Here is a 69177-nt window from a genome sequence, read left to right as displayed (position 1 = left end):
GCCCTGCCCGCTTGGTTCCTTGATTGGGATTTATTGGCAGTGAATCTGAGTGGCAGCTCCTGGGGAGCCTGTCTCCTGGGCCCTTGTTTTCCTTCCTAGACTTTAAATGGCATATAAACCGGATTTACCCCTGGGTCTCTGTCAGTGGGTGACGCGTGGGGAAGCTGAGCTCCAAGCAGCCCCCTGGCTGGATTTGGCTCGACCTGGGATAGTGAGAGTGTGGTGTGGTGTGGAAGGGAGGCGTTTTTGTCCAGCGTTCTCACTGCCAGTTGCTGCTTGCGTAGTTCTGGGCGGGAACCTCTGAGGAACCGCAGCCTCCTGGTGACCATCCCCTCCTCCTCTCTCCAGTTTTGGCCCTGTGCTTTGTGCAGCAGAAAATGTGTGTGTGTGGGGGGGGATAGGCTGAGCTCCACCACCACCCCAGCCCCAGTCATCACAGCCTCCTGCTACCTTTGGTGCTCCTCCTGCCCCCCCCCCTTTTGTCTTCCAGGTCTGGCCCACTCTACCTGCGGTCGTGCATGAGACGGATGGCGTTCCCTCGCAGGGAATCCTTTGCCCAGGACGTCACCAGCTTCCTTGGGGAGAAGGGCCAGGGGCTTTGATGCTACGGCAGCTTCTCCAAAGTTCACTATGGGGAGGAGACGACTCTTTCTGAGTTCCGGGTGGGTGGGTGAGGGGAGTGGGCCGGGTGACCTTTCTCAGTGGCAGAGAGGGGGTCCTTGCTCTCCCCCACGGATGGTGTCTGCCAGAAGGCGGCTTGGGTGACTCAGCAGTGGGGCTTCGTGCTCAGTGGGAAGTGGGGAGAGGAGGCGGAGGAGGCTCCCCTTTGTAATGGAGGGGACGGGGGGCGGATCCCCAACCCACACAGCAGTTCAAAGACCCACTGAAGTGGGGAGCTCAGCCAGAAGGGCTTCCTCTACAGCAGGGCTCTCCAGGGCTTGGCAGCCTCAAGGCTCGTGGGCTTCCATTCCCAGAACGTCCCCAGCCACTTGCCCTCTTCCCTAGTGGACCAGTGCTTCCCAACCTTTTTTGGCCCATGCCCCACCTGAGCACCTCTAACATCCTCATGCCCCCCCACCACACACACATAAGTCTTTACTATTCAAAAAGTGAATGTGGGGGAAGCCTAAAAAGGCCATTAACTTTGTTTAAACAAGGTTCCAGTTGCCCCTATTAAAAATCAAGCTGCCCCCCTGTGGGGTGTGGGCCCCATGTTGGGAACCTGGGTAGTAGACAAAGCAAGACTTTGGCCTGTGCCATAAGGAAAGACTGTTGCTGAAGGTGGGAGTCCTGTAGAAAGAAGATCTTTGCCTTAAGCTCAACAGGGGTTAAAACCCAAATTATGTTTAAGTTTAAGTTTAATCAGATTTGTATGCCGCCCCTCTCCGCGGACTCGGGGCGGCTCACAGCAATAGCAATACAATGTAAGACAAATCCAATATTTAAATTAATTTAAAAAACACCACAAATTAAAACCAATCATATACACTAGCGTACCATGCATAAATTTTATAAGCCTAGGGGGAAGGAACATGTCAATTCCCCCATGCCTGACGACAGAGGTGGGTTTTAAGGAGCTTACGAAAGGCTAGGAGGGTGGGGGCAACTCTGATCTCTGGGGGGAGTTGGTTCCAGAGGGCCGGGGCCACCACAGAGAAGGCTCTTCCCCTGGGTCCCGCCAACCGACATTGTTTAGTTGACGGGACCCGGAGAAGGCCAACTCTGTGGGACCTAACTGGTCGCTGGGATTCGTGCGGCAGAAGGCGGTCCCGGAGATATTCTGGTCCAGTGCCATGAAGGGCTTTATAGGTCATAACCAACACTTTGAATTGTGACCGGAAACTGATCGGCAGCCAATGCAGACTGCGGAGTGTTGGTGTAACATGGGCATACCTAGGTAAGCCCATGATAGCTCTTGCAGCTGCATTTTGCACGATCTGAAGTTTCCGAACACTTTTCAAAGGTAGCCCCATGTAGAGAGCATTACAGTAGTCGAGCCTTGAGGTGATGAGGGCATGAGTGACTGTGAGCAGTGACTCCCGGTCCAAATAGGGCCGCAACTGGTGCACCAGGCGAACCTGGGCAAACGCCCCCCTCGCCACAGCTGAAAGATGTTTCTCTAATGTGAGCTGTGGATCGAGGAGGACGCCCAAGTTGCGGACCCTCTCTGAGGGGGTTAGTGACTCCCCCCCCCAGGGTTATGGACGGACAGATGGGATTGTCCTTGGGAGGCAAGACCCACAGCCACTCCGTCTTATCCGGGTTGAGTTTGAGTCTGTTGACACCCATCCAGGCCCCAACAGCCTCCAGGCACCGGCACATCACTTCCACTGCTTCGCTGACTGGGCATGGGGTGGAGATGTAAAGCTGGGTATCATCTGCATACTGATGATACCTCACCCCATGCCCTTGGATGATCTCACCCAGCGGTTTCATGTAGATATTAAATAGTAGGGGGGAGAGGACCGACCCCTGAGGCACCCCACAAGGGAGTAACCTAGAGGTCGACCTCTGACCCCCCACTAACACCGACTGCGACCGACCAGAGAGGTAGGAAGAGAACCACTGAAGGACAGTGCCTCCCACTCCCAACCTCTCCAGCTGGTGCAGAAGGATACCATGGTCGATGGTATCGAAAGCCGCTGAGAGGTCAAGAAGCACCAGGACAGGATAAACCCCTGTCCTGGGCCCGCCAGAGATCATCCATCAGCGTGACCAAAGCAGTTTCCGTGCTGTAGCCGGGCCTGAATCCTGACTGCTGAGGACCTAGATAATCGGCTTCTTCCAAGGACCGTTGGAGCTGGAGCGCCACCACCTTCTCAACAACCTTCCCCATAAAGGGACGGTTGGAGACTGGTCGATAGTTGTTGAGAATGGCTGGGTCCAGGGAAGGCTTCTTGAGGAGGGGGCGCACAAGTGCCTCCTTGTAGGGATCCGGGAAGGACCCCCTCCCCAAAGAAGCGTTGACAATCTCCTGGACCCAGCTCCGTGTCACCTCCCTGCTGGCCGAAACCAGCCAGGAGGGACACGGATCCAGTAAACAGGTGGCGGAACTCACAGCTCCAATGGCCTTGTCCACTTCATCAGGTGTCACCAGATCAAACTCTTCCCAGACAGGTGGACAAGTACGGGCCCCAGTCACCTCGACTGACTCGTTGTCAGTCGACTCTGTTTTACAATTGGAGTCGAGGTCCGCTCGGATGCGAGCGATTTTATCAGCGAAAAACGGGTTAAAATCCTCGGCACTACTCTGCAAGGGCTCCCCAACTCCCCCCTGGTTAAGAAGGGAGCGGGTCACCCTAAACAGAGCGGCCGGGCGGGATTCCGCTGATGCAATCAAGGCGGAATGATACGCGCATCTTGCCGCCTTGAGCGCCACTTTGTAAGTCTTAACATGTGCTCTTACAAGTGTTCGATCGGATTCGGACTTACTCTTCCTCCATCGCTTCTCCAGACGTCTCTTCTGGCGTTTCAACTCCCGGAGCTCCTCGTTGAACCATGGGGCTCTACGGGGTCTAGTGCCGCGGAGAGGTCGCAACGGCGCAATTGTTCCAGGCCTCAGCCAGAGACTCTGCCGAACTGTGTACGAGTGTATCTGGAATAACCCCAAGCGCCTTCTGAAAGCCCTCTGGGTCCATCAGGCGTCTGGGGCGGAACAGCTTTATCGGTTCCGTCTCCCTGTGGGGAAGGATTGGAGCCAGGAAGTCAAGCCGCAGTAGAAAATGCAAATTATGCCGGTTTTGGGACCTGACTGGCCCCTCTTCACCCAGGCAGAGGTGGCAAATGATTCTTTTCCACGTCAGGCTTCAAGATGGCAGGTTCTGGGGGTGGTGGGAGACCTCAGTTACCCCGATACTTGCTGGAAAACAAAGGGGAAAGTTCCAGCAGTGAGAACGCAATGTAAACACTGCAGTGTCTCTTTGCACCAGGCCCACCTGACTTCCTCCCCCTCCCACGGAAACAGATACAATGGATGTCTCTAAATGGCTGGCCTTGAGGGAGGGGCCTCCCTGATTAACGGGCAGCATTATTGAAGTCATCCAGGCCAGTGGCCATCACATCATATGGGCACGATGTATGAAGAGAGGCTTTCTTTGATAATTAAATTCGGTTCTTTCAGCCCCATGGAGTCGATCCGCCTTCTTTCTCTCCCCGTTCACTTCCTGTGTGCAATCACACGGTGTGTCCTGCTTTTACAATCTGGGCTCCTTTTCTCTAAGCGGTGACTTGCAAACAGCAGGTGGCAGCAACCACCGAATCCTGGGGAAGCTGATCATTGTGCCTGGGTAAATACTCGGGTGGAGGGTGGCCACAGTCCCAGGGCTGCCAGGTAAACTGGGAAGTGTGGGAGAACAAACCCAGGAGTCAAGCCCGCCTGATGGCCAAGAAGGAAGAAAGGGCCACGGCTGCTTCCTGTGTAGGAAGCGCTCGACCCACAACCGTAATGTGGAGCACAGTTTCCATTGCTAAGCAAGAGGGTTGTTACGTGAGCCTCATCCAGTGGACGTCATGAAAGGTTGTTAATCAAACCACTGCAGTTCCCAAGTGAAGGTTACTTGCCCTCTTGACTTTGCTTGTCGGAAGCCAGTTGCGAAAGTCACGAATGACGGTTTTGTGTGGGAGGCCACAGCCATTGTGACTATACGCTGGTTGCCAGGGATCTGAAGGATTATGGGCGTGGGGATATTGTAATGGTCCTATCAGGGGATATGCCACAAAGGAGGGGGAGTCAGGCTATTCTCCAAAGCACCCGAGGGCAGGACAAGAAGCAACGGGTGGAAACTAAACTAGGGGAGAAGCAACCTAGAACTACATATAAAGCACTACAGTACATGGCATCGGGCCAGAATACCTCCGGAACCGTTTCCTGCCACGTGAGCGACCAGCCAAGTCCCGCAGAGTCGGCCTTCTCCAGGTCCCATCAGCTAGACCAGTGTTTCCCAACCTTTTTTGAGCCGCGGCACATTATTCATATTTTCAAAATCCCGGGGAACACTGAAAGGGGGGGGGGCGGGGCGGGGGGGAGGGCTAAAGAAAAGTTTGGACCAAAAAACTCTCTCTTCCTTTCGCTCTATTTCTCCCTCTTTCTCTTTTCCTTCCTTCCCTTCTTTCTCTCTCTCCATCCCTCTTTCTTTCTTTCTCTCTTTTTTGCTCTCTTTCTCTCTCCCTCCTTCCCTTCCTCTATGTCTTTCTCTCTCCTTTGCTCTCTCTCTCTCTCTGTCTCTCTTGCTATCTCTTTCTTGCTTTTCTCTCTCTCTTGCTCTCTCTCTCTTTCACTGTCTTGCTATATGTCTCTTTCTTTCTCTTTGCCTCTCTTGCTATCTCTCTTTCTCTTTCTCTCTTTCTCTCTCTCTGTCTCTTGCTATGTCTCTCTTTCTTTCTCTTTCTCTCTCTGTGCCTCTCTTGCTAAGTCTCTCTTTCTCTTGCTATGTCTCTCTTTCTTTTTCTCTCTCTCTGCCTCTCTTGCTATGTCTCTCTTGCTCTGTCTCTCTCTCTCTGCCTCTCTTGCTATGTCTCTCTTTCTCTCTCTCTTTCTCTGCCTCTCTTTCTTGCTCTGTCTCTTTCTCTGCCTCTCTTTCTTGCTCTGTCTCTTTCTCTGCCTCTCTTGCTATGTCTCTCTTTCTCTCTTTCTCTGCCTCTCTTTCTTGCTCTGTCTCTTTCTCTGCCTCTCTTGCTATGTCTCTCTTTCTCTCTCTCTCTGCCTCTCTTATATGTCTCTCTTTCTTTCTCTCTCTCTCTCTCTCAGCTGACTGCAAGCGGGAGCCCTGACGGCGGCAGCTGGACGTGCTGCTGGACACCGTATATGCCAGGCCCGCAGCGCCAGCATGTACGACGTCTAGCAGCACGTCCAACCGCCACCGTCAGGGCTCCCGCTTGCAGTCAGCTGAGAGAGAGAGAGAGAGCGCTCCCTCTCGCCGCCGCCATCTCCCCACGACTGCCTGCGGCCACTGCGGCCGCCCCCGCCCCCCGCTCCCATCGCCAGTGCCCTCCCGCCGGGCCACAAAGGAAACTTGCCGTCGACGCAGGAGAAGCTCCAGCTGGGCGGGGCGCTGCCGGTACTTCCGTCTTGGGGCTCCCGCTCGCAGCTGTCAACCGGCTCCTGCTCGATGCCGCGGTTTTCGGCGCTCTCCTGCTGGGTCCCAAAGAAGGAAGGCGGGGAAAAGGCGCGAAGAATAAAGCTCTCCTTCCTGCCTTCCTTCTTTGGCGCCCAGCAGGAGAGCGCCGAAAACCGCGGCATCGAGCAGGAGGCGGAGGACAGCTGCGAGCGGGAGCCCCAGGACGGAAGTACCGGCAGCGCCCCGCCCAGCTGGAGCTTAGCGGCACACCTGGCCATGTCTCGCGGCACACCGGTGTGCCGCGGCACACCGGTTGGGAAACGCTGAGCTAGACAATGTCGCTTGGTGGGGCCTAGGGGAAGGGCCTTCTCTCTGGGGGCCCTCTGGAATCAGTTCCCTCCCCCCCGGAGATCCATATTGCCCCCCCTCCTGGCCTTCCGCAAGAGTCTGAAGACTGACCTATGTCGCCAGGCTTGGGGCCCTTAGATTCTTGCCCCCTGGCCAATGAAAGTGTTGAGAGAATGTGGAGCGAATGGAAGGATTGTTTTTTATGCTTTTTGGGGTTTTAGATTTTTAATTAATTAATTGGATCCAAGATATTGTATATTGTTTATTATATGTTGTGAGCCACCCGAGTCCTCGGAGAGGGGCAGCATAGAAATCCAATAAATGAATAAACTAAGGACAAATTTCCTCATAATTAGAACAATTAGTCAGTGGCACAGCTTGGCTCCAATAATTGTAAATGCTGCAACATTGTTGTGTTTTATAGAAGAGATTGGTGCAGGTTTTCCTGCCTGGGCAGGGGGTCCCTTCCAACTCTGTTATTCTGCAAGTGTGATGACTGAACATAAGTCACTTTTTCTGTTGCAGTTGTAACTTCAAAAACTCTTGCTAAACAAGTAGTTGTAAACCAAGGACTACCTGTATTTGTGTTTTGTCAGTTTCTGCAACATCCTCAGAACCCTCCAGGCTCTTAGCCATCAGCAAATCTGGATGATGGATTGTGTGTTTCAAGACAGTCTTCACTTTTAATAACCATTTTATTTGTTAATTAAATGAATAGAGCTGATGTGACTCCACCCCGAAGGCTGCCTAATGCCTTCCGGTCATGTAACCATTGCCCTGGGCGGCAGCCATCTTGGTTTTCCTCCTTCCAACTCCTGAAGGATTTTGGACCTTTAGGGGAAGGTGGATCTTGGCAAAACCTTTGCATCTTGAATGTGAAGTTTGGAAATTTGGCTTGTTTCCAGACCATCATTTATGTCTACCCACCATGGCAAAGCAAGAAAGGGAAGGCAAACATCCCCTCCTCCTACAGCCAGAGGAGGGAGGCTGCTTCTCTCCCTGCCTCTCTCTCGCATCTCTGGGACTTGCCATTTAAACTGGAGGCAACACGCAGAGATTAGAATGGGGAGTCCAAACTCCCAGGCAGCTTTTTTTTTTTTTTTAGAAATATTTTATTGAATATATACATTAAAACAGGGAACAGAAAGGCAAAAGGGATATTTATAAGATACATTCTAACATTTATAATGTACTTGTATAGTACACATAGGTGGGGAGGGAGAAAAGAAGGGCTGGGGAAGAAGGGAAGGAGATATAAGGGGAAGAGGGATAGGAGAGTGGAGCAAAAGAGGAGTGGTAAGAAGAGAAGGCCAGCGTTAGAGCTGGGGCTTTCATGCTTTGCGGCCTGTGGTTTAAGCGTAGGTGGTGTAGATTTCCCTAAGGTTTTCTCCATGTGCTTTTGATGTACTGTAATTGTTAGTGCCAGTACATATCAGTCATTTAAGGGTTTGTTTTCTTTGTAATTTAAAGTTCGTGTCAATCAATGTTTACAGTTTGTCGTTTCAATTTGATATGATTTGTAACGTGGATTGCTAGTTTTTCAAATTGTTTTTGTTGGATATTTTTCTTGATGGATAATTTTTAAGTAATTTTTTTCTTTTAACCAGAGGTACCATTTGTCCCATGCTTTGTAGAAATCTGTCTCATCCTTGTTTTGCAATTCCATTGTGAGCTTGGACATTTCTGCACATTCCATTATTTTAATCACAAGTGATAGAATGGTCGGGGTTTTTTCTTGTTTCCAGAATTGTGCATATAAAATCCTTGCGGCTGTAATAATATGAATTACATGTATAATATATCTGTTTTCTTTACTAAAGTTTTGTCTTATGATTCCTAATAAAAATAGTTAGGGTTTTACATGGATGCTCTGGGAAGTAATTTGTTCTAGCATAGTTCTGATTTTATACCAATATTTTTGGGTGGTTTCACATGTCCACCAGATGTGGTCGTATGTACCTGGTTTTTCCCTGCACTTCCAACATAGTGTTGATAGATTTGGATACATTTTTGCGAGCCTGGCAGGTGGCAAGTGCCATCTGTAGAACATTTTGTAATGATTTTCCTTATATGAAGTTGCCATTGTTAGTTTATAGTTAACAGTCCAAATTTTTTCCCATTCGTTTAAATAAATTTAAATAAATTCGGGTATATAATTGCTTCTGTTGGGGATATCCATTTTGGGATACAGAGGTAATGGTTTTTTTTAATGAAGTGCCAGGTGTTAATTAAGTTTTTTCGTATGTAGTGTGATCTGAAATATGTTGGTATTTTACCTGTGTCTGCTGTCAGAAACTTGTGCCACCCAGATTGAAGGTCATAGCCTTCAAGTGTTAATATTCTAAAATTTTAAGTGTTATCCATTCTTTCAGTAAATTTGCAATTGAAGCATGGTAATATAGTTCCATGTTTGGTAACCCGAATCCACCTCTTGACCTATGGTCTTGCAGATCTTTAAGTTTTATTCTGGCCTTTTTTTTTGTCCATATAAATTTGTGAATTTTTTTGTGTAAGTTTTTGAAAAAATCCTGTTTAATTTAATGGGTGCAGTTTGAAAGAGGTATAAAAATCTAGGAAGTATATTACGTTTAATTACAGCAATTTTCCCCATTATAGAAAGTGGGAGTTTCGACCATCTGCAAAAATCTTTGTCCATTTCATTGATTAGTTTATCGTAGTTGTCTTTCTTAATAGTGCTGCAATTAGCGGTAATCCATAGTCCTAGGTATTTAACTTTTTTGGCGGTTTTAACTTTAGTAAGTTCCTCTATTTTCAATATCTGCTGTTTTGTCATATTTTTTGTTATCATTTTTGTTTTTTCCCTATTAATTTTTAATCCGGCAATCTCTCCAAATTTATTTATTTTATTAATTAGAATAGGTGCAGATTTTAAGGGGTCTTGTACAATGAACACCATGTCATCAGCAAATGCTTGAAGTTTATAGTGTTCGCTTTTAATTTTTAATCCTTGGATTTCCTTGTTGTGTCTTATTTTATTTAGTAGAACTTCTAGAGCGAAAATGAAAATCAGGGGGGCTAAGGGACAGCCCTGTCTCACTCCTTTTTTAATGTTTATTGTTTCTGTCATATCATTGTTTATCAGTATTTTAGCTGTTTGTATTGAGTACTGTACAGTGGTACCTCGAGATACGAGTTTAATTCGTTCCGGACCTGGGCTCTTAAGTCGAGCAGCTCTTATCTCGAACGACTTTTCCCCATAGGAATTAATGTAAATAATTTTAATTGGTTCCAGCCCTCAAAAAACTCACAAAGTTAGTCTAAATTATGCAGAAAGACATGTTTTTAATGAAGAAATGTACATGTACATATACATGAATAATGAAGTTTCTTTCACTTAACTTGTAAACTTTCTTAAACTTTTAAATTTACATATGTTCAACTTCTCTGCCACCCAATCCTGTAGGACAGAGGTCCCCAACCCTTTTTGCACCAGGGACCGGCTTTAAGCGATCAAGAGAGGAATGGGTGAATGAATGGACGGAGGGTGGGAAGGAAGGAAGGAAAGAGGGAAGGGACAGGAACAGAGGAAGGAAGCAAGGAAACTTATGAAAGGGGAGAGTAAGAGAGGAATGAGTGGAGGGAGGGAGGGAAGAAGGTGGGAAGGAGGAAGAAAAGAAGAAATAGAGGAAGGGAAGGTAAAAGAGAAAGAAAAAGAGCAAGAAAGAAAGCAAGAAATAAAGAAAGCAAGAAAGGGGGAAGGGACAGGAACAGAGGAAGGAAGCAAGGAAACTTATGAAAGGGGAGAGTAAGAGAGGAATGAGTGAAGGGAGGGAGGGAGGGAAGAAGGTGGGAAGGAGAAAGAAAAGAAGAAATAGAGGAAGGGAAGGTAAAAGAGAGAAAGAAAAAGAGCAAGAAAGAAAGCTGCAAGCACCCCCCCGAGCCCCCCAGGCCGGCTGCAACCTTTTAAAACACGTGCGCCGCTTCGCAGCTGTCTCCTGAAGCCGAACGCGGAAGTTAGCGTTTGGCTTCAGGAGACAGCTCCTTGGCGCTTGTATCTCGAATTTGGGCTTGTAAGTAGAACAAAAATATCTCTCCCCTCCCAGCTCTTATCTCGAGTTGCTCTTAAGTAGAGCAGCTCTTATGTCGGGGTTCCACTGTATATAGTTTTAATGAGTTCTGTAAATTTATTACCAAGTTGCATTGACACCATTTGTGTTGTGAAAAATTGCCAGTATAAACTATCGAAGGCTTTCTGCAAATCTACGAATAAGAATGCTACTGGTTTATCTATATTTTTATCGTAATATTCTAAAGAGTCCAAAATAATCCTTGTGTTTGTTGCTATGTTTCTTGCTGGAAGGAAGCCATTTTGGTCTGTATGTATTCTAACAGTTAGTATTCGTTTAAATCTTTCAGCTATGATAGATGCAAAGATTTTATAGTCTGAGTTAAGCAGGGATATTGGGCGATAATTTTGGATGTAAGCTCTGTTTTGTGTATCTTTAGGTATTAAGGTTATGTAAGCCTCATTCCAAGAGGATGGGAGTTTTGAACCTTCAAAGATTTCATTAAAAAGAGGTAACATTATAGGCTCCAGGATTTCTTGAAATTGTTTGTAGAATTCGGCAGGTATACCGTCTGTACCCGGGGTTTTATTATTATTTTGTTTCGTAATTGCATTAATTAGTTCTATTGATGTTATTTTGTCATTTAGCATATCCTGATCTTCCTTATTTATTTTTTCTGTATTTTCTAAGGTCTCGAATAGTTTATTTATTAGTTGTTCATTTACGTCATCTTTTTTATACAATTCCTCAAAGAAGGATTTAATTATTTGTTTTTTATCGCTAAGTGTTGTTTTTAGAACACCTGTATGATCATATATTGCCTCTATAATTTTATCTGCTTTTTGATGAGCGAGTTTTGAGGCTAACCATCGCCCGGGTTTGTTTGCAAATTCAAAGTGTTTTTGTTTGGCAATCCTTAATTTATGTGAGAGTTCTTCTTGAGTTTGTAGGTTTATGTAGTGTTTTGTAATATTCAGTTCTCCTAAAGTTTCGTTATTGTCTGGTTTTGTTTGTAGGGTTTTTTCAAGGTTCTGAAGTTTTATTTTTAGTGTGGATAGGCTGTTTTGTTTCTCTTTTTTCTTTTTATTTTGGTATGCAACATAGGTTCCTCGCACATAGGCTTTCATTGTGTCCCATAGGTTTTGTGTGGAAGTGTTACCATCATTGTTAATTTGGAGAAATTTACATAGTTCTTGTTTTAACATTTTTTGAAAGTTTTCTTCTTTAAATATTGTTTGGTTCATAGTCCATCGTCTTGAATGGTTATTAGTTGAATCTCTCCATCTTAACAATATGGGGTTATGATCTGCCCAGGAGTTTGGAAGTATTTGTATGTCTGTTACTTCATTGATAAATTCTAAATCAGCCCAGGCCGTATCAATGCGGGACCATGACTTGTGAGGAAAAGAGAAAAAAGTATATTGTCTATTGTTTGGATTAAAGTGACGCCATATGTCTTTTAGCGCTAATTCAGTTGTAACTCGGCAGCTTTAAGACCTGTGGACTTTAACTCTTCATGAACACCTCCGCTGGCTGGGGAATTCTGGGAATTGAAGTCCACGGGTCTTAAAAGTTGCCATGGTTAGACAGTCTTAGCTAAAATGACCCCTGCAAGTCCCTTCGGTGTAAACTAAAAATAGCAAAAAAATACAGTAGTTATAAAAAGACCAACCCAGGGACATACGGAAAACCCTAAGAATAAGTTCACTGGATTATTGTAATAAAATAAATTATCTTTGAAAAGTGTTCGGAAACTTCAGATCGTGCAGAATGCAGCTGCGAGACCAATCATGGGCTTCCCCAAATATGCCCATGTCTCACCAACACTCCGCAGTCTGCATTGGTTGCCGATCAGTTTCCAGTCACAATTCAAAGTGTTGGTTATGACCTATAAAGCCCTTCATGGCACCGGACCAGATTATCTCAGGGACCGCCTTCTGCCGCACGAATCCCAGCGACCAGTTAGGTCCCACAGAGTGGGTCTTCTCCGGGTCCCGTCAACTAAAGAATGTTGTTTGGCAGGCCCCAGGGGAAGAGCCTTCTCTGTGGTGGCCCCAGCCCTCTGGAATCAACTCCCCCTAGAGATTAGAATTGCCCCCACCCTCCTCGCCTTTCATAAGCTTCTTAAAACCCACCTCTGCCATCAGGCATGGGGGAATTGGGATTCTTTCCCCCTTAGGCCTTTACAATTTATGCATGGTATGTTTTGTATGTATGTTTGGTTTTATAATAAGGGTTTTACTATTGGATTGTCACATGTTTTATCACTGTTGTTAGCCGCCCCGAGTCTACGGAGAAGGGTGGCAAACAAATCCGATAGATAGATAGATAGATAGATAGATAGATAGATAGATAGATAGATAGATAGATAGATAGATAGATAGAGCAAATTTGGGAGCAAAACTCAAAGCTCAGTTCAGCCTCTTTCCTAGGAAGAGTGGACTTTATGAAACTGCCTCCCTTTCCACATTTCTCCCATCTTATTCATCACTGTTGTTAGTGTCCAGATAGAGATGGTGAATTAGAGGAATCCTGTATCCAGGCAAGAACCAAGTAACATCTAAAACGCTTCCCTTGGGACAGACTCAATGGGAACTTTCAAAAGTTACATACCAGCCTTTATAATGGGAAAAATCAGAAAACACCCTCCTTGTTAATCAGGCTAAGTATGTGGTGTGAACACAGCCAAATTCCAATCACCTGTCTGTGATCTCACCTCTACCTATGGGAACAATTATCCTTTTTTCCCAGGCAGAAACCCTGGAGGAACTGCAGTTGTTTCCCAAATGACACTCAGAAATGTTGGTGGCGGAGGGAAGCTTCAGTTTCACTTGTTCTTTTGAAAAAAATAATGGATAATTTTGGACAGGGATTCTTCCCCTTTTCTGTACCTTAAGCCCTCCCCTGTTAGAAACCAGGAGCTCTTGTTTTCTGAAGACATGCGCTGTATATACCTGTACAGGCATCCTGTTTCAAAGGCCCTTAAAGATCAGGGTGATGCTGCTTTTCTGTCGCCCTCTGCTTCCTTGTCCCTGTGTCCTCTGCTTTATTTTCTGCATTGTCCTTGGGGTGGGGTGGTATTTCTTTTACTGGTTACAGCCACTGCAAATTGCCCAGAGACGTTGAGGGTTGGGTGGCACACAAATGTAATAAATTGTTACTGTAATATCGATCGTTTACAGTCCAAATCTCCCAGAGTTGAGTGGCCAATAAATTTAATTATATTTGCCTGTCCTTTGTATGGATTCCACACATGGATTAAAAAAAATTAGCTGACCAACCCTAATGAACAGTAACAAAAATAGAGGTGGGACATGTTCCTTCAACTGGATAATTTGCAGGCAGAACATTCAGATTCCGCCTCCAGGCTGCTTGATGGCCTGAGAAGCATTTCCAGCTGTTGCTTGGCCCCCTCCCTCACGTGACTGCAGTATCTGTGGCCACCTGACCCTGGTTTGTGACCAAGCATGGTTTCGGATTATATAAAAATGGTAATAAAATCAGATCTGGCTACTTGAGTGTTTCAGCTTACAATCATCATCCCTTGCCACTTAAAATTGTGGTTGTGACTGCTGTTGTATGCAGAGGACTACCCTACAGTATATACAGCTCGCCACCTCCCTGCTAAGTTCCTGCAAGGATATAGGGACATGGAATCCATGGAATAGACTAATATCTATTTCCAGTTGGCATAACTTTGTGTCTAAAAACAGGCCTACATCCCTTGTGCTTCCCAACTCCCTTTCCTTCCAAAAAAGAGAACAATTTTTTTTTAAAAAAATCTTTATTAAATATATACATTAAAATGAAAAGAAGAAATTGAAAACTGTAGAATTACACTTTAACTTCCTAGAAAGGATATAGAAATACAGTATAACGTCAATGCAGTTACTGTAAAAGAAAGGGTTAGAAGGTTGTTTTTGTTTATATGTGATGTTTGTATAGGTTTGTTTTGAAGTTTGTGGTTCAGTGTTTTAAATGTATTTTTAATGTTTATATTTAATAAAAATTATTTAAAAAATAAAATGAAACACCCCCCCAGATATACATATAAACATATAAAACTATAGATATTATTAGATCGCAAAACTACAAAAGTCAAAGGACAGTTGACATTTATGTCCTCTAAATAAAAGATATGTACATAGAGAGCCAAGAATAAATCCAAATAATTTATAACTAGAAGCTTAAATTCAACTACAAATAGTGATAATGTACATAAGTGAAATAATATACATATGCAATGTCTTAGTTCAGTGATGGTGAACCTTTTTCCCCTTGGATGCTGAAAACACGTGCGTGCGTGCGTGTGTGCTATTGCACACACGAGTGCCCATGCCCATAATTCCCTGTCCCCACAAGGCCCTCTGGAAGCCTGATTCTGGTGAGCCCAGTAGACTTCCCTGGAAACGCCCCATCCTGCTGCTCCTGGAGGCCGTCTGGAAGTAAAAAATGCCCTTCCAGATCCTCACCAGCACATGTCCGTGATAGTGATAATAATAATAATAATAATAATAATAATAATCTATTAGATTTGTATGCTGCCCCTCTTTGTAGACTTGGAGCGGCTCACAACAGTGATAAACAATGTAATAAATCTAATACTTAAAAGACATCTAAAAATCCATATCACTAAAATAACAATACAGCTCAGTCATATCATATATAAAATATATTAGCCTGGGGATACCTCAATTGCCCCATGCCTGGTGACCTAGGTGGGTTTTCAGAAACTTAGAAAGGTAAGGAGGGTGGGGGTAGTTCTAATCTCCGGGGGGGGGAAGCTGATTCCAGAGGGCCGGGGCCGCCACAGAGGAGGCTCTTTCCCTAGCTAAACTAGGGCAACTGCTCGTGTGCCATCTGTAGCACTTGTGCCATAGGTTCGCCATCACTGTCTTAGCCGATGTTTTTTGAATGTATTTCTGTACCTATTTTATATGTTTATATGAGGGAACAAATTTTCAACAACACAAGAAGCCGACAGTGATGAGTTAACGTGTTTTAGAATGGAATCAGCTGGAAGGGGCCTCGGAGATCCTCTAGCCCGGCCCCCTGCTCAGGCAGAAGAGCCGATCCGTTGACTCTTGGCGAGGCAGTGGTGGAAGAGTCAAAGTCCACAGGTCTTAAAGCTGCCCAGTGTGGACTAGGGAGGCCAGGATGACAGAGTGGACTTCAATTCCCATGGCCTCCAAGGTCCGCCCTCCTTACAATGGCCCAGGCTACCCATCCGTGGATCACTTCCCTCACGAGGGACTTCCATTCAGATCGGGAAGCCACCACGGCGGGCAGAAGGCAGAGGAAGAGACCACCGCCCGGCCAGCCACCTCTCCTCGGCCTCCTCTCCGCGCAGCTCAGCCCCGCCGGCGACTACAAGGCCCATCCTCCCGACGCCATATGCTCAGAAACCGGTTCCCAAATCCCCAACGTCATGCGGCCCAGGGCGGCCACGCCGGCGGACTACTTCCGGGGTCACCCATGGCCCGCTTCAGCCCACTCAAGCGCCGAGGCTTATTTCTATAGGTGTGCCGTCGTGCCAATCAAGGCGTCCGCTTTTCCATTCGCCGTGAATTCTTTTGATGTGAGCCCTCCTATCGCCGTTGCGTGACTAGCCGGAAAGGGGACTTCGAATTGGCCTTTGGCCTGAAATCATACGGGCTCCGCCTTCGGACGTCAGCCGATTTTTCTGATTGGTCCCTGGTGCGGTCGCCGGGTGGCTCTGCCTTCCCGCTTCCTCATTAAGGGAGAGGGCGGGAAGCCGTCCCCGTTCTGGGGCTGCCATTGGCCGCGCGCGTCCGCCTCTATTTTTCGGATTGGTCGCCGGGCCACCTGTTGCTAGGCAGAGTGCGGCCTAGCGCGCCGGGCGGAGCGTCACCCCCGATGAGTCGGCGCTGAACGCTGAGGGGAAAACCCAGCGCGGAGAAAGAAGGCAGAGCCGGAGCCGAAGCGACCCTTGCCGACGCCGCGCCAGCCCACATCGCCACCATGGCCTCGGGACCCGAGTGAGTGCCCTGCCCCGCGACCCCCGCCTCCGCCGCCCGGCCTTCCTCAGGGGAGCCGCGTCTCGGCCGGCGGGAGGGCGGGCGGGCGACGTTGGCCCCGCTGGCCCTGCTTTTCCCCGGAGGCAGCACCGACCTCCTCGGCTGGCCGGCCGGGGGGGCGGGGGAGGCGCCGCGCTGCCTTTGTCTGCCGCCCGCGGGGCTCGGCGGGGCCTGGCTGGGGGGGGGGGGGGGCGCCGGGGAGGCGCTGGGGGGAGGGGGCTCCCGCAAAGGGGCCTTGGGGCCGCTGGGGCTCGGTCGGGGGGGGGGGGGAGGCGCAGGTCAGGCCTCGCTGCCTGGAGGCCTCGCCCGCCTGGCGCGCCCAGCTTCAGCCGCCTTCTGGAGGGCGAACCCCGAAACCGGCCTTATTGTGGAGCCGCCTTAAGAGTAGGCCGCGTGCACGTGGGAGGCCCTGGTTTTCCCTCCGTGGCTCCTTCGGGGCTGGCCGCGCCTTCTGCCCCCGGGCCTCCCTCGGAGGGAAGGGGGCCCGGGGGTCTCTGGCTTCCTTTCCCCAGGCAGCCGGCGCTTCCTCGTCTTCCCTGGGGGACGCGTGGCTCCTCCCGGCCGAGGGGCTTCTGGAAAGAGGGAAGCGGGAGGCTTTTCCAGAGGAGGAAATGGAGGAAGCCCCGCCGCCTTTGGGAAACGCTGCCTTTTCCCTTCCCCCCCCCCCCCCGGCCAGAGAAGGGACTTCAACTCCCAGAATCCCACGAGCTGCACAATCACGGCGGGGGGGAGGGAGGGAGTGTTGGGGAGGATGGAGACTCAGGGCAGCCGGAGAGGAGTGAGGGAGAAAGGGAGGAGGGCTGAGCCTTGGCTGTAGAGCTGGCTAGGAAGAGGAGGTGCTGTGCTGGGAACGGGGGCCTCTCTTGCCTCAGGTCAGGGGGGCCTTTGGGGAGCCCTGGGGCCTCGCTTTGGGCGGCTTATTTAGGCTGGGCTTCCTGGGAGAGCAGCAGGACGCCTCCCCGTTCAGCCCTGAGCTCCCTGCACCCCCTTCTATTGAGGTGGGTTTCCTTGGCTTGGATTAGCAGCGGGTGGGACTTGGAAATGTGGCTGATTAGAGGAAGGTGGTCAGTGGTGGCAAGCTGCCTGGATTCTTGTCCATCTTGGCTTGTGGAAGTTGCTAGAAAAGGGTTAGCCAAGCATACAATGGGAATTGTAAATGCCTCCTTTGGACAGGTTCTCTTCTATTTAAGGTAAGTGGCATAAGGCGTTTGTTAGGGAAGTTGTCTTTGCTTGTCACCCAAGTGACCCTAAATCCCTTTTAGTTTTATTTCAGTTTTTAGACAAATATTCTTAGTTGCTTAGGTAAATTACTGCAGGTTTTTTTAAGGTAGCAGGTATCTCTCACCACTGTTGCTTTATAATTTCTTGACAGAATGATTCCTTCTCTCTCAAGATCTCTGAATGTTTTTCAAAAACTACTTTTTAAAAAGTAGCTCCAGTCCTCTGGGTCTGCATGAGATTAACCCTGCTGTTGTGTTTGCATTTATACACTTGTATGTACTGTTTTGGGTGTAACGAAATGTAACAATCAGCATGTAGCAAAAAATAAACAAAAAAAATCCCACACTCATAGTAAGAACTCCTCAAATGAGGAAAAATCAATCACAAGTTTCAGATCCGAATGACAAATAATCTACAGGGTCTCAAATTTCATTTTGGGTCATATAGACCTGAGGATAGAAGCAGGGTTAAGACAATTTCCCCCCCCCCAATTTAGCCAAGGGGTTTATGCTTTGAAAGTGATATGATTTTGTTCTGTTGGATGGCTCAGAAGGTTTGGATACCAATTGGCCATCATTCCCTGGAAAGGTCAGGTGCTTCCTGGCCTTCCTGAAAACAAATCTCAGTAGATAGGACTAAGGGATGTCTACCTAGCCCTGTGGCCACTAGCTTGTGAAAAACTGTAGAATTCTGTTCTGTGACAGGCTGTTCACTTCTCTTTTGAAACTGCTGGGGAAGGTGACTCAATGTGGGCGGAGTTTCATCCGTCAGCAGCTGCCACCCATTTCTGTAGATCTCCTCAGTTGCACCCCATGGAAGGTGGTAAGGGTCTGAGCCATGGAGCAGAGCAGTGTTTCTCAAGCCCTGCAGTTTTAAAATGTGGGGGTTCGATTCCCAGAATCTGGCAGCAAGCGTGCGTGGGGGGTTCTTAAAGTTGTCAAAGTTGAAAAATGCAGAGACAGCAGTGACATGGGCACCAGCTGAGTAATTGAAACGGAATCCTGACATGGCTTGGGCTCAGTAGAGCCAAGGAGTCTGAGGTTGCGGCCTGACTGCTCTGGAGTGGGTGGAGAGGCCAGGTTTGTCACTTAGGGGACTCTTCATAGACCTGGACTCTGACACCAAAAGCTTTTGGCCGTCTGTGGTGGGCCAGCTCCATCTTGAGAAGTGGGCTAGAATGGCGCATGACGTCTCAGGGATGGCACTGGATTCTTCACGGAGCTTCTGTTGAAGATTATTGAAGAAACTAATATGGATTCACTTGCAGTAGGAAATTTTATAACAGAAGTTGGGCGTAGAGAGTCCGTTTCATTATGGAATAGAGCGCAGAATATTGAGGGTGATTTTCAGAGCTCTCAGTGGTTTGGAATTGGGATGCGTGAAGGCCGCTGCCTCCTTCACACGTCAGTGTAAATAGGGAGACGTCACTTGCTTTGAAAGTCTCTCTTGGGATCTTCAAGAGCAGCCCCTTGTAAAGTGAATTGCAGTGGTCAGCCCTGAAGTGATGAGTGGGTGAATACGACGTTTGCAGAGCCACAGTTGGCACACAAGATGTATTTGTGCAAAAACCCTCCTGGCCATGACCTCCACTTGCACTATGCCAGGGGCAGCTCTCCTGTAAGGTGCCATCAAACTCCATGGGGTGCAGCGTGACCTCATTCGTTAAATCAGGACTTGCTGTAGGATTTTGAATGATTCTAGGCTGTGCCCATTTTCCCCATCGGGACCCATGGCATCTTCAATTCAGGCAGAGTTTAGAACAGGTGTCACCTCTACATGAGTGATACCTCGTTGGATGCATGCGGATATCTCTGTAGCTTCATGAAGATACTGATGGGTGGGGATTGTGCCATTCCATATTGAGGTTCCCACAGACCCCTTGTAAAACGAGGCCTCCCACCTCCATCCCCAGCCCAACAGAGCCAGTCCAGAAGGAAAGGCTGGTGGGTGGAATCAAGAGCCCCCCCAATGTCTGTGGGGGTTCTGGTTGTGCCAAAGGCGCTTTTCCAAAAGTCAGCTGGGCTTTCTTGGGGGTCTTTTCCCTTGAAAATGTTTCACCTTTAGAACCGAAGAAGCTTCTTAGATGAGAAACATTTTCAGGGGGGAAAAACAAGGGCCAGTTGCCTTTTGAAAAAGCATCTTTGGGGACAAGCTACATATTGCAAGACCAAGGCTGTCATGTCTATTCTCATCCCACCACTGGTAACCTGTCCGATGCCCATGTCTGAATCCCAACTGGTTTAGATCAGATCTCTCAGGATTCCCTGGCCAATCGCCTTGCAAACGAAAGGGAAGACTTGGGTGCAAGCAATAATTCCCTAAAAGACGTAGGCTGGGTGATGGCTGCTGGAGGAGGGAGTTACCCTGCCAGGGACTACGCAAAGCAGCTTCCTGCGGCCTCCCTGCAGCTTTTGTTGGCCAGATATCAGGTCCATAGGTGGCTGCACTAATGGCTTGGACTACCCTGTCCAGTTCCTCTTTAGAATCCCCTGATCTCAGATAACAGGCAAGATGGCCGCCTCACCCTCTCAGCAGCGGCTGCCCAGCTGTCCTGCAGCCGTGAGCAGGTGCAAGGGATTTGATCCCCCAGGTGTTGCTCTGTAGCAGGACTTTGGTCTTGAGTCTTCAAAGCAGTCAGGTAGCCATGAGGGAATTGAGCTGGTTCATTGTTCTTACTGCCGTGATGCAAATCCAGCTTTGAGATTGTATCTGGGGTGTTTCAATTCATTCTTTGTTTCAGGCCGGGGGTCTCTAACCCTGGCAACTTTGCGATTGGTGGACTTCAATTCTCAGGATTCAATTGGCTAACTGATCATAAGTCTTAAAGGTTGAAGATTGCTATTTTATAGCAATTGCACTTAGATTTATATACTGCTTTACAAATACAACCCTCTGTAAGATGTTTACAGATATGTATATGTGGCCCCCAACAATGCTCATTTTGCCAGTGGGAGGCCGGAGTCAGCCCTGAGCCTGTGGGCAGAATTTGCCTGCCGTATTGCTCTCTAACCCCCAGGGCTGGTGGTGTCATCATCATCTCCCTAGGCCTCTCGGCTGCTTCACCCCCCAGAGCCCCATGGGTTGGTGGAGGGGGCCAGGCCACTTAATTAGATCAAGAGCAGGTGCTGCAATGGGGGAGGGCCCAGGCAGGTGTTTTCCTCATCTGGCAAGTGGATTGTTTGTCTGCCTTGACTGCCAGTCGGGAGCCAACCTTAAGCATGTCCAGCTGTGGATTTGGGGGGGGGCAGCTTTTCACAAGACAACTATATGCTGTATCATAGTAGTAGTAGAGGCTTGGAACAAACTTCCAGCAGACGTGGTTGCTCAATCCACAGTAACTGAATGTAAACATGCCTGGGATAAACATCCATCCATCCTAAGATAAAATACAGGAAATAGTATCAGGGCAGACTAGATGGACCAGGAGGTCTTCTTCTGCTGTCAATCTTCGGAGAGGGGCGGCATACAAATTGAATAAACTAAACTAAGCTACCGGTAACTATGTTTCTATCATCTCTGTGGGGTTGAAAATCTGCTTCTGATTTCCATAGAAATCTTGCCCGTTTCCTTCTCTGTGGCTGCCTAAAGCCAGGTCCCTATTTATTTATTTATTCATTGGATTTGTATGCGGCCCCTCTCCCTAGACTCCGTAGAGGGGCGGCATACTCCTAGGGGCCAGTTTGCTGGACCAAATGCTTTGCTGATCCTCACTGTAAATGCCTCTTTGCTGCCAGGTGTGTCAGATGGCCACTGGACAGGATCTGTCATCTGGCAGATTGGCATCGCGTGCAAAGTCAGAGCCTGCTCCACAAGTTCCATTAGTGTTTGTTAAAAATGGAATAACTTGAAATTGGGGAGGGCAGGTGCGGATGGGAGAGGGCAGCCCAACGTCCATCTGAAAGAGCACCCAGGATCCCAGAGGGGGAAGGTAGACATCCGCAGGTCTTCCCCATTATCAGGGTGGGTGGGTGGGTGGGAGGCTCCTCCTTGGACAAAAGGGGGCTCTGGGCCCCCCAGGCGAGGCTTCTGCCCTCAGCATCAATGCCCAGGAGGGGTTTCTGCCCCTGTGGTGTAATGGGGAGCAGGCAGCGCAAAGGCTCCGTCTCGGCCTCACCTGCTCTAGAGGACAAGCCCAACTCCCGGAAGCAGCTTCCTGAGCAGCTCCAGGCCGGCCGGCCCCTCTGGCCTGGCCATTTAGTGCTGTGTCATCAGGGCTGGGGCAGTGGGGGGAATGGGAGTGGTCCCCGGGTGAGTCAGGAGAGGGGCTGCATCGATGATCCTCAGGCTCTGCCCTCCCTGCACCGGCTTTGATTTCTGCTCTGCTGCCTCAATTTGGCTGAGGCTTTGATGCCGTCACCACCTCTTCCACGTGACCCTAAGCAGCCCAGTTTGGCTCAGCTGGCGGAATTGGGGGAATTCTGCCCTCAGCATTTTCACCTTCTTCTTTGACCCATTGTGCCCGGGAGACCTACAAGAACCAGACCACACAGAAGTTGCAAACCACAAACCCTGGTCAGTTTGGAGATGCTCACACCCAGGCGCTTTTTGCTTGTCATCCTGGTGGACTAAGATAGTTTTAATTGTTGTTTGTTTTCCTTGTTGCTGGTGCTATTAGACGTTGGTTCAAACCCTGCAGCAGAAACACGTGAAGGGCTCTGGGCTGCTCTGTCGCCTTTAAATGTATAAAGAATGTGGTGCGTTTTCATAATACAGTGGCACCTCGGTACTCGGCCACAATTCGTTCCAGAAGTGTGGTCGAGAACCGATTTGGTAGAGTACCGAATTTATTTATCCCATAGGAAATAATGGAAATGGATTTAATTGGTTCCCAGCCCCTGTTAACTCGCTGGGAACCAATTAAATCTATTTTCTTTATTTCCAATGGGATAAATAAATTCGCTACTCCAAGCTGCAGGAAAGGTGGGGGCTGCTGCAATCCCGGCAGCTTTGGGGGGCTCTTTTCCTCATTGCTTCCTTTTATTGCCTGTAAGCAGCTTCCAAAACTTTCTCCTTCCCTGTGGCTGCAACAGTGGCGGCTTCCCTTCCAGTAGCAACAGCGCCGGGAACATGGCTCCGGCGGCTTCCCTTCATCACGTGACGTTCCCGGCACTCTTGCTACTGGAAGGGAAGCCGCCGCTGTTGCAGCCACAGGGAAGGAGAAAGTTTTGGAAGCTGCTTACAGGCAATAAGAGGAAACAATGAGGAAAGGAGCCCCCAGAAGCTGCCAAGATTGCAGCAGCCCCCACCCTTCCTGCAGCTTGGAGCTCTTAGAGAGCTCCTCAGCCCCCTGAAGCTGCCGGGATTACATTTCGGATAATGAACAAAATTTTCTCTGGCTGTTCGGTATCTGAATTTTTGTTCAGATACCGAAGCAAATTTTTGCCGAAAATTTTGTTCGTTATTCGAAATGTACGAGAAAGGAAGCGTTCGAGTACCGAGGTACCACTGTATTCTCTTTGTAGCAATGGGAGAGTTTCCAGAGACCCCTTTAGGGAACCCCCTGCCCCCCCCCCCCAATCTCATTGGAGCAGCCAGGGGGTGAGGAGGGACTTCCCTCTCTTCCTGCTGGGCTCCAGCGTGGCTGCGTCTGCCCCCTTTCATCTCATGGGGAACTTCACGGAGGCTGCTTGGAATTCAGCACCACAGAAGCTGCAGGTGGAACAAGTGGGGAGGGAGGAGACTCTGCCGCCCAAGCCCCGGTGGTTCTGCCAGCGCTGCTTTCTCAAGAGGCAGCCGGGCACTCTGGGGTCTCTTCCAAGACCTTTCCCTCCTCATCCAAGAGACCAGGAGCCAGAGGGGGGCTGCTAAGGTGACCGGTGATGTGCGCTCGCCCCCGTGGCTCTGGGTGACAGCGGAGTCCAGCACAATTCTGCTCCTGCACCTGGGCCGTGGTGCCCCTGTGTGTCCACGTGCGATTTCACTACCTGCCCAGGTGCGGTAGCAGAATTGCAGTAGCACTCAGAGCCCCGGGGCTCCAGCTTAGCAGCCCCCATCTGCAAGAAGTGAGACCTTTACCAAGGGGGGTGGGGGGTGGACACCCAAGAAAGTCTACCTGCCCTTTGGAAAAAGCACCTTTGGCAAATGCAGGTGGAGTGATGCTTGACGGGGCATGTACCTGAGGTGCCCTGGGAGGGAGGCCCATGCTTCCCAGGTTGCCAGCTGTGAATGGCTGCTGGGAGCTTTCGTGTCTGCCTTCGTCCCCTTTGGTGAGAGAGCAAAGGTTGCAGCCTTTCTGCAGACTCACGCTCGGGAGTTGACTTGCACCCCAGAGGAGCTGGTTGTACTTTCGCTTCCAGAGCAAAGGCTCCTTATTACTCACCTCCTTTAAGAAGTTTGAAAAGTGCCCACGTGGAGGAAGGAAAGGGTCCTTCCTTGGCCCTGTGCTCCCCGGGCGCCCTCCCTGTGCGAAAGGCCCAGCTGGGGTAGGCAGGAAGGGCTCCTCCACAGAGCTGTGGCGTGAGTGGACCTGAGGGGCCTTTGGGGGATCCTAGACGCTCTTTCTTCTAAGGCTAGAAGGTCTTTCTCAAGGCTTCCCTGAACAGCAGGAGGCGTGGAGAAAAAGGTCAGTCCTGGTTTGGAAGTGGCCAGAAATCACCATATTGAGAATCAAATAAAAAATGCCGTGTAAACATTGTATTTTCTTGGAGCAAAATTGCTAGTCGTTTTCGCAGTGCATATATCTGAGGTCTCCCAAGTGTTGCAGGAGGCCATTTGTCCACCCTTCCCATCCATAGCAGCTTAGCAGGAGCCTTTTAAAATACGTTTGGCCTTTGCGTTGCGCTCTGTGGCGCATGACATGCTGGTCTGTCACAGAGGGTTGCGCAAGACTGGAAGCGAGGGCCGGCCGGTGGTTGTGGGGAAAAGAGAAGAGCCAACTCCTCCGGACGGGGCGTGGGGGCTCTGTTCCCGAAGGCGCCAGCAACTCCTCTCTTTCTGGTTACAGTTCCAAAGCTGACGACTTGTCCACTGCGATTCTCAAGCAGAAGAACCGGCCCAATCGGTTGATTGTTGATGAAGCAATCAATGAGGACAACAGTGTGGTGTCACTGTCGCAGGTGTGTGTGTGTGTGTAGTTGAGCACTTGAGCAGACGAATGGAGATTTTCCCAGGAGGAAGCAAGGCGGCTTCTCCAGGCGATTTATTCGTGGCGGAGTTTATTTATAATCTGCTCTGCTGTTTGTTCCTTTTCTTTCTCAACCAAAATTTGGCTCCTCACATTTGCCTCCAACACAGCAGTATCCCCCCCACCCCCCAATCTCTGTTTTAACAGCTCTTCCCTGTTGCAGAGGGAGGGCAGCCCACTAAAAACATTGAATGGTCCTTGAACCCCTGCTAGTTTCCCCCTCTCCAGCATGAAAACCCCAAGAGATTTCCACAAGCCTCTGTGCCTTGGCTCCTGGCGGTTTTCAGGGCCAGAATCACCCAGAAGACAACCTGGATGCAGAGTTTGAAAACTCTGGTGTGATCAGACATATTTTTTTTGTTTATTAGATTTATAAGCTCCCCAAATCCTCTAAAGGTCTTTTTACCTCTGGGTGCTTCTATCAGGTTAATGCAACTATCCAGCTGTACAGGCAGTCTTTGACTTACAACAGTTTGTTTAGGGACCAGAGTTACAACGACACTGAAAAAAGTGACTCCTAACCAATTTTCACACTTAGGGGGCCTGGCAGCATAATAATGATAATTAATAATAATTTATTAGATTTGAATGCCGCCCCTCTCTGAAGACTCGGGGCGGCTCAGCATCCCACAGCCACATGGTTTATGCTTGGACGTTTCAGCACTGGTTCAGACTTAGGGCGGCTGCAGCATCCTGGGGGTCACGTGACCCCCTTCAGTGACCTTCTGACAATGGGGAAGCCACATTCACTTAACAGCCAGGTTGCTGACTTGACACAGTCACAACGGTGGCAAGAAAAGTTGTAAGATGGAGCAAAACTCACTTGATAAATTCGTTACTTAGCCACATAAATCTTGGGCTCAGTTGTGGTTGTAACTGGAGGACTGCCTTTTACGGCTGAACAGCTGCCGGAACTGAACACGACCTGTATCAGGTTCCCCAAGGGGCGGCCGGAAGGCCCACGGGGGGAGCGGCTCCTGCCCTAGTCAGGTTGCAGGGAGTGTTGCCAGTCCCAGGCAGGCCGTGTCCATCCCCGGGCTGCCCCGGTTCCAAGCCTCTGTCTTTCCCTGTCAGGCCAAGATGGACGAACTGCAGCTCTTCCGGGGGGACACGGTGCTGCTCAAAGGCAAGAAGAGGCGGGAGGCCGTCTGCATCGTGCTCTCCGACGACTCCTGCTCGGACGAGAAGATCCGCATGAACCGGGTGGTTCGCAACAACCTGCGGGTGCGACTGGGAGATGTCATCAGGTGAGGCCGCAAGGCGGACTGGGATATTTGGGAGGGTTTAGAGCATGTGTGTGTGTGTGTGTGTGTGTGTGTGTGTGTGTCAAACTCAGTGCCTGCGGGCTGAATCCGGCCCATGGGGTGCTTAGATCTGGCCCTCAGGGCTGCCCTGGGAAGAGCCAAGGACCGGGGCCCACACTGCCTCTGCCAGCGAAAACGGAGCCCACTTTTGGCTGTGGTGATGGAACCTGGGAGGAGGCTGTGGCGGCCAGCTCTAGTTGCCTGGCAGGGCCGTGCGCAGCTGCCCCAAGCTCCGTTTCTGCTGGCAGAGGGCTATCAAAACAAACTAAAAACAAAAGTTCCCCCTTTGCATTTGAGCCTGGAAAGAGAGAGGGAGGGAAGGAAGGGATGGGGAGAGAGCAAAGGAGGAAAAGTAAGGAAAGGGGTGGGAAGAAGGAAGGAAGGAAGATGACAATGAGAGGGAGGGAGAGAAGGTCCGAGGGGGAAGTCCTGCCTCAGCCCTCGGCCACCACCGGGGCCCATCATGAGTGTGGTCCAGCCCCAGCCATGCCCCCCCTCCGAGATCAAACACAACCCCCATGCAGCCTTCCATGAAATCAAGTTTTAACACCCCTGGTTTAAAGGGTTTGTGAAGCTGATGGACACAAAGGCCTCTGTGTGAGCTTTAATCATCAGAGCCTGGAGGACAGAAAGGAAAGGGGGGTGGACGGACACAATTGAAACTTTTAAATATGTGAAATAAGGTCCAGGAGGGGGGAAAGTGTTTCCAATAGGAAAGTGAACCCAAGAACAAGGGGCCCCAATCTGAGGTTAGTTGGGGGAAGTAACATGAGAAAATATTATTTGACTGCAAGAGTGGTAGATGCTTGGAACAAACTCCCAGCAGAGGTGGTTGGTCAATCCACAGTCACTGAATGTAAACATGCCTGGGATAAACATAGATCCATCCTAAGATAAGACACAGGAAATAGTACAAGGGCAGACGAGATGGACCATGAGGCCTTTTTCTGCTTTCAACGTTCTAGGTTTCTATAGGTTTCTGATTTTTGTGGAAACTGCTGATGTAGCCGGGCAAAGCAGAATGGCCTCTTGCTTGTAAATCAATCTGTTCTTAATGGCTCTGCTTTCATGGAGATGTTCAAAGAGCCTCCACCCTGGTCTCTGGCAGTGGCCGCTCCATTTCCACCCTGTTTTCTGGAAAAGTACACAAAGAGGCCCCATGAAGTTGCCAGGAATTGATAGGTTTTTTTTTTTAACCCTGCAAAGTTATTGAATTGATGAGTAGCCGAAAGACTTGGCCAGTGGCGGGACTTCCCTCCCGCCGTATCTCATGGGTAGCCTCAAAAACCTGGTGCGGTGCCTCTCAACCATGGCCACGTGAAATGGTGTGGGATTCAGTTCTGGAATTCTGGTCAAGAAACCCTGGCTTGGTGGGTGATGAACTGGGCAGAGAGTGAAGATGTGCCCCTCGGAAGACCCCCTCCGTTCCCACTGGCTGCCGGTCTGTTCCAGGGTGGAAGCCTAGATGCTTATTTCAACCTCTAGAGCCCCTCCAAGCAGAGGAAGTGGCCTGTCTCAGGGACCCCTCTTCCCAGTCACAGCCCCCCAGCCACCCCCTCAGGCTGAGTCCAAGAGACCTGCTGCTGCTGCTGCTGCTGCTGCTCAGGGGTCCTGTCGGGTGGTGACCTGCCTTCCCTGCGGTGGCCCCCGCTCTCTGGAACATCAGCCCCCTCCCTGGGATGAGCTTAGCCCCCACCCCCCACTCCGTTTAGCCCTTGGGAAGCCCCGGAACAGACGTAGGGTCCGTTCTGCTTAGATGGACTTTCTCCTCCTCCTCGACTTAGCCACCCCAATTGAACCCCCACTTTTTGTTGCTAAGTGAGACAGTAAAGGGGTTTTTGCCCCATTTTATGACTTTTCATGCCACAGTTGTTAAATTAGTCACACGGTTGTTAAGTGAACCTGACTTGACTTGACTTATCAGGGGGTCATCTGACCAGGGACACTCCAGCCGTCATAAATGTGGGTCAGTTGCCAGGCCTCTCAATTTTGATCACGTGACCCTGGGGAGGCTGCAGCCATAAGATTTAAGATTTAATTGGATTTGTATGCTGCCCTCTCTGAGGACTCGGGGCGGCTCACAGCATATACAGAAAACAGTCATAAAGAATCCAATTAATAATACATTAAAACAATCCTTAGAATTCTGATTTTAAAAAACTATCATTTACAATTCATTCGACAATCATACTAAAAAATATTCATTGGTCAGGGGGGAAGATCTAAAAACCCCAAGGCTGGCAGCAAAGTTGTGCTTTTAGACTCTTGCAGAAGGCGAGGAGGATGGGGGCAGTAGGAATCTCTGGGGGGAGCTGATTCCAGAGGGCTGGGGCCGCCACAGAGAAGGCTCTTCCCCTAGGTCCTGCCAGCCAGCATTGTTTGGTCAACGGGACCCTAAGGAGACCAACTCTGTGGGGCCTCACCGGTCGCTGGGATTTGTGCGGCAGAAGGGGGTCTAGGAGATAGTCTGGTCCTATGCCACACAGGGCTTTATAGGTCATAACCAACCCTTTGAATTGTGTCCGGAAACAGATTGGCAGCCAATGCAGTCCGCGGAGTGATGGTGAGATATGGGCATGCCTTGGAAGGCCCTATACCACTCACGCGGCTGCATTTAGGACAATCTGAAGTGTCCGAACACTCTTCGCAGGTAGCCCCACGTAGAGAGCATTGCAGTAGTTGAACCTCGAGGGGATGAGGGCAGGAGTGACTATGAGCAGAGGCTCTCTGTCCAGATAGGGCTGCAATTGGTGCACCAGGTGGACCCAGGCAAACGCCCCCCACACCACAGCCGAAAGAGGGTGTGAAAAATGGTTGCACATGACTTTGAATAGTCACTAAACAAACTGTTGTCAGTTGAGAACTACCTGAATTTTTAAGGATTTTCTGAAACATCTGTGGCATTGTTTTAGGTGTCACAGATTTTGGCATCCACTCCCCCGGGAGATTCGCACTGCCCTCGCCCGCCTGGCCTTTCGTAAGGTCTGAAAAACACACCTTTGCTGGCCGGCCTGGGGCTGTTGAGTGCTGCATCCAGTTCCAGCCAATGATATGTGTGTGTGTGATTGTGGTGAGGGTGGAGGAATCCCAGGGTTTTAGCATCCGTTTTTGCTTGGGTTTCTCACTGCTGTATTTTTGTATTTTATTCCTATTTTGTAAGCTGCCCTGAGTCTACGGAGAAGGGCGGCACAGAATCCAAACAAGTAAATAATAATAATAAAAAAAATAAGTGCTAGTTGTCTGCTGCCCAGAGCCCCATTGGAGGAGGGGGCACCCCTCTCTCTTTGCTAAAAGGAGGCGGCCGAAGGGAAGGCCGAGGAGCAAAGTGGGCAAGGGGAGGAGAGAAATGTCGCACCTGAGAATAAATGAGGGGGGGGGGGCTTCTCCCTTTTCAGCATCCAGCCTTGTCCAGACGTGAAGTACGGCAAGCGCATCCACGTGCTGCCCATCGATGACACCGTGGAAGGGATCACCGGGAACCTCTTCGAGGTCTACCTCAAGCCATACTTCCTGGAGGCCTACAGGCCCATCAGAAAAGGTCAGCAAGCGCCTGAGCCGGCTGCGGGGGAGCGGGGCCCTTCGTTCGGGGCGGGGCTGAGACAGAGCCCCCCATCCCCTCGTGGAAGCTGTTGGGCCCCCAAATGCAGCCTCTCTCGCCCCTGGCCCCGGCTTTCCTGCCCCTGCTCTGCAGTGTCCGGAGTGGGTGCTTTTAGCCACCCCCCCCCCCATTAGTGTGGTCTATGGTCAGAAGGGTCTCTGCTCTTGGAAGCTGGACGAGGTCATGAAAGGGTTTTGTTTGCAAGGGTTCAAGAGGATAAGAATCCCTCGGGCTCTGGCCATTGGGCTTTGGGAGCCTCTCCGAGTCTTCCGAGAGGGGCCGCATACAAATCTAATTAATAATAATAATAATAATAATAATAATAATAATAATAATAATAAGTATCAGTAGGTCCCCCCCCCCCTTTTGTTGCTGGTGACTGTCTGTAAGGTTGCAGAAGGCCCGAGTACTTCCGAGTTTCCTTCTCCTGGTGGTAGTCACTGGTCTTTTTGCAAGAGTCCAGGAGAGCTAGGAGATGCACACACACATTCACTGTTACGCCTCCACAAAGCGCAGGTATAGGATAAGGCCCCTTTATTCAGGACCCTGTCACCACCACCTGCCCACTAGCAGCTCAAAAGCAGGCAGATGCAAGGGGATCGTCCGCAGGGGCCACTCAGGGGCCATATAGCCCTGCTGGCCAGGTGACCCTAAAACTGGCTCCCTTGTCTAGAGAACAAGAGGTGAGTGCCGTCTCCTAGAGTTGGACATGACCGTTCGACGTGGGCAGCCCCAGGCAGGGCCTCTCGGCAGCAGGGGAGGTGAGCAGCCTTCTCGGTCTCACAGGCTTAAGCGATGGAGGAGCCACTGCCTAGCAGACCACGCTCCTCGACTGGCAGGCCACGCGTGTCTGTTTGCCCTGCTTGAGAGCTGGTAGTGATGCCCCAGAGGGACAGTCTCTCCATCACGTTTTAAATAACTCAACCATTTCAGGGATTGCAAGACGAGGGGACTTGAGGCACATTATCCCCCAATTTGGGGGAATCCAGTGTAGAAGAAAAGGGTTGGGGGGCTTGTGTTTGCTTTTCTCCAGGCGCAACGCAGGCCTGCAAGCTCCTCCTGCCTTCCCTCTTGTCCAATGGGGTTTTCTTGCTCACTGATTGTATTTACAAGGCTCTGATTACTTACAGGGCCCATTATGTGTCCGTGCCAGTGTCCATCCAGGTGCTGCTTCCCCATATTTTATGTGCCTCTTGGATTAGGAGTTCCTGGCGGGATTTGTATGCCACCCCGAGTCTACGGAGAGGGGTGGCATACAAATCCAATAAATAAATAGCCACTGAGAACGCTTCCCTTTAAAATATTCTTACTGATTCTTTCCATTAATTACAAATAAAGATTAAAAAAATACAAAATTTGTCAATACAATTTAATAGCAAGATTATATTTAAAAGGAGTAAATAAGCCACACGAATGATTACAATTTATTTATGTATTTATTTTATTTATATGCCACCCAACTCCCGAAGGAATCTGGGCGACTTACAGCAAAAGAAATCCAAAATCAATTTAAAGAACACTTTAAAGCCCCTTATTAAAAAAAGCATTCAGTTTTCCTGTTACATCCGTTCAGAGAGGCCACAATTAAAACAGACTAGCACTGTAATCCTTCATCTCTTTCCTTGGGAATAAGTGCCATCCAATTCAGTTGGATTGTCAAATAGGCATTTGAAGAATTATGGAGCAATTGAATAAAAAAATCGAACAAACGTTGCCAACCACTGTAAGCCACAGGCCTACAGGGCTGATCAAAATATAGGTAACTTCCGAAGCGCATATGCGAAATCTATGCTCTTTGCTCCAGTGTGAAGAAGTGAACTATGAAAAATAAATGTGAAAATATAAAAATGTGAAAAAGTGAACTGGAAAGAAAGAGAAAACAAAAACAGAATTAGTTTACTTTTCCGCGATACAGGAAACACATTTACCATGTACCTTTATGCAAATGGCTACATCTCAAATTGTAAGCGCCAAATTTAATCTAAAGTCTGATGGGATCATGTTATCTGATGGGCTCTTTCTGTTGATAAGGATCTAGTCCATCGCCCTGTTCTTTCTGTTTCGCTCAGCCAACCCTCTAAGGCTGGCGTGCAAGGCTCCTCCAGGGAACCCACTGTTCTCTTTCTGCAGCAGTCTAGGCCTGGGATATCTAGAGCTCCGTGCACAGACCCCAGCTTTCAGGAAATCATTTCATACTATGTCAACATAGAATAGAATAGAATGGAATGGAATTTTATTGGCCAAGCGTGATTGGACACACAAGGGATTTGTCTTTGGTGCAGATGCTCTCAGTGTCCATAAAAGAAAAAGATACACTTGTCAAGAATCAGGAGGTACAACACTTAATGATTGTCATAGGGGTCAACTAAGCAACGAAGAAACAATCAATATGAATAAAAATCTTGGGATACAAACATCAAATGACAGTCATACAGTCCTAAGTGGGAGGAAAAGGATGATAGGAATGATGAGAAAAACTAGTAGAAATAGCAGTGCAGATTTAGTAAAAAGTCTGACAGTGTTGAGGGAATTATTTGTTTAGCAGAGTGATGGTGTTTGGGAAAAAAACCTTTCCTTGTGTCTAGTTGTCTTGGTGTGCAGTGCTCTGTAGCGACGTTTTGAGGGTGGGAGTTGTGTCCAGGATGCGAGGGGTCAGTCAATATTTTCCCCGCCCTCTTTTTGACTCGTGCAGTCTACAGGTCCTCAATGGGAGGCAGATTGGCAGCCATTGTTTCTTCTGCAGTTCTTCAAGAACCCGATTCCCTATAGTACTGATGTCCCCTAAAAAGAGGTGACAGAGAGATTTTTTCCCACTTCCACTGGGCAGCCCAGTAAACCTGTAAAAGAAATATATGTGGTGTTGCTTAAATCTTCTGTAAAATATGGAACTCTTCATTCCTAACCACGCTTATGTTCCACACTTACTTTGATGAAATCTAACTGTTGTTATTAATACTGGTTTGTTTTGCCTCTATAAAAAACTTTCCCACTGCATTTTGAGCCGTCAAAATTTGAGAGGCTGCTATGGCAACCAGACTAAACAAAGAACGCAATAGATGCTATTATTACAGGTTTCAGGTAAATTATATGGCCAGCCCTTGCAAAAGTCTAAATGTGTCAATACTAATTAGTGGATGGGTGACATGCAGTGTGAGGCCCCTCACTGAATGTGCTGATGCTTTCAGGGGACATCTTCCTGGTGCGTGGAGGGATGCGCGCCGTGGAATTCAAGGTGGTGGAGACAGACCCCAGCCCCTACTGCATAGTCGCTCCGGACACGGTCATCCACTGTGAGGGGGAGCCGATCAAGCGAGAGGTGAGTGCAGCCTGGGGACGCAGCAGGACTCTGCCTGGGGGGAGAGGGGGGGGGGGGTTACAAAAAAAACACGGTCTGATATCGAGAGAGAGAGAGAGAGGGGAGGGGTCTTTGTAGCTATAACACACACACACACTCATCCCCAGCCTTTCTGGAAGGGGCTTTGGTCAGTTGTTCCTAGGGAAAAAGAGGGAACCAATTGAGAACTAAGAAATCTCCTGAGAATGAGAACAGTCGGTGGAACAACTTGCTTCCAGAAGTTGTGGGTGCTCCACCACTTAAAAAAGAGACTTGACAGCCTCATGATGATGACGATGATAATAATAATAATAATAATGTTTATTTATAATGCCTCTTTATGAAGGGGCATAGCAACAGGCCATGTACAATTGATAGAGACAGACAGTGAGACTTGTTAGGTAACATACCCTTAGCAAAAGCACAGCTAATAGAAACCATGAACCTATGATGAAAACATTCCCACTCTCTCCAGTGTCTCCCCCTCCGACTCATCCCCAGACAAGGATGTTTGAGTTGGCGAATCAAAACTCTCTTGTCTGAAATGATGGAGGGTCTCCTGCTTGAGCAAGGGGTCGCACTAGGAGGCCTCCAGGGTCCCTTCCAACCCAGGTGTTCTGTTGATAGGGACACACGCTGACACGGCTCCTTGGGCGGATGCAGCATCAGAAGTATAGTTGCAAATAAGCCTGCGTGAACTTTGGTATTAAGTCTGATAAAGATTTAGATTTGGCTTAGTGTGAATCCAGGCGTTGTGAATTTGTAAACCATGTGTTTTGAACATAAAACAGCCCTGCTAGGTCAAGCCAAGATGAGTCATCATTTATTTTTTGCGTTGGATCATTGGAGGCCTCAGAGGTGCCCACAAGCAAGACACAGAGATGCGCTGCCCTTGTGTTGCTGCTGCCCTGGGGTTGGTGGTTGGAAAGTGCTCCCCCAGCCGGGAGAGGATGCTGAGTCTTCAGAATTGATGAGACCGGGTGGCGCAGTGGTTAGAGCACAGTATGGCATGTTTACACTGTCACAGCCAGGGGTTCGATCCTGCCGGGGCTCAAGGTGGACTTCTCAGGTCGGTGGAATGAGGACCCATCGAGAGGGCTATAAAGCCTGGTGAAGCGGTGTATAGGTCTAAGTCATATTGCTCCCCTTTCAAAGCCATTACCCATCTTACAATCACAGATTCCACAGGTCAATGATGCAACATCTGAAGGAACGGGGGCGGGGGGGATGGGACTGGCCTTTCAATCAGCTCCATTGGCTGACCAAAGGGGGGGGGGAGCAATTACCTGGCCAAGAGCAAATGGTAGCAGCACCCAGCTAGCCTTGGAAGGGTTAATGCTGGGGGCTGCCTAGCAATCTCTTCCTCCCTCCCTCCCCCCCTCTCGTGCCACTTCTCCTTTGGAACCAAGATTTGCTGTCTGGCTACCCAGAAGCTGGAAAGGAGCTTCCGAGAGGGATATTTGATTGATTTGGATTGGATTGGATTGGATTGGATTGGATTTGTGTGGCGCCCCTCTCCGTAGACTTGGGGCAGCTAACAACAGTAGTAAAACAGCATATGACAATCCAATATTAAAACAGTTAATAGCCATCGGTGGATGTGTCTCCCATGAATGCAACCAACCTTTTTTAAAACGGCTAAGCCAAACCACGAGCCCCACATCCTGTTCCTCATTCCTGGGTGAAGACACCGTCACACTCGCATGTGAAATGTTCAATGTGTCACAGCGCCTGGCATCATGTTCTATTTTCCATTGGACTATTGACCCAATGTAAAGAGGCCCTTCCAACTCCCTTCACAATCACGCTCGGTTTGGACGCCCTGAATAGGTCAGCAGATGGCCTTTTCCGCCTTTCCTCGACCTTCTGTGTCCTTAAGCAGACGGCCCAGTAAACGCAGCTATGCCCAGGCCCAAGATTGTCTGTCTGGTGGGGAGCTTGGCCAAAGCTGTTGTAGAAAAATGCTCCCTTCAATTAGGAACCAAAGAATAGGCCACAGTACAACAAAAGGCATTTTATTGGTGTGAACCAACTGCAGGTAGTCCTTGTGACCACAATTTATAGCAGAGTTTCTGTCGTAAGCCCACCCCCACCCCCACCCCGGTATATAGCGTGGGGCATTTTTATGACAGTCATTAAGCAAATCCAGATCCCCCAGTTGCAGATCGTGTGACCACAAAGGCTCGTGCAACGGTGGTGAGTGTGAGTACAGGTCTTGGTCACTTTTTCCAAGAAGGTCTTGTCTTTGACCCATTAAACAGATGGTCATAAGTGGAGGACCAGTGGATCCCTTATCAAAGAAACACAGAAAATGCTCTCAAGAGTCTCCAGTTTGCAAGATAGGATCCATTCAGATCAATGAGAATTAGAACACAGTCTTAACACTTCAGAAATGTAGGGTCTGGTCACCTGACCACAGGTTGCCTGGATGTTCTGTTGTTCTAGTCCAGTGGTTCTCAAGCTGGAGGTCGGGACCACTTTGGGGGCTGAACGACCGTTTCACAGGGGTCACCTAAGACCCTGGGGGGAAAAGACAAACTTCGCCTGGTGTTAGGAACTAAAGCTTCTACAGTAGGACCTCTAGATACGAGCTGCTCCACATGCGAGTATTCCAAGTTACGAGCCGCGATGCAAGCAAAATTTCTGTTCAACACCCGAGCTCAAATTCGGGATACCAGCCGAGCTTCCACTAGGTGGCGCAAGAATTCCTTGCTTCCAGTTATCTCGGTGCGGAAAAACCAAGTCTAAAGGCATTTCTTCGAGATGCGAGTTGATCGACTTTACGAGCTCGGGTCTGGAACGAATTAAACTCGTATGTCGAGGTACCACTGTATTCTGGCGCCTTGGAAGATATGTTTACAATCCAACCAATCGGGGGTCGAGAGTGGGGGGTCTCCCTCTGGCCTTCCAGACAGTCAGGTTCAAGCTGTGTTGGGAGAATTGGGGCTAGGCTTATGGTTGGGGATCACCACAACTTGAGGAATTCTATTAAGGGGTCACAACATTAAGAAAGGATTCAGAACCACTGCTTTAGAGAGAGTCCAGGCTGACCCTTTCCACTGATACCAAGCCTCTCCTAGGGCAAGGGTGGGCAACACCGGCACCGTTAGGACCTCTGCCTCAGGGATTCTGGGAATTGAAGTCCACATCTCGCAAAGGGGCCATCGTTGCCCCCCCCCCCCTCTTCCAGGAGGACTCTCTGTACTTAAAGCAGACGTGTCAAAATTCTTCCCAGCCAACGAGATGCAACGTGAAGACCACCTTGGTTTTCCTGACATTTCTCCCCCCCCCCCTTTGTGTTGCTTCCAGGATGAAGAGGAATCCCTCAACGAGGTGGGCTACGATGACATCGGGGGCTGCCGGAAGCAGCTGGCTCAGATCAAGGAGATGGTGGAGCTCCCCCTCCGACACCCGGCCCTCTTCAAGGCCATTGGGGTGAAGGTGAGGCTCCCCTCTGGCCCTGACGCCTCAGCTGGAGGACGCTCCCCCTAGAGCCAGCCAGCCCCCTCCTCAGGCGGAAGAGCCCAGGATCCGCGGGGTGGGGGTGTGCAGTGTCTGTGCTGGTGCCTGAAGCCGGGTGCCCCATGGGTGGATGGTGGGGGGCTTTCGGCCTTTGGCCCCAATGGGTCTCTGTCTCTCCAGCCTCCCCGTGGAATCCTCCTCTACGGCCCGCCTGGTACCGGGAAGACCTTGATTGCCAGAGCTGTGGCTAACGAGACCGGAGCATTTTTCTTTCTAATCAACGGTGAGTAGCTGTGCCTTGACCCTCTCAACTTGCAGGCCTGAAACCAAAGGCCGTATTGCCACCACCCACGGCAGGGACGGAGCCTCCAGCAGGCAGCTCCCTCCTTCTTCTGATTGCGATGACCCAGGTTCCCTTATTCATTTTACCACCCAAAGCAGAACTAAAGGAGATGATGCAATAGAAACAAGCACCGTCAGGGATGGGTTTTTTTTAAAAAAGTTTAGAAATGCAACAGGAAACCCAACACAGTCCCAGTGTGAAACCCCGTCAGTCATCTTTGCAGTGACAAGGTCTAAATTGTTCCGAGACCCTCTTTGCCCCCTGTGTGTTTCATGCTGGGGTTTGAAGCCGGGATCCACCTGCAGGCGCCTTAAGGAAACTGGAGGGAAGGCCTGGGCTTCACAGCCACATCCAGAGAGAAGCAGGCTCTGCCTTTGTGCTTATTGATTTAAGAGCAGGCGGGGGTGGGTGGGGGGGGTCTTAAGCTATATCTCTATGAAGACGTCAAGGCTCCAGGTTAACATCCGAACTGAATCAGAGCCAAACTGCCCCTCACAGTCCCCATGTATTGCCGGAGCCATCCTGGCACCCACACTGGGAGGCCGGGGTCTGAGCTTCCCACCCAGTTGAAAGTTCACGTCCTTTGTCCCCCCCACCCACAGACTTGTCACGTTGCCCACTCAGATTGTGCCACTGTGGCTGGTCCTCCTCCTGCTTCCGCCCAGGCAGGTGAGCACAGGATGGCCTTGAACCCCTGGAAGAAATCATGCTTCGTGGCTGCATCTGCTCCCTCCTGAAATAGAATATTCTTGGCCATGTGGGATTGGACACACGAGGGGTTTGTCTTTGGTGCAGATGCTCTCGGTGGACATTAAAAAAGAGACATTTGCCAAGAACCATGAGATGCAACACTTGATGATTGTCATGGGGATCACAGGAGAAAGGTTTTGTGTCTGGAAGCACAGCTGCTTTGCCTGAAGAGATAGCCCTTGGCTTAACAATGATTCATTTAGTGACCATTCCAAATTTTACAACACCACTGGGGAAAAAAACGACTCGGGAATGTTTTTCACACAGACGCTGCAGCATTCCACCTGGTCACTTGATCAAACATCAGGCAGGTGGCAGCTGGTTTCATAGTTACGACAGCTGCCGTATCTCAGGGTCCCATGTTCGTCTTTTGCGACTGACCGTGTGACTGACAACATCAGTGGGGGTGGGGTGGGGGGAGCCGTTGTAAGAACTGTGTTACTAACCTGACAAGTGTGGTGATTCACTCAACTGACAATCAATCAAGGGTGTAAAATGAGGAAATCTCACTGAACAACTGTCTGGCCCAGCAACAGACATTTTGGCCTCTGTTGTGGTCGTAGGTTGAGGACTATCTGTAGTCATGTGGACTTGAACCAGAACGGAACTAGGTCTCATGTAGGGTCGAGGTCTATTGAATCCGCATGAAATGCGCATGGGACAGGGTGGCCACCCAGCCTTGCGCTTCACAGTTTCCAATTCCGGCCGTGGATATTGGAGGCCTCTGGGACCTCAGGCTCTGCCCCTCTGATGTGTTTGTGTGTGTGGGGGTGTTCTTTTGGGGTCCCCCCACCCTAAAGAGGCGGACGCCCCCCTCCCTGCTTCTCCACAGGTCCCGAGATCATGAGCAAGCTGGCCGGGGAGTCGGAGAGCAACCTGCGCAAGGCCTTCGAGGAGGCCGAGAAGAACGCGCCTGCCATCATCTTCATTGACGAGCTGGATGCCATTGCGCCAAAGAGGGAGAAGGTGGGGGCCTCGCCAGCCTTCCATGGGGGGGGGCGGTACCATTATTATTGACTCAGGTTGACTCAGCCTTCCATCCTTGCGAGGTGGGTCAAATGAGGACCCAGATTGTTGGGGCAATATTCTGGCTCTGTTAAAAAGTGCTATTGCTAACATGTTGTAAGCCGCCAGGCGGCATTAAAGAAACAGAAATAGAATAAATTATTAGTAGTAATAGCCCTGAGCCCCCCAGGGGAAGGCAAGGAAGAGACCCAGCCTCAGGCATAAGCCCAGCTGAAGAATTGCTCCCTCGGGTAACTCGGTGGCAGGTGATGCCACAAACCCAAAGGGGGCCTTCCGTTGCCCCCCCCCCCCGCCCCCCGTTTGCTTGAAGTGAGTCTGGGAAATCTCTCTCTCTCCAGCTCATCTTACGCCTGCCATAAGGGAACCCCTCACTCAGGCTTCCAGCTGTCCCCAAGGCTCACGTGGTTGTGGTCTGGGCCCTTGACCCACCAGCTCACACAACCCATATCTCCCAGTGAGCCACGTTTTGGGCTTGATTTCCCCCAGTGTATCCCAGTTCATCCCATTGGAGCAAATCAAATTGAGCTTTGGGTGGGCTGGTTGTCCACTCACTGATTCAGAAGGACAAGCGCAAACCCAAATCAGATATAGGAAAAGGACGATGCTGAAAGAGGTAGGAGGGCCAGGGAGTTAGTGCCCTGGAACAGAGGTGGGCTGGGAGCAGGCGGGGGGGGGGCTCTTGGCGCCTCGGAGGGCAGGGCACGCGGAGGCTGGAGGGGGCAGGGGGGTTTCCAGGCCAGAGTGGCACCTGTCCTTCCTCGGCCGGAATAAGGAAGGAAGAGGGGGAAGCGCGGGGGAGGAAAGGTGGGGGAGCCAACCAGGGCTTTCCCTCCGAGATTGCCTGAAGGGAGAGTTCCGGGTTCTCCTGGGATTCTTCTCCTGACCCGTGTTGGTATGCAAGCTGTTCAGGGGTTTGTTCTGTGGAGTCTAGACTGCCAAAGGAGGAAAGGGCCTCTTAATTGAGGGATGAACTAAAATTGCATTTGTGTCTCTCTCGCTGTCATCTTAAGGGCTGGTTTCTTGGATTGTATGTATTATTTCTCCATATTACTTTATTCCGAAGTACAGTGATACCTTGTCTTACGAACTGAATTGGTTCCAGGACGAGGTTCGTAAGGTGCAAAGTTCATAAGACGAAACAATGATTCCCAAAACTCACCCCTTTTGCCAGACGCGCCCGTTTTCGCACTGGTGGGATTCCCCTGCAGCATTGCAAAATCCGGGGGTGGGGTTTCCCGTGGAGGGGAGTCTCAGGGGGATCCCACCAGTGCAAAAATGGGTGATTCAGCTGGCAACGGAAGTCCGGAGGCGGGGCATCCCAGCGGTGGCAGCGGGTTCGTAAGGTGAAAATATTTTGGAAGAAGAGGCAAAAAAATCTTAAACCCCGGGTTCATATCTCGAAAAGTTCGTAAGACGAGATATCACTGTGTTTAATCTGCTTTTAAGTGTCCCTTCCTGTCCAGGCCTTCGCTTTGGCGTCTCTTCCTTAGGGCCAGGTTCTTTCGTTCCCAAACTGACCCTCTCGGCTGGTCTCTCCGCAGACCCACGGGGAAGTCGAGCGGCGCATCGTGTCCCAGTTGCTGACCCTCATGGATGGCCTCAAGCAGCGAGCCCACGTCATTGTCATGGCTGCCACCAACAGACCCAACAGCATTGACCCAGCCCTCCGGCGGTTCGGTAACTAAGCTTGCTCCATTCGGGGTGTGTGTGTGTGTGTTAGCGACTCGTGTGCAGTTGGGGGTCAGCAAGGTCTCCTTTTGCAGCAGCCAGGGTGCAGAATGCAGCTGTGCCAGGAGTCAGAACTCTGGCATTTTCAAACTTTCTCTGCTTACAAACTTGTGAACTCTGGGGTTGAGCGTTCGCTTAAGATGAAATAATACTTGGCAGGTACAAATTGCAGTTCTGCTCATCTCGTGCACTTTTTCACGTGTGAGTGTGCAAATTTTGGGGTTTGGTAGAACATTCGGAGTTCTTCCTTGCTGGCACCACAGGCAAGTGGACCTTAATTTGCACCAGAAGCCCAGTTCACACGTGCAGAAGGATTAGAGACTTCAAGCTATGATTGGTGACATGTGCAGGGAGGCGTCGCCTTCTGGAGAAAGAGAAGGCTGCTTTGGTTCAGGGGCTTTGTTTAATGACACATCCCTGTACTCCCTGGGGCCTCGTATTCCCATGCGCCTGTGAGTAAAAGGAAAGGAAGTCGGTGCTCCTTCCAGTCAGGGTGACTGTTCCCAGGCCCTTATCTGCTTGCTTGAATAAGCACATTTGGATCTTACATTATATAGAAGAATAATGGTCGCTTGCTTTCTGTGTCCTTGAAATTCTTGTTTCCCCTGCACACCCTCACTCCCCCTGCAGAAGGCTTCCTGGTTGCCAGCCTTGCTCGCTCCTCCCTCTGCCTGGCTCTTCTGAGCTGGAAGGAGAGTAAATGGGGAGGGGTCTCCCTAACAGACCCCTTTTTGTGGGCCCCTTGGGAAAAGGTGGCGGGCTTTAGTCAGCTGTTTGGTTTTTCTCCCTTCAGCCCAGCCCTGAAAAGGGAGGAGAGAGGCAGGGGGCGGCGTGGGGCTGGCCAGTGGGAGGCCCAGAAATGCAATTGGTGACCCGTCTTGCTTAAGGTTTTGAACAGAAATCCCCTTATAAAACCAGGGAGGCCAGATAGTGAGGTATAAAAAGAAGTTTATTGCAAAAGGAAGAAGGATGCAAAGGGGGAAAAACAGATAAATTGTGAGCTGCTCCATGTCTACAGAGAGAGGCGGCATACAAATCTAATATAGTATTATTATTATTATTATTATTATTATCATTAAATTAATAGTCAAGGGAGGGTTCCTAGTGGGGGGGGAGAACTAGTGGACAGCCAAGCCAGCAGGTGGAGGGTGGCTTTATTATTATTATTATTGTTATTGTTATTGTTATTCATTATATTTGTATGCCACCCTTCTCCAAAGACTCTGGCTTGGCCCCTGGAACCTCACCAAAGGCTGATGTGCCCCCATTATTGTCCTGCCTTTACTGGTCAGTGTAGCCGCGCATGGCCGGTGCTCTTTAAGGGTAGAAAAAGGGTTTGTTCCATTTCCGGACTCTTCAGTCCTATCCCATAATATCTTTTGCCACCGGGATCCAGTGTCATTTATAGCTCTCCCCCCCCCCCCCCTCACAGGGTCTGGGCAAGTGGAGCACAAGAGCAGATTGAATCCAAAAGAATAGAAAAATGGGACCAGGATGTCCACAAGAGACTGCAGTGGCCCAGCAGAGCAATAGCCTTTAGACTTACCTACCGCTTCACAGGGCTTTGACAGCCCCCTCTGAGCGTTTTATAGAGAGTCAGCCTCTTGCCCCCAACAATCTGGGTCCCCTTTTGACCCCCCTTGGAAGGAGGGAAGGCTGAGTCCACCTGGAGCCGGGGGTGAGATTTGAACTGCCAAACTGCAGCTAGCAGATAGCACCACCCCAGCTCAGTCTGGTCAAGGCAAAGGCCAGGGGTTAATGTCCAGATCACGGGTCGTCTCCACTCCAAAGGGAAGACCAGATCAACTGCATGCGCACACACACACCCTTGCCCGTTGTGCCGGGGCCACACATTTCCCAACTGCAGAGTGTCTGTCCTGCAGGGCCTGGAGCAAGCGAATGGCACAAGACCCACAGCCTTGGCAACTCCCCTCCCCACCCCCACCCCTGCCTTGAGAAGAGGCCCAGGAGCATCAGCTGCAGCAAACCTAGGTGGCCAATGGCAGCCGCAGATGGGCAGGGAGAGCTGCGTGGAGGCTGTTTTATAGGCTGCCCCTGTCCAGCACGGGAGACCCCATCTGGGCCGGTTCACTTCTAAGAATTCCTGTCCTTTACTGGATGTTATTAATGGGTGGACAGTGCGGTCAGGCGGTAGGGAAAGCGAGTAGAAGGCTTGGCTGCATAGAGCGCTGGTGAGGCCCCATTTGGAATAATACTGTGTCCAGTTCTGGAGACCTCACCTACAAAAAGATATGGACAAAATTGAAGGGGTCCAAAGACGGGCTACAAGAATGGTGGAAGGTCTTAAGCATAAAACGTATCAGGAAAGACTTCATGGACTCAATCTGTATAGTCTGGAGGACAGAAGGGAAAGGGGGGACAGGATCAAAACATTTAAATACGTTAAAGGGCTAAATAAGGTTCAAGGGGGGAAGTGTTTTTAATAGGAAAGTGGACACAAGAACAAGGGGACACAGTCTGAGGTTAGTTGGGGGGGAAATTGTACTGAAAGAGTTGTAAATGCTTGGAACAAACTCCCAGCAGGCATGGTTGGTAAATCCACAGTAATTGAATTGAAACGTGGCTGGGATAAACATATAGCCATCCTAAGATGATGATGATAATAATAATAATAATAATAATAATAATAATAATAATAATAATAATAATAATTTATTAGATTTGTATCCCCCCCCCCCTCTCCGAAGACTCGGGGCGGCATACAAATACAGGTAAAATGCAGGAATTAGTATAAGGGCAGATGGACCAGGAGGTCTTTTTCTGCCGTCCATCTTCTAGGTTTCTTTGTTTTTCCCTCACTGGGAGTAGAGATGAAAAAACTGCTTGTGCACCTATGTCCTGGGCTTTCTTGCCTCGCTGCTTGTATTAATATGGTTTCCAAGTTGTCTTTTTGCGTTGTTTGTTCCTACATGGAGTAATAGGAGGGGGGAGTAGTCTGGGTTTTAAAACTTTGGTTAATTTCTCAGCTACATCTTTGATTTTGGCTCCAGGGAGGCAGCAAAGCCCCTCTAGGTTGATTGCTTGGTCTACAGACACCAGGTCCAGTTCCATTGTCCCCAGCAAGCGCCTTTTTCTGTTTGGGGAGTTTTCCTCTTTATCACCGTGACCATAGATGGTGCTGCTTGGCTGAGGATGTTTGCTGGTGCTTCTTTTTTATGCGCCTGCATGTTTCCTTCCACTGGGAGTCCTTCGTGTTGGCTGCGTAGAGCCAGTGGGGCTGCATCTGAGGGGGTGGGTTTTCTTTCCAACTGCCAGGGGCACTCGATGGGTGGGGAGGGGAGGGGAGCTGCCCCCCACAAGGCTGTACAGTTTTGGTAGCCTCCTTGCTTGCCAAGAGCTGAGCCTGGCCTCTGTGGGACCTTGGATGCTGCAAAGGATTCAGCTCTCTAGGGGAAAGGAAAGGTGACCATTGCTCTTGGTCCACTGCAGGCCGCTTTGACCGGGAGGTGGACATTGGCATCCCTGATGCGACTGGCCGCCTGGAGATCTTGCAGATCCACACCAAGAACATGAAGTTGGCCGATGATGTTGATCTGGAGCAGGTGGGTTTGGTTGTGTTTTCTTAATTATTATAGTTAAATGTTATATAAACTTAGTAGCAGGTCATGACGGCCACAATAAAAGAATCATTCCAAAATGTGAGGTGGGTCCATTTAAAGTCATTATTATTTTCCCCCCTCCTTTTTCTTCTCTCTCTCTCTCTCTCCTCCCTCCCTCCCTTCTCAAGGCAGCAATCACGCCTGCCACTTGTCTAATACTGTTTCCTCCTCATGTTTTCCCCACAACAACAACAACCCTGTGAGGTGGGTTGTATGCGGATGAGAGCGACTGACCGAGCCACTCAGCCGCTAGAGCTGCTCAGGCTCAGCTTCCCTTAGAAGGAGGTGGAAGGAGAAGACTGTCACCTGCATGTCAATGGCTAATTACACCAAAAGCTATTGTTTATTTAACACCCCCCCACCCCAAACACACCCACCCACCTTGGTAGCTTAAGCACTGATCCTGTGCTGGACCCATTGTGGTGTGTTAGTTGTGAACTTCCTCAGGGTTTTAAGGAGGAAGAGAGTCTATTGCCTAGCCTGGGAATAGTTTGGGGGTGTGCATTGTGGCTCTCAAGCGGAGGGGTCGTCTCTGGCACAGGGCCTTCCACAGCACCGTTGAGACTGGCCAGGTTCCCAGCCTGAGGAGCCCCCAGCCCCCTTTCTCTCTCCTGCCTCTGCCCTAGATCCGTAGGTGGGAAAGGAGGGGGCAGGCGCGAGGCAGTGGAGCAGGAACAGAAGAGTGGAAGGAAGCAGCCAGGAGCGGAGGGAGCACATGGCCACCGAAACCCCGGAGCCTTCTCATTAAACTGGGTCACGGCTGACATTTTGCACAGCAGACCTCTCTGCTCAGTGCCCTCAAAAACCCTTCTCAAGAACAGGGATAAATCTCAATGAATTCCATTGTCCAAAAGCGGAGATACACTCAAGCCGCCTCTCCGGTTGCTTGGGCATTGTTGCGGGGCCTCCTCCAGGTCCCCCTGTCTCAGAGCAGGATCAGGTCCTGACGTGTGTCCCTTCTCTGCTCCAGGTGGCCAACGAGACCCACGGCCATGTGGGGGCCGACCTGGCTGCGCTGTGCTCAGAGGCGGCTCTGCAGGCCATCCGGAAGAAGATGGACCTGATTGACCTTGAAGACGAGACGATCGATGCCGAAGTGATGAACTCCCTGGCCGTCACCATGGATGACTTCCGGGTAAGGCAGCCGCGCGGGCAACTCCCCTTCCTCGGCCTGGAGAAATGGCCGGGATCAAGCGAAGTAACACCTCCCGTCCCTTCTCGTCTCTTTTTGCCGATGACTCTAAAGTGTGCAATGGGGTTGATATTCCTGGAAGCATCTTTAAATATGATAAATGATTTAGCTTTACTAGATATGGTGGTCAAAGCAATGGAAACTGCAGTTTAATGTTACCAAATGTCAAATAATGCACTTGGGGAAAAGGAATCCTCAATCTGAGTATTGTATTGGCAGTTCTGTGTTAGCAAATACTTCAGAAGAAAAGGATTTAGGGGTAGTGATTTCTGACAGCCTCAAAATAGGTGAACAGTGCGGTCAGGCAGTAGGGAAAGCGAGTAGGATGCTTGGCTGCATAGCTAGAGGTATAACAAGCAGGAAGAGGGAGATTATGATCCCGCTATATAGAAGGCTGGTGAGACCCCATTTGGAATACTGTGTTCAGTTCTGGAGACCTCACCTACAAAAAGATATTGACAAAATTGAACGGGTCCAAAGACGAGCTACAAGAATGGTGGAAGGTCTTAAGCATAAAACGTATCAGGAAAGACTTCATGAACTCAATCTGTAGAGTCTGGAGGACAGAAGGGAAAGGGGGGACATGATCGAAACATTTAAATATGTTAAAGGGTTAAATAAGGTTCAGGAGGGAAGTGTTTTTAGTAGGAAAGTGAACACAAGAACAAGGGGACACAATCTGAAGTTAGTTGGGTGAAAGATCAAAGGCAACATGAGAAAATATGATTTGACTGAAAGAGTCGTAGATGCTTGGAACAATCGTCCAGCAGACGTGGTGGGTCAATCCACAGGAACGGAATTGAAACCTGCCTGGGATGAACATAGATCCACCCTAAGATAAAATACGGGAAACAGTACAAGGGCAGAGTAGGGGGACCCGCATGTCTTTTTCTGCCGTCAATCAATGTTCTTTGCACATCCCAGTGGGCCCTAAGCCAGAGCAACCCCTCAGCCCTGCGCGAGACGGTGGTGGAAGTCCCACAGGTGACCTGGCAAGACATCGGGGGCTTGGAAGACGTCAAGCGGGAACTCCAGGAGCTGGTGCAGGTGAGGCTGGGGGGCCGTGTCCCCTCGTGGATGTTCAGGGCAGCCCCTGCTCTTAGAAATTAGTCTCTCTTTAAAAATGTTTGGTAGGTCTTAAGTTTTGAGTGGTTCTGTTTCACAGCAACTATGAAATCTTTATATGGATTGAACATTTGCCTGCCTGGCGATTTTATGTTGACCTTTTAGGCCACCCAGCTCTCTAGCAAGATTGGTGATACGCACCACTCAAAAAAATAAAGGGAACACAGAATATAACTCCAGGTCAATCAAACTTCTGTGAAATCAAACTGCCCACTTGGGAAGCAACAGTGGTTGACAATCAATGTCACATGTTGTCAGCACATCCAGATATGTACAGAACAAAGGATTCCATGGGAAGATTCCATTCACTCAGATCTAGGGGGGGTTCTTTGAGGGTCCCCTCTGTTTTCTTTGAGCAGTACACATAAAACAGCAGTTAAGAATCCCAACACCTTGAAGAAAAGCAGAGAATAAAAACCACTTACACACACACACCTGCACTCACTCTGACCCAAAGCCTGGGGGTGGGGGGTGGGCCCTTCGGGACAGGGCCGGGCCCTGGGGGGAGCTGTGAGCCTTTAGATGGGCCTCCTCCCGCCTTGCCCAAAAAATAGCCATCAAGCTGCTTGGGAAGCGCTGGTGCTGTGGGTGGAGCCGCAGGGCTGCTGTGAGGCTTGTTCCCTTCGTCCTGACGTGTGGTCCACCTTCTCCTTCCTCTCCACATGTTCTCCCCCCAGTGTCTTTGTTGGAGGTGGGGGTGATAATGGCACGCTGGTGGGAGGGAGGGGACGGGTGGCCCTTGCCATGGGATGGGGGCCATGTTCATTGGATGCTGAAACAGGGTGGTCCCAGCCCCCTCCCTGCCCTCGGCGTGACCTGATTGGTGCCCTCTGGAGTGGTGGGTGACAGGGCAGGCTTTGTGTCCAGGTGGTTCTCCCTCCCTGTTTCCCTCGGCCATCTCCTCTCGGGGAGCTGACCTTGAGTCCCTTCCTTCTCCAGTACCCGGTGGAGCATCCAGACAAATTCCTCAAGTTTGGCATGACCCCCTCCAAAGGGGTCCTCTTTTATGGCCCCCCCGGCTGTGGGAAGACCCTGCTGGCCAAAGCCATTGCCAATGAATGCCAGGCCAATTTCATCTCCATCAAAGGTCCAGAGCTGCTCACCATGTGGTTTGGAGAGTCGGAGGCCAACGTGCGCGAGATCTTCGACAAGGTGAGTCTGCCCTTCCCCCCTCCCCCCACCTGCTCACCTGGACATCTCAGTTGGGGGGCGGGGGGTTGCGATCCAGGTGGCCCAGGCAGAGCCGGCCTTCGATCGAGTCCTTTATTGCCCTGCTAGCTGCCCCAACAGGTGGCCCTCTGCCCCGCCAGGTAAGGTTCAGCCCCACAGCCAGTGAACAGCCAGACCCAATTGGCGAAGGCAGGGAGGAAGTCCAGAGAGAAGGGGCACATCCATGGGGCATGAGGTCCAGGGTCAGGGCCCAGGGGGTCAGGCCCTCCCTCTGGGAAAGGCAAGTGCCGTGTTTTTCGGAGTATAAGACGCCCCTTAGTTTTGGGGGAGGAAAATAGGGAAAGAACCAAGTATCCATCTGGCCAGCATCCATAGTCTGGTCAGCTTCAGCCCATTATCTTAATCCCCTGGTTAAGGGCTTTCAAAAACCTTTATTCCGAGAGAGTAACCATGAAAGGGCTTGCAAGTGGGTAAGAGCTGGGAACATGGCTAGAACCTGGTTAGGGCTGGAAAGAAACAATCTGGGCAAGTAGAACAATGGAAAAACCCTGCAAAGACTCAGGGGCTTGGAGAACATTCTTCCCAGAGAGTAACAGTGAAGGAGCTGGGAACATGGCTAGAACCTGGTTAGGGCTGGAAAGAAACAATCTGGGCAAGTAGAACAATGGAAAAACCCTGCAAAGACTCAGGGGCTTGGAGAACATTCTTCCCAGAGAGTAACAGTGAAGGAGCTGGGAACATGGCTAGAACCTGGTTAGGGCTGGAAAGAAACAATCTGGGCAAGTAGAACAATGGAAAAACCCTGCAAAGACTCAGGGGCTTGGAGAACATTCTTCCCAGAGAGTAACAGTGAAGGAGCTGGGAACATGGGTAGCGCCTGGTTAGGGCTGGGGGGGGGGGGAGAAGAGCTATATTCACAATATGAGACCCACCCAAGCGATCAGCCTCTGTTAGGGAGGAAAAGGGCGAATCTTACACTCCGAGAAATGCACTGGGCAGTAGCAGGAGTCTAGGCCTAGTCTTTCTTAAGCCAAGCCAAACAACTGCCCCCCACCCCCAAAAACAAAGAAACCCTGAGGAGTTCTGTGCAGCCTTTAAGTCATGGAAAAGAGGGCCAGCTTTGTTTGGGGAAACTGGGAAGTCCCACGTCCCCCCTTTGTACCTGCCCTGCTGCCTCTCTAGGGCCTCTCTGGCACAGGGCTGCCCCAGTTGCTCTGATGAACGCAGGAAGAAGGGGTGGGGCATTTGGAAGGTATCTGGAAATCCTGAAACTGGCCAGTGGGGGTGTGTCAAATGACCGTTTCACAGGGGTCACCTAAGAAGGCCCTGGGGAGAAAAGGCAAACTTCCCCTGGGGTTAGGAGCTAAAGTTCTATTCTGGCCCCTTGGGACCTATTTTTACAATCCGTCCAATCAGACGTTGACAGTGAGGGTGTCCCTCTGACCTTCCCGCCAATCAGCTTCAAGCTGTCTTGGGACAATTGGCACTATACTTAGGGTTGGGGGTCACCACCACACGAGGAACCGTATTAAGGGGTTGTGGCATTAGACAGGTGGAGAAGCCCTTTAGGGAGAAGAGTGGGAGAACTAACATTAACAGCAGGGCCTTTGGGGCAGGGGCCCAGTTCCGGGACCTTGAGGTTGTAGCCCCTGTGCACCAGCACTCAGGGACAGCCGTTGCCAGGGGCCCTCTCGGGGCCCAATGCCGGCAGCCTGTGCTGACCGAGGCGCTCTCCTCCCCTCGTCAGGCCCGCCAAGCCGCTCCCTGTGTGCTGTTCTTCGATGAGCTGGATTCCATTGCGAAGGCCCGCGGGGGCAACATTGGGGACGGCGGGGGTGCCGCCGACCGAGTGATCAACCAGATCCTCACCGAGATGGACGGCATGTCGACCAAGAAGAACGTCTTCATCATTGGGGCCACCAACCGGCCGGACATCATCGACCCGGCCATCCTGCGGCCTGGACGCCTGGACCAGCTCATCTACATTCCTCTGCCCGATGAGAAGTCCCGCGTGGCCATCCTCAAGGCCAACCTGCGGAAGTCGCCCGTGGCCAAGGCACGTTGGTATTACCAGACTCTGTGTGTGTGTGTTGTGAGTGTGTGTGTGAGAGAGAGGAAGGGAGAGAAGGCTGCTGCTCCTATCTGCCTTGTTTAATTTTGGGCCCTGGTATATTTATTTATTTATCGGACTTTTATGCCGCTCATCTCTGAGGACTTTACATAACATTTCAGGACCAATTAATTAAATATATATCATCTCAAACTAAAAACCCTAAAAACCCAGCCATTCCCATTCAATCAGGTTCAGTCAGATTCTTGGCCCCTGGCCGATGAATGAAGGGCCCCAAGCCTGGCGACATAAGTGACCCTTGAGACTCTTGCGGAAGGTGAGGAGGGTGGGGGCAATATGGATCTTCGGAGGGGGGGATTCCAGAGGGCTGGGGCCCCCTCAGAGAAGGCTCTCCCCCGGGCCCTGCCAACCAGCATTGTCTAGTTGACAGGACCTGGAGAAGGCCCACTCTGTGGGACCTGACCGGACGCTGGGGCTCATGCAGCAGGAGGCCCGATGCCATGTAGGGCTTTATAGGTCATAACCAACACTTTCAATTGTGTCCGGAAACCAATTGGCAGCCGCTGCAGGCCGCAGAGTGTTGGAGAGAGAGGTACATGGCTGGGGAGGCCCGTGACTGCTCCCGCGGCTGCGTCCTGCGCAACCTGCAGCTTCCGAGTGCTCTTCAGAGGGAGCCCCACGCAGAGAGCGTTGCAGTAGTCGAACCCCGAGGTGATGGGGCCACGATGGCTTTTAACACCCATTCAGGGGAAGGGGACCACCCGTTGGGAATCCCGCAGGAAGACAGGCAGGCAGCCGCCCCTGGCCCCTCCCGTCTTCCCTGAGCCTTAAGCCCAACGTGGACCTGGGTTGCAGCTGGATGTTAGGGGCAGCCATCCATTTTGGAGGGGCCCCAGAGTTGCAGCCCGGTGGCCAGAAGGAGTCTGGGGGGACGGGGGACGGAGGCCTCTTCCCCCTTTTCCTGGTCGAGCTCCCTCTCCTCCTCCTCCTCCTCCTTTGGTGCAATGTGGGAGTGGAGCCCTGCCCAGCGCTGCTGCCGGAAGAGTCTCGGCCTCCCGCTGCTCATCGCTGGAGAAAAGAGGGGCTCCCAACGTGTTCCGGTCTCCTGCGGTTGCAGCCATTGTGGCTTGAGTTTCCCTATTTGTGCTGCTTGCTGGCAGGGCGGGTGAATGGGAGCCAACTGCCAGCGGGGCCTCGGTGGGCACAGGCGACACGTGGCATTTCCCTTCCCTCCTCAGGACGTGGATCTGGAGTTCCTGGCCAAAATGACCAACGGCTTCTCAGGAGCTGACCTCACGGAGATTTGCCAGCGGGCCTGCAAGCTGGCCATCCGCGAGTCGATCGAGAGCGAGATCCGGCGGGAGCGGGAGAGGCAGACCAACCCCTCGGCCATGGTGAGCAGCTGGGGCTCGGGGGAGGGGCAGCCGGAGGGGGGCGGTCCCGAGGGGTGACCTTCACCACCACCCAGTGCTGACAGCCATGCCCCTTGCTCTGCGTAGGAGGTCGAAGAGGACGACCCGGTCCCCGAGATCCGTCGGGATCACTTCGAGGAAGCCATGCGTTTTGCCCGCCGATCAGTCAGCGACAACGACATCCGCAAATACGAGATGTTTGCGCAGACCCTGCAGCAGAGCCGTGGATTCGGCAGCTTCAGGTGCGCGCCCGGGGGCGAGGGGGTCTTGGGAAGCTGCTTGGGGGCCCTCCCCCCTCCGGCCCCTCGGTCAACAGGGACTAGTGGGGAGGGGGGATGGTTTTTCTGGACACCGGGAACCTCTGTTCTGTTATCTGGGGATCCCTGACTTCCCCAAACTGGCCAGTGGGGTGAGGTTCCCCTGTGGCCGGAAGGGGCCTGCAGGAGCTGAGAGGATCAGCCCCTCTGCCTCCCTCTCCCTCGCGGGTTCTCCCTGTGCCTGCTGACACCCTCCCCCCAGTTTATACTGAACAAGTGAGTGGCACAAGCTGGTTCCCTGGCCCCAGACCCTCCTGGTGACCCCCACTCATCCCAGTCCCACCCACCCTGAGGGTTTAGTCCACCCACCCCAGGCTGCTTCTCTCGGCCCCTCACCCTCTCACCACCTCCTGGCTCCCGGCTGCTCCTGTCTCCCTCTCTCTCTGCATCTGGAGAGGCCTCTGGTCCCTGGTCCTCTGCGCAGAGTGAGGGACTGTGTGAGAACAAGGAAGGCCAGGCGGGAAGGGATTTCATAGGTCAGAAAGGCCATTCCTGCAGGGGCTGCCCTGCCTTCAGCCGGGGAGGGGGGTGCAGGGGCTAGCTACCTGCTAGCTCTGTAGTTCAGGAGTTCAAATCTCCCCACCGTCTCCAGGTGGACTCAGCCTTCCATCCTTCTGAGAGGGGGGGGGGTCAAATGAGGACCCAGATTGTTGGGGGTGTTGTGCTGATTCTGGGAACCGCTTAGAGAGGAGGGAGGGAGATCAGCCTAAGGGCTCTTGGTGTCCAGGGCTCTGGGAAGCTATTCTGAGACAGGAGACCCTGGGGGGGGGGGGGGGAGGAGAGGTGTTCCCTTTGGGCTTTCCAGATGTGGGGCTCCCCAGCTGTGCCCTGCCGCCCCCAGTGACCCTCCGTGCTGTGCTTCTCCCGGCAGATTCCCGTCAGGCAACCAGGGGGGCGCTGGGCCGAGCCAGGGCACGGGTGGCAGCGGTGGAGGCAACGTCTACAGTGAAGACAACGATGACGATCTCTATGGTTAAGCTGCGGCCAGAGTGGACCAGACTCCCGCCCAGGCCACGTTGTACAGGGCAGTCCTCACAGCCAGTGGACTCCGGGCTTCTTCATTCCTCGGTCAGACTCATGTAGCTGCTGCGTGTCTCAGGCTCTCTCTCTCTCTCTCTCTCTCTCTCCCCCCCCCCCCCCCACCGCGGGGCCTGGGGTCAAGGCCGGGCGGTGGGCTGCCGGGTTGGGCTGGGAAGCGGAGGAGGAGGAGGAGGAGGAGGAGGAGGGGAATTCTGGGAAAATTTTTCTGTTCTAGTTTTATGGCGGAATCAGCAGCTTTAGCAACGGGTACAACAATAGCCTGTAAAAAAAAGAGATTAATAAAAACTCACAAAAATAAAAAAGTCCCATAACTTCAACCTGGCCTAAAGGTGCCTTTGTTCCCCACTAAACTCCTCTGGGCATTTCTCCTCTCTTCGGGGGGCCAGCCAAGGTCCTGCAGGGAAGCCTTTGGGAGCAAGAACAGGGGGGGGGGGGCTTTTCCGTGGGCAGGACGTGGCCGCGTGGCTTTCGCTTCCTCTGCCAGGCCAGCCGCCTCTTCCGCCTGCGTTGGGCCCCTGGAGAGTTTTGGCCTTCCAGGTCAGGGTGGCCCCAAAGGCCCTTGTCCAAAGGGCAGCTGGACTCCTCCCTTGGGCGTCCCCCCCCCCCCCCAGAGAGCGTTTTGCTTCCCAGCCAGAGTTAAGAACTGAAGAGACTTCTTGGATGAGGAGCAAAACGTCTCCCCAGGACACAAAAAACTCCAGCTGCCTTTTCGGAAAAGCCCCTTGGGGTGTCCATGCTGCCTTGGTGTCCGTGCGAAGCTCCCTCCCCTGGTCTCCTCCTCTCGCTTTGGACGAGAGAGAGGACATAAGAACCGAAGAGGAGCCCTGCTGAATCAGGCCAAAGGCCATGGAGTCCAGCATTCTGTGTCCCACAGTGGCCCCCCAATTGTCCGTGGGGATCTTGAGCAGAAAGAGAGGGCAAGACCCTCCCTTTCCCTGGACCCCCAACAAATGGGGCCCAAGGGAACCCCGACTGCCTCCACCAAACACAGGGGCGGCACCTGGACCTCCGTTTCAATCACCACCATTGTCCGTTGAGAGGCCATCGGAGCTCTGGGTTCAGCTAACTTTGGTTGACCTTCATCGCAATGGTGGCTTGTTCCTGACTTGAGCCGTGATTCAGGAGGCCCCTTGTGGAGCGCGTGAATGGGCTGTTCTGGGAGCCCGTGAATAGAAGGCTCTCCCAGTGGGGGGGTCTCCACCCTCCAGAGCACGGAATCACAAAATGTTCAGTGTAGGATGTGACTAAGGGAGCCTAATAGTCTGAGCACAAAACCCTCTTGGACGCTGGTGTTCTGGGAAACGGCCGGAGCTTCTGGGAAGGCAGCTCTGGCGCAGGAGCCGGTGCAATTAACCCCGCGAAGGAGCCGCTGCCCCTTCATTATCTCCTGACTCGCATTCTTCTCCCGCGCTCTCCACCCACAGGCCAATTATCCCGATTTCAGCAGCACTCTTGACGGAGGCCCCTGCTTTTGTTTGTATTTGTCATTTAGTTTTCTGAACAAGTCGACATGTGAGCTCTCATCCCTCCCCCGGCTTCGGGGCCTTGTCCTCTGCAGAGGAAGGAAGTTTGCCCTCCAGCTTTCTAGTCCTGAAGGAGGAGGGCCGAAGCCCCCCTGCCTTTTGCCCCCTTTTGTCCACCAATGCAGTCAAAGCATGAAGGTCCAGCCCTGGCCCACTCTGAGCGCTGCTTTCTGATCCCCTCAACCAAGGCGGCTTAGCCAGGGCTTGAACCACAAATTCATCGGGAAGGAGAAGCCGTAAGCGCCAGTTATCAAGCCTCAATTTGGCTGAGACCTCCATCTCAGATTTGGGTTCCGATTTATAGCCCCACCAGCGTGGCTCCTGTCAGTTTGACCCACATCATGGCTTAAGCCAAGAGGCCAGTCCAGGCCAGTTTGGCCAAGGCCTCTTCAGCAAAACCTAGGAGGTTTGAATCAACAGCCTCTCCGGCCATCATTCGGCTAAACCCCTCCGGTCAAGCCAAGTCAGGCGCTGGCTGATGCCATCTGACAGTTTGTTGCAATCCACGTGGTGTCTAGATTGAAATGTACGTTCAGGGAGAGGGACCCTGGTTCCCACCCAGCCCCTTTCCTTCCAATGCTGATTGGCTGCCTGTGTCTTTCGGAGGGAGGATCCTTCGCAGACCTCTTGACCAGAAGCCTCGGGCCATCTCCGTGAGCCAGTTGCTGTTCCCCTGCTGGTTTACAGGTGGAAGCCCCCCTCTGGGAAAACTGGTGTGGAAAAGGTGTTTGGGGTCCAAGGAAGTTCTAGGCCTGGCCCAGTGGGACTGCATTGTCTATCCACCCCACAGGCCGCTTCACATTAGCACTGGGCCCTCCATGGCTGAAACTGGCCGAACTGGTTCGTCTTTCCAGACCAAGCGTAGGATGCGAGATCCAGATTGACAAAATGGCAGTAAGGAAGGGGGTGCAGTGATGGTCAAGGAGCTCAAGACCCAGAGTGGGGCTGCTCAACTGGAAGGACTTCACGGACTCCATCTGTATAGTCTGGAGGACAGAAGGGAAAGGGGGGACACGATTGAAACATTTAAATATGTTAATGGGTTAAATAAGGTCCAGGAGGGAAGTGTTTTTAATAGGACAGTGAACACAAGAACAAGGGGGCACAATCTGAGGTGAGTTGGGGGAAAGATCAAAAGCAACATGAGAAAATATTTGACTGAAAGAGGAGTAGATGCTTGGAACAAACTTCCAGCAGACATGGTTGGTAAACCCACAGTAACTGAATGTAAACATGCCTGGGATAAACATAGATCCATCCTAAGATAAAACACAGGAAATAGTATAAGGGCAGACTAGATGGACCAGGAGGTCTTTCTCTGCCGTCAGTCTTCTGTGTTTCTATGGACGGTGATGTGTGCTGACCCCCGGGGACTCTGAGTGCTAGCGGAGTCCAGCGCAATTCTGCTACTGCAGCTGGGCTGGGAGGGACATCACGCGTGGACACACAGGGCCGCCCAGGTGCAGTAGCAGAATTGGGCTGGACTCCGCTAGCACTCAGAGTCCCGGGGGCGAGCACACCTCACCGCTCCCCCTTAGCAGCCCACCTCTATGAAGACCCCTCCTGAAGTTAAGGAAGCTCCGCAGCTGTGGGCGTCTCAGGGACACCACAAGGTGTTGGCTGGTAAGTGACAGCTCCGTTCACACCCGCTAGAATATCATATGGCTTGTTCTGGGCTCAGCCTCTGTAACTTGACCTGGTGAGTGAAAGAAGCCAGTCCTTCCCTCCAGGGGTCTCCCAGAAAATGGGGGTGGGACCCTTCCGAGCAGAAGGCCACTGAATGCCATGTTTTTTGCTACAGGAATAGGAACCCTTTTTGAGCCAATGAGATTGCAGAATAGCCTTAACATTTAGACTTACCTACCACTTCCTAGGGCTTTTCCAGCGCTCGCTAAGCTGTTTCCAGAGAGTCAGCCTCTTGCCCCCAACACTCTGGGTCCTCATTTGACACCCCACCCCACCCCCCCGGAAGGACGGGAGGCTGAGTCAGCCTTGGGCCTGCTGAGATTCGATCTGCTGGTGATCAGCAGAAGTAGCTTGCAGTACTGCACTTTAACTGCTGCACCATGGAGGCTCTATATGAAATGCTGTGCTTCCTGGGTTTTGAATTCACTTGCAAAATATTCATAGGCATGTTTCAATTCAGTTACTGTGGATTTACCAACCACGTCTGCTGGAAGTTTGTTCCAAGGATCTACTACTCTTTCAGTACAATAATATTTTCTCATGTTGCTTCTGATCTTTCCCCCAACTCACCTCAGATTGTGTCCCCTTGTTCTTGGGTTCACTTTCCTATGAAAAACACTTGAACATAGTGAAATGTTTCGATCGTGTCCCCCCTTTCCCTTCTGTCCTCCAGACTAGACAGCTTGAGTTCATGAAGTCTTTCCTGATAGGTTTTCAGATTATGCTTTATTCTTTGATAATTATCTATGATTATCTAAGGATAAAAATTATCTATGACCATTCTTTCCTGATAACGCTTCTACCTTTGTTTTAACACGGCTGTTTTGGGGGCAGGTGTCTTAGGCACGCCCAGGGAGGGCAGAGGCAGGGGCTACACCTGTTCAGGCTCCGCTTTCACACACATTTAAAAAGAAATGGAAGAGAAAAAGTTCAGTCTCTTTAATAAGCACAATATAAAATCAGGTCTCTCTCCTTGCATCCCAGGCTTCGGTTTGTGCCCATGGGCAGAATGAGCCCCTGTGAAGTGGACATGCCCCTCTCCACGTGTGTCCATCCGTGCTCAGGTGATAAATCACTGAATTATTGAGTGGAGACGGTGGCATTCTAACCAAGGGGTTTTGTTCAGTGGCCTGTAGTGCTGAGGGCGTGGGTCTTGTGGACTGCAAAATCGGGACTGTGGTTGGTGAAGTGGGCAGCCCCACGGGTGGGGGAGGGGGTGCTGAAAAGGTTTGCATTTGGGCACAGAAGTGTTGTACGGAGGAGGGGTCTCCAATCTGGGGAATTCTGGGAATTCTTGGAAGTCACCAAGGTTGGACCCCCGGTATACGAGGTGCAGGTAAGTGTAAGTGAAGCTTTTTGTGGGGCGAAGGTATTTCACGGGGGAGACGCATTCAGACAACCCAGGAATTCTTTCCCAATAAGCAGAGTGCAAGCCAGAGAGAGACCGCGACTAAAAGCCTTCCTCACAATCCGTTCCCACAAGCCGCCTCTCTCCTGTGGACATGGCGTGGCGCAGGGAACGCGTGGACTCCCCGGGGCTACAGCCAGTACTGCTTGCTGCAGATGGGAGGCAGGGAGCGAGGGAGTGGCGCTTTCCTCTTGTAGCTGGGGTCGTAGTAGTCCCACTCAAAGAGCTCGGCTTGTGGGCAGGGCACGAGGGGGGTGTTGGGGCTGCCTTCGCTGTCGGTTGACAAGATCCGGACCGAAACGCCTGCAGAGGGAGGGAGAGAGAAGCCGCCGCGTTATCCTGCCAGGAATCGCGTTATGTACCAGCCTACGTGATGCTAAGTTATCCCCTAAATAGGAAACCTTTATGTGGGCAAAACGTGCTAGCGATGCGCGGGGGAGGACTGCAGAACTACAACCAGGAGGGGAGGAAAGAGAGAAAAGAGCCCGGCAGAGACTCCAGCGAGACGCAGGCCTTGCGTGCGAGGAGGGAAGAAGGGGGCCGACGTGGCTGGCTGCCCCTCCAAGGCGGCCGTGTTGTAGCTCTCACTTGTCTGCTCAGCTGGCGGTCTGGAAGAATCCAAGGAGCCTCTTCCGTGCTCTTCCCCAGATTACGTATCGGTTGGCAGAGTTGACTACTACAGAGACGTTAACAAAGAAGCCCACTCTCCTTCTGTCTCCTCATTAACCAGCCGCTCCCTCTCCAGCGGAAGGAGATCCGAGTGAGTGTCGGTAGATCTGTCAGGAGCTTAAGGAGGGTTGGTGTCAAAAACAATCACGTCCTTCAGCTGCCGCCTTGGAAAATGTCAGAAGAATTACTAGCTCGGAAGACCAGGCTGTGCTCATCGCAGCTCAAACTGCCCTGGAGGAACCGCCATAGGGAAGGAAGTCAAGGAGATCCTTCTAACCACGGCGGTTGGGTTGGGTTGGGTGTCCCCTCAGCCAACCTTCTAAGCCAGGATTTCTCAACCTCCTCAACTTTTAAGATGTGTGGATCACAACTCCAAGAATTCTGAGAATTGTCCATCTTAAAGTTGATGAGGCTGATTCTCCACCCTCTCAGACTGGGGAATGAGCTGCAGGGTGGAATGTAGACTGGGGCAGGGCCCCATGTTGCTCAGCCCCACTAGAAGCCCTACCAGTATATATACGGTTATTCCTGGGCACAGAAGTTCAGGGCTGAGGGGCTCCTTCTTCAGAGCCCTTGCAACAGCCTCTTCCACGGCTGTGTTGCTCTGGATCTGAGCAGGCTCTCTCCTTTCCCTCCACCGGTCCCTCCAGGCACCATTCCGTCCATCACTCCTGGCTCAACACAGCTGTCTCCTCCTGGAGGGCCCTCCTCTGGACATGACCCATGACATTGCAGCCCCTCTGCTATTACTAAGTACATAACAGTTTGGGTTTGGCAATATATCAACAAGCTAACAATGAATGCTTGTATGTATTGAGGCATTACAGCTTTTAAGAGTTAGTGTTGGAGATGGCCACAAGAGGGAGCCAGAAGTTGATTTCTCTCTCTCTCTGCTATTACTGTTATTTCTTTGTTTGGTATTGCTGATTCATTGTGACTGCTGTAGTAAGAACTGTGTTTCAATGATAGTTTATGTATTGGTAAGCTGAACTAATAAGACTACTAGCATGGTTAATTTGTTTTGAGAGTTATTGACTGATTTGACTGTGTATGATTGGACTGTTTAACTTGACTACGATATTTGCTAAAGTAAATACTAATTTTATACACTGAAATGTATCTGTTTGTGTCTGACTGAACCATTACTCATATCTCCTGACTGTCTGCTAGAACTCCACCTTTCCTTTGTGTATGTGCATCCTTGATAACTTAAGGGTCACTCTGCACACTCCTTAAGACCCCCCTCCCGATTCCTTTCCAAACCATCTGCTGCCTTTGGGGCCCTGGGATGCCAGGAACTGCAGCCCACCAGGAGCCGCTCCCCCTTCAGCCCCCCTTGGCCCTCCACTCACCAGCACTGGCGCCAAAGTCCGAGTCGAGGCCGGGCCCTTGCGAGGCTGTGAAGTGGGCAGAGTTGAGGTGGGTCCTCCTGTTCCCAGGCCGGATGCTGCTGCCAAACTCAAATGGCCCCACGCTGGAGTGGGTGCCCAGTGCCCCCCTGCTGGTGCCGCTGCTACGGGGCTTCCTCTGGGTGCTGGTGTAGCAGCTGGAGAAGACCCTCTCCAGGGCCCCCTGCAGAGAAGGGAGGGAGGGAGTTGCCAGGGATCTCCTGGGATCAGTTCCCCCTCGCTCACCAAGATCCCTTTGTTTGACCCCTCTGGCCCAGGCACAAGTGGCCGAAAGGGCCAACAGGGAAAACTTTTTTTCCAGTTTTTTTCCCCCTCCACATCAATAACATAAGTAACATACATCAGAGATACTTTCAATGAAAATCAATACACAAATACTATAGCTTAAAAACAATAATACAATACCCTAAGCTGCATTCCAGTTTTGATTTTAATTTTATTATTTAATCCATCTCAATCTTCCCTCTCTCCACTCCCTTCTTTCTATCTCAGGTGGCCCTTCCACCCCTAGTACCTACTTTCTAACCCCTCCCCTTTCCTCCTACCACCTCCTCCTCCTTCCTTCTTTTATTTATTTCATTTATTTTATTTTATTTATGTATTTGTCAAACTATTATGGGATGGAAATTTGTACAAATAAAACATTAGATAAGCAATGATAAAAAGTAATGATAGGAGACAAAAGGACAGTAGGCACAGTGATGCGCTTATGCGCGCCCCTTACAGACCTCTTAGAAACGGGGAGAGGTCAATTGTAGACAGTCTGAGGCTAAAGGTTTTGGGGTTAGGAGTAGCACTTCTCCGCCTCCCCTTCTACTCTCTTTCCTTCCTTCTCTTTCCTTCTCTTCCTCCCCTTCTACTCTCACTGCTTCTCACCTGCTTCCTCTGACAAGTCATCTAAATCTTGGAAAACTCCACCAGTTCCACCCAATCCATCCAGGGGCCCTTCCAGGCTTTTCCTTCAAGTTGGCCATTGAGCCTGGTTGTCCAGCCTTGGAGGAGGAGGAAGAGGAAGAAGGGGGCAGCATTTTGGGGGGGGGGGCTCAATGCTTCCGTCTGGATTAGTTGTAAGAGGCCCTGAGTCCTTTGGGATCGGGCAGCATGGAAGTCGAATCAATCAATCAAATATATAGATAAATAAATTGCCCCAGGCAGGGATTTCAGCCCCCAAAGTTGGTAGGGGAAGCCAAGGCCTCATCTTAAGTGGGGGGTTTGACCTCCACCCCGCGCCCCTACACCCCACCCAGCATGGCAGACTAAAGACTGGACAGGGAGTCTAGCCAATTACATCCCAAAGGTTCCAGGTCCCAGGAAGAGGCCACTAAGTCCACCATCTTGCCCCCCTGGCCAGGGAATGAATGTGTAGGTTTGATTGCATGAAGGTGAATGCTTGGCTTTTTTAAGAAATGGGGTTTTTAGTATGTTTTAATTTTAGATTTCTATATGTCAGTGATGGTGAACCTTTTTTGCCTCGGGTGCCGAAAGTGTCTGCACACACTACTGTACATGTGTGTGTGTGTCCATGCCCATATTCAGTGCTCCCTACGTGCCCATGCTCCCCCATTTCCTGGCTTCCAGTGGGCCCAACAGGCCAACTTTTTGCCCTCCAGAGGTTTTCTTGGAGCTCTGCCCTGCCCCTCTGGAGGCCGGAAACACCCCCCCCCCCCCAGAGCCTGTTGTGAGCCAAAAAACCAGCTAGCCCCCCCCCCCCATGCGCCCTGGAGCTGAGTTAGGGCAACGGCAGATATGGCTCCCTTTGCCACCTGTGGCAGGTGTGCCATACATTCGCCATCACGGCTATGTTGTGTAGTCACTTTTGTTGTGAACCGCCTGAGTCTGAGGAATAGGAATCAAGCAACCAAGCAGGCAAAGAAACAAGCAAACGTACACAAGAGGGTCCCCAGGCTGCGCCCCCTACTCACCCCAGTGGTGGAGGAGGTGACCAGGGAGTTGGGGGGCACCAAGACCGGGTGCTTGTCCAGGTCGGTGGCGGAGGAGGAGGACCGGGCGGCGGCTGCGGGCGGCGCCCCCCTCTCACCGGGGCTGGAGGCGGCCAGGTAGGAGGCGCCCCCCCTCCTCCCACCGCAGGGCGCCCGCCGGACCATCGCGCCTCCCGGGTGGGGCGGCCTGGGCGGGGCGGCGGGGGGGGTCCGCGGGGAGGCGCGGGCGGCCCCCACCCTCCGGCAGAGGCGCCAGCGGAGGAGGAGGAGGGCGGTGAGCAGGAGCAGCAGGAGCAGGCAGGGCACCAGCAGCCCCACCAGCAGCCGGAGGGAGCGGCGCAGCGCCCACAGCTGGACCGCCACCGCCCGCAGCGGCTCCATCGCGGCACAGGCGGAACCCGACCCGGCCCGATGGCCTTAAGGAGCCCGCGCTGCCCCGGCCGGCCGTGGGACTCAGGGGCCGCTTCGCTCCCGGGAGAGCTTCCCCTGCAGACCCTCCGCTTGCCGGTTGGGCCCCGACCTCCCCCTCTGCCCGCTCCGTCGCTCCCCTGCAGCCGGTGGAAGCCGCTGAGCCGGGCGCCTGGGTCGGGCTGCGGGAGAAGGGCGAGGAAGCCCCCCGCGTCTGCCGGCAAAAGACCCCGCGGGGGAAGAACGGCCCAGCAAAGTCCTGGCGGGCCCCGCAAACTAAGGTTCCTTCCTCCGGCCCCTCCCGCCCTTGCGGCTCCTTCGCATCTCCTGGGGCCGGTGGGGGAAGAAGCCCCCCCCTCGCGGTTGGCCTGGCTGCTAATGAGGGAGGGGCCCTTTGGATGAGGGAAGAAAGAGCGAGTTTCCTTTGCAGCTGCTGACCAGCCGACCCCGGGAGCATTTAGCGGGAGGCGGGAGGAGCTTCTGCAAGCATTTACAGCAATGGCCACAGCACTCGTAGACTTATCTACCGCTTCAAGGTGGTTTTCCTCATTTGACCCACCTGGGAAGGGCGGAAGGCCCAGTCAACCTGGAGCCGGTGGGGAGATTTGAACTGCCAAACGTCTGGCAGCCAGTGATCAGCGAAGGAACCTGCAGTCCTGCCCTCTAAGCACTGCCCCACCGAGGCTCTATTCTCCAGGGATGGGGTCAAAGGACCAAGAGAACTGAAGAGGCTTCTGGGGTGAGCAAAGAAAAAAAAACCCAAGAAAGTCCCAGTTCCCTTTCAGAAAAAAGCCCCCTTTGGGGATTGCATAAAGTGGTGCATTTGAGGCCTTCAAACACCCCAGAAACGCCCCCCCCAAAGTCCTCAGGGCGCCTGCTGTGAAGGCTGAACCCCAACTTTCCCCAGAACAATGGAACATCACCACCAGCAGCACCCCAAAAAGCCCAGAGCCCTCTTGAGATCACACTGGGCACAAGCAGCCTGTGGTTGGCTGTAATCCTCGCTCCCTCCCCCCTCCCTTCATCTCCAAGAGGGAGGGAGGGAGGGAGGGAGGGGCTAAGAGGGGGTCAAGCTGAGGGTCCTTGCAGTGCAGAAGGCCGTTCAGGCCCAGTGAAGGGCTACCAAAATTTGACTTCCACCCTGTGGGGGTGGGTTATGCATTTCCTTTCAACATCTTTCGGTGCAAATTGGGTGCTCTGGGGGGGGGGGCGCTCCATTTTTGCTACCCACTGTGTCCCCCCATCCAGGCCCCATAGCCCACCCCTGTTCCGGCCTGACTTTTCCCCCAGAATCCCCCAGGCCTTGTCTGGCCGTTCCCAGGGGAATGAACGGTTGCTTTTAAGCCAGCTGCCCAAACAATCCGTGTGTCCCCTGCTGAGACCCTTCTTCCCGGGTGGTTCTGCCTGGTGGACCCTCCCAGTAAAGGAAGGAACCCCCCCACTGGTGACCCCACATACGGCTGGTCCCCCAGGAGCCCCGACTGGAGCCCACCGGAAGCCTTTCTGGCTCCAGCCGCAGCATGACCAGGGGGACCCTAGCCCTTCCATGGGGTCTGCTAGGGGGCGTCTGGAAACTTAAAATCATGCAAATGCAGCCACGCGAGAGTCTTGGGTCTCCCCAGATCCCCCCCCCCATTTCTCCAACTCTCCACAGTCTGCAATTGGCGGCCAGTTGGTTTCTGGACTCAATTCAAAGTGTTGGTCATGAACTACAAAGACCTACATGGCATCCGACCAGATGGCTTATGGGACCGCCTTCTGCTGCATGAATCCCAGCGACCGGTCAGCTCCCACAGAGTCGGCCTTCTCCAGGTCCCTCAACTAGACAATGTCGCTTGGCGGGGCCTAGAGGAAGAGCCTTCTCTGTGGGGGGCCCCGGCCCTCTGGAATCAGCTCCCCCCAGAGATTTGCAGAGCCCCCACCCTCCTCGCCTTTCACAAGAGTCTCCAGACTCAATTATGTTGCCAGTCTTGGGACAATGAGATCTAGACCCCCTGGTCAATATATGTGATGTATGGCTGCAATTGAATTGTTTGATTGATTTTAATATACTCGGTTCTTAGCTTATGTATTTTTTTAATTAATTGGATTTGTTTTGTATTCACTGTTTTGTATTGTATCCTGTGAGCCACCCTGAGTCCTCGGAGAGGGGCGCCATACAAATCTAATTAATAATAATTATTATTATTATAACAACAACAACAATAATAATTTCATTCCATCACCCCGGTGCCCTTGTTTTGGACTGGCACAGACTCCTCCCCACCCTCTTCCAGCCTGGGTCAGTGGGCTTCTGTGAAGCCCTTTCGGCCTCCCCCCTCCTTTCATTGCCCCCCCCCCCTGCCAGGGCCTCCTCTGGAGTTGTGATTGTGTGGCTTGTGACATGCCCCTGCGCCTCCCTGGGCCTCCAACCAGGTCAGCCCAGAGGAGGCTGAGTCCCAGCGGGCCCTGCTTTGCCTTTCATTGCAGAGACCCCCCCACCCCCCAGGGGAGAGGGCAAATCCAGCCGGTTCTGACAGGTTCTGGAGAACTGAGACCGGAAATTTTGAGTAGTTTGAAGAAGTGCAAATAGTTTAAAAAATTGGATTTCACCCGTTTGGCGGACAACTGCTCCCCCCCACCCGTGCTCCCTCCCCTCCTCCCCCTCTGCAGGCCAGGGGACCTCTGAGCACGGGCAGAGCGCCTCCGCCCAGCGCGCAAGCCGCGCTCCTTGTTTGGGCGGGGGGGGGGGCGGGCGCGCAGTGACGGAAGCCTTCCGGGACGTCACGCCGCCAGCTGCTCGGCCCACCTGGTGCCCAGACAGGCGCCGCCCCCCCAGGAGACACCGCCCCCGCAGCGCCAGCACCAGCGCAGCCTTGCCGTGCCCCCCCCCGGCTCAGCTTCCGACCCCCCCGGAGCCCCGCAGGCAGCGCCAGCCCGCCCGACGCCCCCACTCGACGACGCAGGCAGCCCGGCCGCCGCTTCCCCCGCGCGGCTCCTGTTCCCGCCCGACGGCGGCCTCGCGGGGGGGGGGGGAGAAAGGGGGGAGGCTGGAGACCGGGGCCGCTTCCTTCCCTCCCGGGGGGGCTCTGGCTGGGTGCCCCCTCCCTCTGCCCTCCCCCGCTGGCTGCCTGCTGAAGCCTTGAGGGGGGCGGGAGGGAGTGAATTCCACCCATTGAGCGGGTGGAGGCAAAGCAGACCCCCCCCCTTCCTTCCCTCCTTCCTTCAGACCCCCCTCCCCCACAAGCCCCCTTTGCTGCTCCAGATTCCTCGCTTTCTGCCCCTCCTCCTTTTGACCCCCACTTGCCCCCCCTATTTATGGGAGGGAGGGGGGAGGCAAAACGGCCCATTTAAGGGCTTAGCAGGACAGTGGAAAGCCCCCCATCCCTAACTCAAGTCTAGAAACTCAAAACTTTCATCTATACTGATAGTAAAGATCTTAAAAGCTGTAATTGACACCATCTACAGCAGCTGATAAATTTATGGATATGAATTTATCTCTCCTTTTCTTTCTTCTTTCTTTTATTTTTAATTTTTCCTCTTCTCTTCTCTTTCCTTTTTTCCTTCCTTCTCTTTCTCTCTCTTTAGCTTTATTTCCTTCTCTATATGTAAGGGTGTATTTTGATTTATAACTGTATACTCTAAATTCATTTACATTTGTACCAATATCCCCATAGTCCTTTTGCTTTTTGCATCCCCTTCCCCTATTTATCTTCAATAAAGATTATAGTTTCTTTAAAATAATGTTTTTAATAAAGAAAGCCATCAATCCCAAGTCCTACAGGATGGCATAGAAGTTGAATAAATTGAAATTAAATTAAATCCATGTTGGATGGACTGAGTTCACCCAACCGGTAGAATTGGCTGAAAGGCCCCCAGTCACAAAGCCCCCAGCTCATAAAGATATTTCAGGGTTTGCATCCCATGCGGGACCAGGCTCAGGGGGGCTGGAGGAGTTTGTGGGTCAGCCGTTGTCTTGGTGTGTTGTGACAATGCACACTCTGCATTCAACCATCACACTTGCTTATCTTGTAAACTCTGGCTTGTTATATTGACCTCTATTTATTGACCATGGTGATGATGATGATGATGATAGAAACTACAATTGGAAGGGACCTTGGAGGTCTTCTAGTCCAATCCTTTGCTTAGGCAGGAAACCCTACACTACTTCCAACATCTGCTTAAAACCTTCCAGTGTTGGAGCATTCACAACTTCTGGAGGCAGGCTGTTCCATTGGTCAACTGTTCTGACTGTCAGGAAATTTCTCCTTTGTTCTAGGTTGCTTCTCTCCTTGTTTAGTTTCCACCCATTTAATATGGGTGGAATCTCCTTGTTTAATATGGGCATTCATGAGATGGGGTTTTTTTTTTTCATTTTTCATTGTTTTGTATTCATATACATTTTCTTAAATAAATAAAATAAATACCATCGATGACTCCGCCCAAGTCCCCAACCTGGCCAAATGCCTCTTCCACACAGTCTTCAGCTCTTCCGGCCTGGAAGCTAGTCTGGCCATCCAGATGTTGAATCCTTTGAGTAAGGGGGGGGGGGGTGTCTCCAGCCTTGGCTGCCAAGGGAATTCTGGGTGTTGAAGTTGTTGTGGTTGGCTCTGGCCCAGCTCCTGCCCCAAGGAGTGTGGAGGTGGAGGCAGGGGAAGCATCAACATGTCCTAGGCCTGTTTTATTGCCGACAGAGTCAGGGAGTGCAGTTTCCTCGGACGAAGAAGAAGGTGGGGGTGACTTGGAAGAGGGGGGCTTGGCACACAGCCCAGGAAGCCAATCTCCATTATCTTTGATCCATTCGGGTGAGGAAGTGTTAGACCCACGCAGGGGCAGAATTATGCATCAAAGAGACCAATTGAAGAAATATTACAGGAGATAAGAGAGGCCACCTGTGTTTGGGGGGGGGGGGCTCCAGTAATTAGAGCTGCTGATATAAATAGCAGCGTGCTGGCTTGGCCGTTGTGGAAGATTATCTGATCGTTGTTTCTTCAGGACTGTGCCTTGCTGTTTCCAGAGTTTGTTGATTTTTCACGACTTTGAAACCAAAGCAGAGCAAAGTGTGTGTGTGTTTCACTTCATGGAAGAAGGAGGGCTGTGATGTTTCTTCACAGCTGCTAGCTAAGTACTTAAGGACTGATTAAGGGGATTGTACAGCCTACAAGGTTGTTTTGGGACGGGTGCTCTTTGCAATGCAAAAAGGATGCTTTGTTTCTTTTGAATTTTGTGATAAAGAACATTGTTTTTGAATTTTCGGGAGACTCATACCATAGAGCCCGGCAGAACAGAAGTTCAGGGGTTTTCAGACACCCCCCCCCCAAAAAAATCAAGGTTTATACCACCCATTTATAGACTTCAAGCAGTTTTCTAACTTGTTTAGAAAATCAAGTTTGGTGATTGCTGAAACCCTCCAACCCTCTTTCTTACCAATGAAGTTTTCTTTTTAAAAAAAGGTTTATTTATTTTTATTCCTTTCCACAAATTCCATTTTTATAAAAAACACATGCGCCTTAAAATATATCAATAAAATACCCAGGCATTTTCCGTATTTCATAAACCAATATTTTACTTTGCACTGTTTTCAACGCCTGCTATCTAACCCAACGGTCTCCTCTTCCAACCTTCATCCCCTCTTCCTACTTCCTTCCTCCTTCTCTCCCCCTTTTCCTTCCCTCCATCCGATGAAGGTTCCTCCAGCAGCAATCTGTCCTCACAATGCACACGGCTACAGTACCAAAGTGGAGATTTCACGGCGTCATCATCAGTCGTATTATATCACCTGGTGTGGAGCCTCTCTGGAGCCGTCCGCCTGTCACGTATTTGCTGTCACTGGCATCAAACAGTCCTTGTAGCAAGGGCCTCTGTGCAGGAGGCAGTGAAAGGCCAAACCGCTGGGACCTGGCCTCTGCTTCCCTCCCCAGTTTAATTGTTTATATCCTGCCTGTTATAATTTTTACAAATAACTCAAGACAACTGGACTGCAGAGCTGAAGAACCTTCTTGGATGGGAAGCGAAATGTCTTCAAAGAAAAACCAGAAAGTCCAGTCGAAAAAAGCTCCTTCGTGACACCGTGACCTCAATAGCAATAGGATTTAGACTTATCTACCGCTTCACAATGCTTTCCAGCCCTCTCTAAGCGGTTTACAGAGAGTCAGCCTCTGGACCCCAACAATCTAGGTCCTCAGTTTACCAACCTTGGAAGGATGGAAGGCTGTATCAACTTTGAGCCAGTGGTGAGGATTGAACTGTTGGCAGTGGGCAGAGTGAAGGAAGGAAGGAGTAGCAATAGCACGTAGACTTATACTGTATATCGGTTCCGGGTGCTTTCCACCCCCCCTCTAAGGGGTTTCCAGAGAGTCAGCCTCTTGCCCCCAACAATCTAGGTCCTCAGTTGACCCCCCCTGGGAAGGACGGAAGGCTGAGTCCACCTGGACCCTGGTGAGATGACTGAGAATCTCCAACCCACCTCCTTCCTCCTGTTTCCCTCACCACAACACTCCTGTGGGGTGGGTTGAGCTGAGAAGGGAGAATTGGCCCTGACCCCCCCAGCTGGCTTTTATGTCTGAGGTGGGACTTGAACTCAGGGTCTCTTCTTTGCCAGCCTGGGGCCTTCATCCCTAGACCAAACGGGCTCTCCTGGATGCCTAGTAGGCCCATAACTAGGGAGAGGCAGGAAAGAGCTGCAACCCCTCCCCATTCCCTGCCTCGAAAGGGCTGCTGGGTGTCCCAGGAGGGGGGGGGCATCTCCAGGGCTTGTTTTCTTTGATGGGGGGCAAAACCGCTGCCTGTACCTGCAGAGCCAGGCTGGGTGGGTGGGTGGGGGCTCTGGTCCTTCCTCTTTTATCCAGCGAGCGTGGGACGAAGGTGCGAAGTCAGACGTGGCTGCAGATGCTGAGTGGCATCACGGCTCCTCCCACTCACCTGGCAGCTGCTGCTCAGGTGGGAGAGCCAGCCAGACCCCCCCCCGGCCTTCCAGAAGCATCCAAAGCTGTGCAGGGGGCGTGGGGGGGTTGAAGGGGGAGAGGGACCATCTGTCCAGGGGCCACACCTGCCTCACTCAAACTGCCTCATCCGTGGTCTTCCTTGAAGGGGGAGGGGATCCAGCAGAAGCCCTTGAGTGACAGGTGGAGCATCCTTGGCAGAGCTGGAGGGGCTCCTGGGGGAGCTCGCCTTGGTCCCCCCCTGCCTTGGGGAGCATCCCACTCACCTCTCCAATGGGGGGGAGGAAAGAGACCCCCTTCCCGGATCCCCCCCTGGGCGCCCCCTCCCACCCAACCCATCTGGGGGCCAAGGCCTGCTGGGCCTCGGGGCCTGACTGAGAGCAGGGCTTGGTTGGGGGGGGAAGGGAGGAAGGAAGAAGCCCCCACCTCCCCAGCTGCTGCGAGGACCGCCGGCCCCGACCGCCGAGTGGGAAGACGGCCCGTTCGCCGGGGGTGGGGGGAATGGGGGCATCTGCCGCCCTAGATACCGTCCCCCTAGCAACCGAGGGCGCTTAGCAACCAGGGCCCCGTTGGCGGGGAGCCGCCGTCCTCCCTCCCCTGCTGGCCCCTCCCCGGCTCTGGGCGCCCCCCCCGCCAGCAGCAGCTCCGGGGGCGCTGGAAGTTACGCAACGCCGGGCGGCGCCCCCCCCGTCACGACGCCCCCGCAGAGGATGCCGCCACGCGCGCATTCGGCTTCCGGCAGCCGCCCCCCCCGCCCCCCCGCCTGGCTCTGTCCGGGGGGGCCGCTCCTCCTCCAGGGGCCCCGCCGGCCTCTCCTTCCCCCGGAGGCTGCCCTGAGGCTGGGAGACCCTTCCCCGGCTGCCCTCGCCCCCCCCCCCCCCCAGGAGAATAATCGGTTTATTTGACT

General features: G+C 51.6%; 3 protein-coding genes across 4 annotated transcripts in view; 2 read left to right on the top strand and 1 right to left on the bottom strand.

Moving 5' to 3' along the window:
• FANCG (FA complementation group G) overlaps positions 1–1488 on the top strand; it is a 14218-nt gene extending 12730 nt beyond the window's left edge. The window contains 1 exon segment of the mRNA XM_070736439.1: positions 491–1488. Coding sequence (XP_070592540.1) covers positions 491–602 — 112 coding nt within the window. The 3' untranslated portion in view covers positions 603–1488.
• Positions 1489–16048: 14560 nt separating this feature from the next.
• On the top strand, positions 16049–52624 carry VCP (valosin containing protein). 2 transcript variants are annotated; one of them, XM_070743672.1, is made up of 17 exons: positions 16049–16431; positions 24635–24746; positions 25889–26061; positions 29514–29656; positions 32902–33032; positions 36360–36491; positions 36693–36795; positions 38438–38571; positions 40173–40308; positions 43810–43922; positions 44950–45114; positions 46096–46218; positions 47236–47448; positions 49214–49522; positions 50776–50931; positions 51037–51191; positions 52138–52624. In XM_070743672.1, the coding sequence occupies exons 1-17, from the start codon at positions 16415–16417 to the stop codon at positions 52241–52243; spliced, it is 2421 nt and encodes an 806-aa protein (XP_070599773.1). In that variant the 5' UTR covers positions 16049–16414; the 3' UTR covers positions 52244–52624. The 2 variants fall into 2 exon arrangements, with proteins under 2 accessions (XP_070599773.1, XP_070599772.1); XM_070743671.1 differs by lacking the exon at positions 16049–16431 and adding an exon at positions 17302–17660.
• Positions 52625–56440: 3816 nt separating this feature from the next.
• LOC139159072 (protein huluwa-like) lies at positions 56441–61420 on the bottom strand. The gene is made up of 3 exons (XM_070736437.1): positions 60925–61420; positions 58946–59165; positions 56441–57227 (listed from the first exon to the last, which is right to left on the bottom strand). The coding sequence occupies exons 1-3, from the start codon at positions 61321–61323 to the stop codon at positions 57055–57057; spliced, it is 792 nt and encodes a 263-aa protein (XP_070592538.1). The 5' UTR covers positions 61324–61420; the 3' UTR covers positions 56441–57054.
• Positions 61421–69177: the final 7757 nt, after the last annotated feature.

Source organism: Erythrolamprus reginae, chromosome 2 (assembly GCF_031021105.1).
Source record: "Erythrolamprus reginae isolate rEryReg1 chromosome 2, rEryReg1.hap1, whole genome shotgun sequence".
NCBI lineage: Eukaryota > Metazoa > Chordata > Lepidosauria > Squamata > Dipsadidae > Erythrolamprus > Erythrolamprus reginae.
This window is presented reverse-complemented; position numbering and strand designations above follow the sequence as displayed.

What these genes read in the sequence shown, in the direction of transcription:
- VCP (XM_070743671.1), top strand. Translation starts at nt 17,512, where the DNA reads ATGTGGCTGATTAGAGGAAGGTGGTCAGTGGTGGCAAGCTGCCTGGAT. An exon ending in CCCAGCCCTCCGGCGGTTCG is followed by an intron (nt 40,309 to 43,809) that starts GTAACTAAGCTT and finishes GGTCCACTGCAG; the next exon opens with GCCGCTTTGACCGGGAGGTG. An exon ending in AACTCCAGGAGCTGGTGCAG is followed by an intron (nt 46,219 to 47,235) that starts GTGAGGCTGGGG and finishes TTCCTTCTCCAG; the next exon opens with TACCCGGTGGAGCATCCAGA.
- LOC139159072 (XM_070736437.1), bottom strand. Translation starts at nt 61,323, where the DNA reads ATGGAGCCGCTGCGGGCGGTGGCGGTCCAGCTGTGGGCGCTGCGCCGC. An exon ending in TCACCTCCTCCACCACTGGG is followed by an intron (nt 59,166 to 60,924) that starts GTGAGTAGGGGG and finishes CCTTCTCTGCAG; the next exon opens with GGGGCCCTGGAGAGGGTCTT. An exon ending in GGACTTTGGCGCCAGTGCTG is followed by an intron (nt 57,228 to 58,945) that starts GTGAGTGGAGGG and finishes CTCCCTCTGCAG; the next exon opens with GCGTTTCGGTCCGGATCTTG.